This window comes from Homo sapiens, chromosome X, assembly GCF_000001405.40.
Source record: "Homo sapiens chromosome X, GRCh38.p14 Primary Assembly".
In the NCBI taxonomy this organism is placed as follows: Eukaryota; Metazoa; Chordata; class Mammalia; order Primates; family Hominidae; genus Homo; species Homo sapiens.
In genome coordinates this window covers 136,550,319-136,601,814 of record NC_000023.11, presented here as the reverse complement: position 1 = coordinate 136,601,814, position 51,496 = coordinate 136,550,319, and the positions used below count along the sequence as shown (strand labels likewise).

General features: G+C 39.7%; 1 protein-coding gene, 1 non-coding gene and 1 pseudogene across 2 annotated transcripts in view, besides 3 other annotated features; all 3 read right to left on the bottom strand.

The window, feature by feature from the left end:
• Window positions 13,621-13,680: an enhancer, noted in NCBI's record as "active region_29991". NCBI's record gives its function as "activates an Ori minimal core promoter by ATAC-STARR-seq in GM12878 lymphoblastoid cells {active_cell/tissue: GM12878}" and the evidence as "EXISTENCE:reporter gene assay evidence [ECO:0000049][PMID:35858748]".
• Window positions 15,123-15,192: an enhancer, noted in NCBI's record as "active region_29990". NCBI's record gives its function as "activates an Ori minimal core promoter by ATAC-STARR-seq in GM12878 lymphoblastoid cells {active_cell/tissue: GM12878}" and the evidence as "EXISTENCE:reporter gene assay evidence [ECO:0000049][PMID:35858748]".
• Window positions 15,283-15,412: an enhancer, noted in NCBI's record as "active region_29989". NCBI's record gives its function as "activates an Ori minimal core promoter by ATAC-STARR-seq in GM12878 lymphoblastoid cells {active_cell/tissue: GM12878}" and the evidence as "EXISTENCE:reporter gene assay evidence [ECO:0000049][PMID:35858748]".
• RNU6-320P (RNA, U6 small nuclear 320, pseudogene) lies at window positions 18,470-18,575 on the bottom strand (annotated as a pseudogene).
• VGLL1 (vestigial like family member 1) overlaps window positions 45,016-51,496 on the bottom strand; it is a 24,585-nt gene continuing 18,104 nt past the window's right edge. The window contains exons 4-5 of the mRNA NM_016267.4: window positions 50,994-51,047; window positions 45,016-45,364 (exon numbers count right to left, since the gene is read on the bottom strand). Coding sequence (NP_057351.1) covers window positions 45,276-45,364; window positions 50,994-51,047 — 143 coding nt within the window. The 3' untranslated portion in view covers window positions 45,016-45,275. The remainder of the gene's footprint in view (window positions 45,365-50,993; window positions 51,048-51,496) is intronic.
• On the bottom strand, window positions 50,855-50,937 carry MIR934 (microRNA 934). The gene has a single exon (NR_030631.1). It is a non-coding gene; the product is annotated as a microRNA 934 (primary transcript).

The following is a 51,496-nucleotide window of genomic DNA, read 5'->3' as shown; positions in this document are numbered from 1 at the left end:
TGGCTCAGTTTTTCTTACCTGTGAATACTGGAAAGCAAAAGGATGTCTCAATAACAGTAATTTATAAAGTGACCATGGCGTTTTATAGCACAGATGTTAACAGCTTCACACGTGACCAAATAGTGTTTTGTGCCAGGTGGTACACTAGTTCTTTCCAGTCATCATCTCATTAAGTTGTGCCAACAGTTCTCTGTGGTAGATTCCGTTATCCCCACTTGAGAGATGAAAAGACTGAGACTTGAGAAGTTTAGCAATCTGTCCAAGGTCACCCAACAAGTTAAAGTGGTACAGCTGGGATTCAACTCAAATTCTGTCGGATTTTGGAGCCCTTGCTCTGGATTCCTACACCATACTGCTGCCTACTAAGCTTGCTAAACCTTCCTGAGTTACCATACTCTCTTGAACAACTGGACCTAAACATATATCATATTCATTACAATACTAGTTAGCATTTATTGGGCACCTATCTATGCCAGGTAAATGATAACATTTAATTATCAGAACAACCCTGAAAGGTAGATAAAGGTAGATACTTTTGCTATTATTATTATTATTCCAACTTAACAAATGAGGAGAGTGAGGGGCAGTGGTGGGCTGTGACTTCTCCAGGTTTGCACAGTTTTAGTAATACACATTCAAACTCAGGACAGCCTGACTCCAAAGTCCATGTTCTTTCCACTCTACCATATAACTTCCTATTGTAACAAAAGTAAGCCACCATGGGGAAGCTGCTGCATGTTTAAGATGGGAAATATATCTGCATTCATATACTTTTAAATATCTCAGGGCCTTACATTTCTTTTGTTCCTGAAACAACTAGAATAGTGCTAGGCACCTACTTGGTACTCAATGATTGATTGGTTGATTAATCAATGGACTGATTGATAATAAGCAATAATATCTTACTTGCACACATTTCCTTCTGAAGAAATATTAAAGGGCCTGACAATGACATGAGTGGACATGAGTCACATTATAACTTACCATATATATATATATATATTCACAAAGATTATATATATATATATTCACTATATATATATATTCACAATGATTGCAGGATAATTTCACAGCAATGACAATTTCATCAGTTTCTGGAAGTCTTGAGGATGCAATTGTCAAAATGAAAGCTGGTCACATCATTTTTAAAAGGCCAAATGTAGCAGTAGTTCTACAAGATGAAAACAAAAAGGCCAGAGGCCTGATTTTTCATTAGACCTTCATGTCAGAGTCAAGCATTGGATATGAATCAAAATAGCTTGCAGAACTAAAATTTTAAGTGTCACAGCCACAGTAACCCTCCAGCAGATATATAACTTAAAATTCTTGACATTTTACATATTCATGAACTTGAAGAAATAGAATGAGTGGGGGTGGGGAGTGATGTGTATTCCAGGAATAAAATAAAGTTTGGTGTTTTAAAAAATTGCATTGCAATTTCATTTACAGAATTTCAGATTGGAGGCCTGTAGGAAACTAGTGAGTCAGAATAAATTGGGAGAACTAGAATTGAGTTCTGGCTCTATTACTAACTTATTAGTAATAAGTAATAATTATTAGTAATATTACTAATAATATTTGTTCTTAGTAACAAATTTTTGTATTAGTACAAACATTATTAGTACAAAGTTAGTAATAGAGCCAGAACTCGATTCTAGTTCAGGGAGGGGAAGGGATGATGTGCTCCCAAAGTTGCACATCATCCCTGGGCTCCATTCCCCATCTGTACAATGGAAGTTTGACCAGATGATCTGTAAAGCCCGTTTCATGCACAAGTACTTAGGAATGTCAACCCATTCTCTTTCCTTTTCTTCCTAGGTCATTGCCATGGGAGGAAGAGTGGACATTCTTGAGAAAAGTCATTTTGATAGAAAAACTGTCTTGAGCTGAAAATACTTGGAGACTGTAAGGCTCTTCATTTCTTTCTGGAGCTAATAGCATGTTCTGTGTGTATATTTGTCAGGATTGTTGTGGTTTCCAGTGACTGAAAGCCAGGTGGAATTTTGCTTAGGCAAAAAAAAAAAAAAAAAAAAAAAAAAAAAGAGGCTTATTGGTGATCATGTAACCGAGCCATGGGAAGGCAGGAACAACTAGAACAAAGGACTTGAGTAACTAACAGGATTTCTCTCTGTCTGTCTATTTCTCTTTCATTCTCTCTCTCCTTTCCCACCCTTCCTCCCTCTTTTTTCTGTCTCCCACCTCTGCATGAGTGTCAGTTTCATTCTCTCAGTCTTCTCCCACACCGCTGATGCATGGTAGCTGGCCAGTTCTGTACTCATACCCCCCTGCCCCAGAGTTGCTTCCAGAGAGGACTTTCTATTCACTCTTTCTATGCCCATGTATTCAAAGTCCCTGGAAGGATTTTAATTGACACAGCTTGGATCAGGTGCCCATGTCTTTACCAGTCACTGTGTGCAACAGAGTTCCAGAAGAACATAGCAGGCATCCTTCAAATGCATGGTTGGAGTGGAGAAAAAAGCATTTCCCAGAAGGGGAGTGCTGCTCTAGGTAGACAGAACACCAGGCTAGATCACCACTGCAGTGAGGTTTCATTGCAGGGCTTCATGGAAGACTGCTGAGCACAATCCACAATGACACCAAAAGACTCCTTGGCATTTTTGTAATCAGGAGGGTCCTAGAAAAGCAGATATTTAAATGTTGAATCCAAAGGATGGAGGGGTTGAATACATTTTTACCAGTTTCTTTTCTACAATGCAGCTATGCCCTGTGGTTTGGCAAAAGACATCCATTTTCTATAATGTCGTTCAAGGAGTAAGCAACAGAAACTTCATTCCTTTTTTCTTATTCATAACAATACTTGATACTTACATACTCTGGCATTTTCATCAAAGGATCTTAGAACGTACAATTAGCAAGTATTAGTCAGTTTTCAGATGGGAAGTCAGAGATGCTGAGAAGGCAAAGCCAGGCACCTTGAGTCTGCCTGGGATGGTGAACTTCTGGAAAGTACCTTTTCTAACCTTGGCCTAGTCAGCGGGAGTTCGAGGGTGACACACCCTCCAGTTCAGAAGCCAGGTTCCAGTCACAAGAAAAAAAAAAGGAAGGTCGGGCTGTCGCGGAATCAGAAATACTCAGATGTGGAAAAGGTCGTGGGGGCCAGATGCAGCTCGACCTTCCATCCAATGCATATGCTCTTTCTAGATTATCCCCATCATGAGTAGTCATGTGGTGTCCAGAACCTGCACACTATTTAGCTCACTGTGAAACAGATTTTGTTGTTGGAACTAGGCTATTCTTTAAGTTAGAATCTGTCTTCCCCAGGGCAGCCACTCTTTTTTTTTCATTCACTCTTAAAGGCTTGTTTTGTGACTGACGACACCCTTCTAGCCTAGGGATGCAGAGGTGAGTAAGAATTGGTCTCTATCTTCCAGGATCTCAGTGTCCAGTGGAAGAAACAGACCCATCTGTCTATGGCAGTTGCTTTAGTGGATGTGTGAACATTGTTCCCAGAAGTGAAAATGCTTATCACCCTCCAGAGAAGTCAGAAAAATTCTCCTTGAGGGGCAAACCCTGGAGCTTATTTTTGAAAGATGATTGAGAATCTGCCAGATGATTGAAAATGAATCCTAGACTAGGCAGAGGTGATACCAGAATATGAAAAGGCTCAGAGGTGAACAAGAGAATGGTCCATGAAGGGAACCACAGGTGATTCAGTGTGACTGGAGACAGGTGTGTGTAGTTTAAAAGGCCAGGCTGCAGAGTAAACCAGGGCTATATAATGAAGGGCCTCTATATCACAGCAAAGATGTGGTGTTTACATTATAAGCTAGTGGGTCTTGGCACTTCTAGGATCATGGATCACTGAGAATCTGATGAAAGGCTAGAGGGGCTCTCTCTCTCTCCAGAGAGATACATGCACACACATACACGCACAAACACATACACACACACATCCTTCACAACATTGCTTACCATTTCACAGAAGCTCTAAAGTCCATTCATATATTCATTCATCAAGGAGTCACTAGGGGAATTAGGGGCCCGGAGGCAGGCTCTGTGTTAGATGCTGGAGACAGAGCAGTGTTGTGTGTTGAATTGTGTCCCGCAAAAAGATATGTTGATGTCCTAGATCACAGTATTTCAGAATGTGACCTTATTTGGAAATAGGATCCTTAAAGATATAATCAAGTTAAAATTAGGTCATTAGGGTGAGCCCTCACCCAATATGACAGATGTTCTTATAAAAAGAAAAAACTTAAATGCAGAGATACATACACACAGAACACCATGTAAAGACAAAGGCAGAGATCAAGGTGATGCATATACAAGCTGAGAAATGCTGAGGATCACCAACAAACCACCAGAAGCTAGGAGAGAGGCATGGAACGGATTCTTCCTCAGAGTCTCAAGAAGGAACCAACCCTGCTGACACCTTGATCTCAGACTTCTAGACTCCAGAATAGTGAGACAATACATTTCTGTTGTTTAGGCCACCCAGGCTGTGGTATTGTGTTATGACAGCCGTAGCAAACTAATATAAGCAGTGAACAAAGAAAATCTGCATTCTGTTCTTATGAAGCTTATACTCCAGTGAGGAAGAGAGATCATGGTCGGGCGTGGTGGCTCACGCCTGTAGTCTCAGCACTTTAGGAGGCTGACTTGGGTGGATTACTTGAGCCCAGGAGTTTGAGACCAGCCTGGACAACATGGCAAAACCCTATCTAGAGTTTAACCTTGGGCCCTCTCATTTGCCTATAGTCTCTAAATTATTTCATCCAATCCTATGGCTTTATCTATTATCTATGTATGCTGATGGCTCTAAAGATTTAATCTTCAATCTAGACCCCTTATTTGAGTTCCATGTTCATATATGCAACCTCCTGCTTAATCATTTCCTTTAGACGTCTAATAGACATCTCAAATTAATATAGCCAGAGCAGAACATTTGACTCCTTACCTTCTACCATATCCCTGCAAAACTGTTCCCCCCACAGGCTTCTCCATCTCAGAAAATGGAATCACACTCCAATAGTTGCTCAAGCAAAAACCTAGGACATTCTTGATTGCTAACTTTTTCTTCATCCCTTCCATATAAACCCTGAAAAATTCCAATGGGCTATATCTAAAAAGTATATCAAAATTTAACCACCTCTCACTACCTCTACCATTCTCTTCCTAGTTTAAGCCTGGTCCAAAGAGACTAGTCATTCCTTGCTTGGACCACTGAAATAGTGTCCTCACTATTCTAATTTTTCTTTTGGCCCCATTCCAATCCATTCTCTATATCACAGCCAGAGTGATCTTTCTAAAATGTAAATCAGATCATGTCTTTCAATTTTTTTTTTCAAAATCCTCCAATGTCTTGCTGTCTATCTAAGTGGAATACCTTAGAATAAAATCTAAAATCCTGATTGTGGCCTATAAAGCCCTATAGGACTGGCTCCTGCCATTCTCTCATCTCATTTTCTACTAGTTGCTCCCTTACTCATGCTGCTACAGCCACACTGATTTCCTTGTTGTTCCTCAAGCACACCTAACATGTTCCTGCTAGAGCCTTTGCATTTCTGTTTCCTTTGCCTTTAAGGCTATTCCCCCAGATATTTATATAGCTAGATTCTTATTGTATCATCTCAGCTCAAATGCTACCTTCTTTTGAAATGGTCTTCCCTGACTATCCTATCTAAAACTGCACCCACCATTTTGTTTATGATGGAAAGCAAAGTAATTTTTAAAAAATGAGAATGGTATGGAAAAGTTATATAGTATTACTCCCTTTAGTCTATCAGAAAGACTAACCTTTAAAATTCTTAGTTTAAGTCAATCAGAAAGATTATCCTCCAAAATTCTTGGTTAGAATGAAATGTATCTGTTTAAAATAAATATTCCAGAAGAACTAGCATCATAGCATGAAGTGGATAGAGAAAACACTGCTTCAGAGCAAACTCTGTAAGAAAATGTTAGTAAAAAAAAGTTGTATGCATACTCTTTAGGAGGGTATAATTTGCAACACAGATCAATTTTAAGTAGAAGAGATAAAAACATCAGCATCAAACATTGTGAAGACATCCTCTTTAGTCAACATAATTTACCAAAATGCTGGCAGCTGTAGTAGCAGAAGAGTGGTTTTGAGCTTCGTCTCTACGGTCTTGGAAAATTCTGGTCTAATAGAAACCCTTGGGACTTCATAGCAGCAGCTTGAAACACTACAATCAGTTTTTTTTCCAGGGGTTTTTGTAATCCTGAGAGATGACCTAAACCCAGAGCAGATGCCCATAGGATGATGGCTTCCAAAGGCTCAGCAAGCTAAACTTTCATTGGAACTAAAGCCCACATATGTAGGTCAGAACTTGCATACTAAACCTAAGAAGAGAAACTAACTGCTAAAATAGAAGATTTAAATAAAATCAAGTCTTCTAACATAAAAAAGCAAAATGTACAGTGTATAATCTGACCATTACACATTGTATACATGTATTAAAATATCACTCTGTATCTCATAAATTTGTACAATTATTATATGTCAACTAAAAACAAAAGGAGATAAAAGTATTGTATAAAGTGAAACAAAACAAAGCATTACCTGTCATACCAAATACCAGAAAAAAACACAACCAAGTGACACCAATACTGAGATGAACCACGCACTGGAATTATCTGACAAGGATTTTAAAGCAGATGTCATAAAAATGCTTCAATGATCTATTACAAATTCTGTTGAATTTACAAGTTCTCTTGAAACAAATAAAAATATTAATATTATGAGAGGTGCATGAGAGACAGAGTGGGACTGAAAAAGTATTTGAAGTAATAATGGATGAAAATTCCCCAAAGTTGTCAAAAGACATAAACCTAAAGATTCAAGAAGCTGAGAAAATCTCTGTTAGGATAAACCCAAGGAAATTCACACCAATATGAATCCACACCACATAAATTTGCAAGGATGGAGTAGGAGGTAGAGAGTCAGATACAGCATAATTAAACATCTGAAAACTGAAGAAAAAAAAATCTTGAAAGCAGCCAGAGAGAACCATGCCTTACCTATAGGAGACCAGTTTGAATCACAGAGGGTTTCTCAAATGACATCATGGAGGCCAGAAGGAAATGGCACATTTTTTAAGTAATGAAAGAAAAGATATGTCAATTACAATTTCTGTATCCAGTGAAACCATTCTTTAAGAATGAAGGGGGAAATCAAGATATTTTCAAGTGAAGGAAAACTAAGAGAATTTGTCAATATCAAACCTACCCTGAAATAATGGCTAAAGGAAGTTCTCTAAAGAACAAGAAAATGTTAACAAAAGGAGATATGGACCTTCAGAAAGGAAGGAAGAATAATGGAATTGGTAAAAATAGAAGTAAGTGTAATGGACTATTCTTTACTTCATGAGTTTCTTTAATCATATTTTATAGTTGAAGGAAGTGTTGTTACACTATCTGACGTGGAGCTCAATGATTTTGGAGAAAATACCTAAGACAGTTGTATTTGAAAAGTGGGGAGATTAAAGGGACCTAAATGGAATTAATGTTTCCATACTTCTCTCAATTGGTAAAATGTCAATACCATTAGGCTGTGATAATTTATGTATGTGTATAGTAAGACTTAGAGCAGCCATTAAGAAAACTATATGAAGTAGTATAATCAAAAGCGTTATAAATAAATACAATGGAACTCTAAAAGTTGTTCAGGTAGCCTACAGGAAGGCAAGAAAAAATATCAGAGGAGCAAGAAACAGAGAATGAACATAAAATAAATATTAAAATGACAGTCTTAAGCTCTAGAAATTCCATAATTACTTTAAATGTAAATGGTCTAAATTCACAAATTAAAAGAGATTGGCAGAATAGATTTTAAATATGTGACTCAATTATATGCTGTTCATAAGCAATGCACTTCAAATATAACAGGATAGTTTGAAAGTAAAGGGATAGAAAAAGATGCTCTACAAGCATTAATCAAAAGAAAGAAGTGGCAATATTAATATCAGATAAAGTAGACTTCAGAGCAAAGAAAATTATCAGAGACAAAGAGAGATATTACATAATGATAAAGGGTCAAACCACTGAGAAGACCACCAAAGAATGGAGCTGCAAAATACATGAGCAAAACCTGTAGAGCTGAATGGCGAAATAGACAAATCTACAATAATACTCGGGGACTTCAACAATCCATTCTTAGCAATTGATAAAATTGCTAGACAAAAAATCATCAAGGATATAGCTTAACACAATTAACCAGTAGGATCTAATTGACATATATGGAACATTCCGCCCAAACACAGCAGAATACACATTTTTTTTTTCAAGTTCCTACGGAACATTCACCAAGATAACTATACCCTGGGTTACAAAAAAAATTTAACAAATTAAAATAATGGAATTATATACAATGTGTTATTTGGCCAGATGGAATCAAACTAGAAATCAATAACAGAAAAATAAAAGGGAAATATCTAAACACTTGGAAACTAAACAGCATGCCTAATAATACATGAGTCAAAAAAGCAGTCTCAAAGGAAATTTAAAAATAAATAGGACTGAATAAAATGAAAACACAACATATCAAAATATATGGAAATCAGCTAAAACAGTGCCAAGAAGGAAATTTATAACACTGAATGCTTACATTGGAAAAGGGCAAAAGTCTCAAATCAATAATTTAGGCTCACATCTTAAGAGCCTAGAAAAAGAAGAGAAAGTCAATACCATTGTTTTCAGTGGCATAGAAAACAGAGAATCATTAGAAAAACTGATGAAACAAAAAGCTGGTTCAGGTCGGGCGCAGTGGTTCATGTCTGTAATCCCAGCCCTTTGGGAGGCCGAGGGGGGCGGATCAACTGAGGTTGGGAGTTTGCGACCAGCCTGACCAACATGTAGAAACCCTGCCTCTACTAAAAATACAAAATTAGCTGGGTGTGGTGGTGCATGCCTGTAATCCCAGCTATTCGGGAGGCTGAGGCAGGAGAATCGCTTGAACCCAGGAGGTGGAGGTTGTGGTGAGCTGAGATTGTGCCACTGCACTCCAGCCTGGGCAACAGGAGCGAAACTCCGTCTCAAAAAAAAAAAAAAAAAAGCTGGTTCTTTGAAATAACTTGATAAAGTTGATAAACCTCTAGCAAATTTGACAAAGGTAAAACGAAAGAAGATAAAAATCACCAATATCAGACCAGGCACAGTGGCATACATCTGTAGTCCCAGGTACTCAGGAGGCTGAGGCAGGAGGATTGCTTCAGCCCAGGAGTATGAGGCTGTAGTACACTATGATTGTGACTGTGAATAGCCACTTGCACTCTAGCCTGGGCAACATAGTGAGATCCTGTCCCTAAAAAAATACAAAAAAAAAAAAAACCCAAAAAAACAAAAATCACCAATATGAGGAATAAAACAAAGATATCACAGCAACCTCTGCAGCCATTAAAAGGATAATAAGAAATACTACAAACAACTTTATGGTCATAAATTTGCATGCAGATACTTGTCTTTATTTGTAATAGCCAAAAACTGGAAAAATACCCAAATGTCCTTCAATAGGAATAAACTTCAATAAAGAAATTGTTCTATGTCCATACCGTGAAATGCCACTCAATAATACAAACAATACAATATGCAACAACTTGGATGAATCTCGAGGCAATTATGCTGAGGGGAAAAAAAAAGGCAATCTCAAAAGTTTATGTAGTCTATGAGTTCATTTATATAATATTCTCAGAATGGCAAAACTATTATGATAGAGAACAGATTAATGGTTACCAGGGATAAGGGAGAGGGGCCGAATGTGGCCGTAAAAGGATAATAACAGAGTTTTGTGGCAATGGTACAGTTAAGTATCTTTTATTTTATTTATTTATTTTAGTTTTTTTAGAGACAGGGTCTCGCTGTGTCTCACAGGCTGGAGTGCAATGGTGCTATCATAGCTCACTGCAGCCTCAAACTCCTGGGCTCAAGCCATCCTCCTGCCTCAGTTTTCCAAGTTTCTGTGAGTACAGGCACAAGCCACCCCGTCTGTAATTACAATCGTCCTGCTTCAGCCTTCCAAGGTGCTGGGATTACAGGTGTGAGCTTGGCTCTTTTTTTGTTTTATTTTTCTTTTTTCTTTTTTTCTTTTTGAGTTGGAGTTTTGCTCTTGTCACCCCGGCTGGAGTACAATGGTGCAATCTTGGCTCACTGCAACCTCTGCCTCCTGAGTTCAAGCAACTCTCCTGCCTCGGCCTCCCGAGTAGCTGGGACTACAGGCGTGTACCACCATGCCCGGATAATTTTTTTTTTGTATGTTTAGTAGAGACGGGGTTTCACCACGTTGGCCATGATGGTCTCAAACTCCTGACCTCAGGTGATCCGCCCGCCTCAGCCTCCCAAAATGCTGGGATTACAGGCGTGAGCCACTGCGCCCGGCCTTTTCTTTTTCCTTCTTTCTTTCTTTCTTTCTTTCTTTCTTTCTTTCTTTCTTTCTTTCTTTCTTTCTTTCTTTCTTTCTTTCTTCCTTCCTTCCTTCCTTCCTTCCTTCCTTCCTTCCTTTCTCTCTCTCTCTCTGTCTTTTTCTTTCTTTATTTTTCTTTATTTTTTTTCTTTGGAGACGGACTCTTGCTCTGTCACCCAGGCTGGAGTGCGGTGGCGCAATCTCGGCTCACTGCAAGCTCCACTTCCCAGGTGCAAGCGATTCTCCTGCCTCAGCCTCCCAAGTAGCTGGGATTACAGGCATGCACCACCACACCTGGCTAATTTTTGTATTTTTTAGTAGAGACAGGGTTTCACCATGTTGGCCAGGCTGGTCTTGAACTCCTGACCTCAGGTAATCCACCCACCTTGGCCTCCCAAAGTGCTGGGATTCCAAGCATGAGCCACTGCGCCAGGCCTCTTTTTTGTATTTTTTTTTTTTTTTTTTTTTTTTTTAGAGACGAGGTCTCACTATTTTGCCCAGGCTGCAGTTGAGTATCTTGATTGTGGTTGTGATTACACAAATCTTCACATGTGATAAAATTGCATAGAGCTACACATACATGCTTGCAAGTATAATTGGCAGAATTCGAACAAGCCTTATTTTCTCATCTGTAAAGAGATGTCATATCACACCCACCCCAGAGGGTTGCTGAGATAAGCCATTGAGATAAACAATGCTTAGCACAATATCTACTGACATATAGCAAAGGCTTAAGACAAGAGGTAGTAGTAGCAGCAGTAATTATTATTATTATTATTGCTATTTTACCACCTACCTCTAGTGGTAGCCAGTGCCTAGAACCCATGGTTTCAGATTTCACTCCTTATCATAAATCCAAGTGAGGTTGGCCTTTCTATCTGCACCTTCTCAAAAGCTTTTGAGAAAATCTTCAGGTTTCAAGTAAATCTTTACTTATTTGGGGTCTACACTGTGGTTTTGACTGAGTTTCCCTCTGATATTTTGGTTCAGCCAAGGTAGAGTTCAAAGTGAAATTTAAAGGAGAAGGGCTCTTTTATGCAATTCCAACTGGAGAAGGTTTACAAAATGGAATCTGCTGAGTTTTGCGCAACTCTTTGGTCAGTTTGCTTTCTTAGGCCAGACAAGTATGTCTACAATGGTGGAGTCATAAACCCAAAGGAGAGAAATGGGTGTGAGAAAAGAAGACGCACCTTCCTGTATCCAGTAGCTACCCTGTGTGAGAAGCAAAAGATAGTTGTAAGAAAGCTATAAATATGATTCTGTCCAGCAGTTCAGTGTCTGCTGGATGTACCAAGTCATCACCTTCAGGCAGTTTCTATTAGTCAGAGGCATGTTTGCCTGACTGTAGGTGGGTGGAGGGTCAAGGCAAATGCCTCCTCTCCAGCTTCTCAGATGGGAAGTAACTGTGGAAACACAGTAGACCTGTGAAAAGCACAGGGAATGCGATATGTAAAGACTGAAACACAAGTCAACAGTGGTATTAATTCTGCAGCAGTATAAAAATAAAGAATTGTTTACAAAGATGAATTAAAACTTAATAATGTCATGTTTAAATAATCAGCATTCCCACAACATTTTAGTCATCATAACCCTGACTAAGTTGTACATTTAATGGTGAAAATTCCTTTCTGGGGTGCATTCTGGATGTAGCGCTGTAAATGCACACATTTTAAATCTTATGCTAAACAGCAATTTTGTCAGGAATAAACAAGAAATAAACTCCTGGGTGAGTGAAAGGTCTGGGAACATCTGTTCAGGGAAAATAATTGAGCATATTGGTGGAAGGAGCCTGCGAGTATAAAATAGATCGGGAGGCTTTTTTTTCTACATTGTTTCTGAGTTTTAATTTATCAAATTTCATGCTGATTTTGTAACGTATTGCCTGATAAGGGAATTAGAAAGAAAAGCAAGGGTACCAGATAATGCTTCCTTCATCCCAGCTAAAGGTATGCTCCTGAGTTTTCTCAAATATCACTTCTCCAGTGAAGCCTCCTCTGGCCTTTCATCCAGCCCTATTAGGTTGGAGCTCCATGGGCTCTCACGACCCCTCACTCCTTTCCCTCAGAGTGCACATCGTGCTTATAATTAAATAACAAATAGGCTGGGCGTAGTGGCTCATGCCTGTAATCCCAGAACTTTGGGAGACTGAGGTGGGCGGATCATTTCAAGTCAGGAGTTTGAGACGAGCCTGGCCAACATGGTGAAACCCCATCTTTACTAAAAAACAAAACAAAACAGAAACAAAAATTAGTGTGGTGTGGTGGCACATGCCTGTAATTCCAGCTACTCAGGAGGCTGAGGCAAGAGGATTGCTTGAACCCCAGTGGCGGAGGTTGCAATGACCCAAGATTGCGCTACTGCACTTCAGACTGGGTAATAGAGCAAGACCCTGTCTCAGAAACAACAACAACAACACCCAAACTGTGTAATTGTTAGTTTAGTGCTTTTTTTCCTCCTAGATGGTACGCTCTGTGAGGACAGGGACTGTGTCCATCTTAGTCACTGCTTACCAGGGACTCCTAGCTCAGAACCCGGCACATAGTGAGTGTCAGTTAATATTTCTGAATTAATTTCATTTTCCCACCCATCCTTTATCTGAACTAGCTGAATGGGTTTCTATTTCTTGCAAACAAGAAAGTTAAGAAGAATTTGCCGGATGCAGTGGCTCATGCCTGTTATCCCAGCGCTTTGGGAGCCTGAGGTGGGAGGATTTCTTGAGCCTAGGAGTTTGAGACCAGCTTGGGCAACATGGAGAGAACTCTGTCTCTACAAAAAAATGACAAAATTAGCCAGGCATGGTGGTGTGTGTCCGTGGTCTCAGCTACTCAGGAGGCTGAGGTGGGAGGATTGCTTAAGCCCTGGAGGTCAAGGCTGCAGTGTGCTGTGATTCACCACTGCACTCCAACCTGGGCGACAGAGCAAGACCCTGTCCAAATAAATAAATAAATAAATAATAAATAAATTTATTTTTGTAACAAAAAGAAGGATGTAAAGGATTAAAGAAAACTCAGAGTCTCTGGGAAATCTTAGCACAGGTTTCTTTTCAAGAGTTTATTTGCCAAGGCATTCATCCTGTTTGTAACACTAAGGGCCTACGTTTCAGACTCTGAGTGCTTGCACAACTAGATCTGCTCCCTCTTCTCAGCCTCAGGGTAAAATGTTACACTACTTCTTTCCTCACCTCCATTCTAGTTTCATTTTTAGGTTGCTAATCTGACCTTTAGTTTTGTTTTTTTTTTTGTTTTTTTTTTTAATGAGGCACTAAATGCAAAGAGAAAGTAGGTATTTTCCCCAGATGTTATTTTACCAAAGTGAGACAACATCATTTCTTAGATTTTCTGTAGTTAGGGACTTGAGAGCAGTTCAAAGTCCCCATTCCTCATACACATACCAGAATATAATCTATCCTTATCTCACAGCCAATTTTTCTTGGAAAAGTTAATTTGTGGTGTTGAAAAGGGAATATTGTTTATGCTTTGTCCATGAAACTGAAGGGCTTAGCAAACACCAGACTTCTGAATATAGGATTTAATAATTATCTCCCCAAATGAGGTCTTTATTCCCATTTAGTTCAGAATTTAACAAATGCACTCAATTCCCTTCTCCCCCAACACCTGTAGTATTCAGGCAGAACTTCAAAGCCCTCAGCCAGGGCTATTATAAGCAAAGCCCCGTGATAGGTGGGAGGCTGCACTAGAAACTAAGATCCCCACTCACAAGGCAATATTTCAAGGATTGCACAATCTCAAGAGTGAAGCATTTCTTGAGAATACATTTTTAAAACATTGATTACTCTTCTATGCTGATTGTATTGGCAATATATTTTAATATATAAGAAGACATTACTTTTCTACCTCCATTCCAGGAACGGTGGCTACTCCTAGTTCTCTTTTGATCTCCGTGGTAAGATGCCACATCACCTCCTCCAGGAAGCCTTACTCTACCCCCACCAGCCCTGTGCCCTCCTCTGTGCCCCTACAGCAGTCCCAGTAGACCCCACAGAGCACTTGACCCTTCACTCCCTTTCTCCTGTTTCCTTTTAACTGAGAGCCCCTGAGAGCAAAACCCACATCTTTTTCATTCGATCAATTCTGCCCTATCTTGCCTCTGGGCCTTCACTCCTAATTATCTTTCAGAGCTTTGCTTCAAGCACCTGCCTCCTGTGTGAAGCCTTTCACAACACTTTCCCATGTTCTCCTACCATGGGCTATAATCCCACAGCCATGGGGCCCACTGGATTTACTGTAATCTATTTGCTAGAATGTCTCCAGGTGTGCTAATAAATGTTTAATAACTGATTTTATGAAAGGAAAAAAGAAAACATTCCAAGTTTATAGTGATTGCCAATTTCCACTGTGTAAATATTCCCACCATGACCAATTTCAAGCTACCGACGTGAGGCTACACATTGATTTGGGTAGAAATGCCCAGTAGTACAGCATTATACAGCATTTCCATCAGACTGCTACAATAGCTATAGATCACCTCAAGAGCATATATAATAAGCAATGGCAGTAAAATAATTAGGAAGTGATACATTTTGAGTGTTTCTTACCTTTGTTTGAAATGTATTTTAATTGCAGGCTTATAGAATTTTATTTTTAATAAGTTTGTGTTTAACGACTGACTGGCAAAAATTTCTAAACATCTATCAACTCTCATGAATCAGTAGCAATGGGCTCCAGTGCATCACTGTTTGTATCTCTGACTAGACTGTGAACTTGAGAACTGGGACTGGGACTGTGCTGCTCATGGCACCTCCAACACCTAACACAGAGGAGGCACTGTGTAATGTTCATTGGCGGCAGCCAGGCATATCCATCCTTTTGTCCTCACTTTAAAAGGAGTTAAGAGAAAGTTCAGTGTGCTGTTTAACCACAAAGGCCACTTGGCAAATGCTCTAGAGGAAGCCATACCAACCTCAGCTAAGAACGAGGTCAGATCTCCGTCATACATAGTACTTTATTGCCAACTTCCTACATGTTAAGCTAGTGTGCCACTCCCTACTGAGAAACAAACAAGGCTCTGCTAAGTGTTTTATCCTTTCCTTGAGGGGTTAGCACCAGCTTACTTCCTAAAGAAGCAAGCCAAGATAGCACAGGTCTGATATTAATGCCAAATTCACACAAAATCCCATGTGGCAAAAGAGAATTCTTGCCTTTCTAAGCCTCAGACACTGACCCAATTATTTTAAGATCCATTGGCATTCACTGAATTCCAGCACAACAGGAGAATTTAACATTTCTCTGCGGTTTCTTAAAATGGTTTTGACTACCCTAGAGCACCAGGCCAGCCACCAGCAGGATAGAATGACAGGAATAGTCACAGTGTGTTAGAGGTCAAATCCCTAAGCCTACCTCTTAACTACTGGTGGAACTCTCTAGAAATGAACTTTTCATAATCATAGCAATGGTTAATATGCCACGAGTGCTATCTACCTCTGTGCCAAGCACCGTGTTAGACCATCCTCATAGACTAATTAATGAGGCCTCACATAAAGTCCTCAAGCAGTGGCACCCTCATTTAAATTGTCAGTTTGCTGGGGCTGTTGCCAATCCAGTAAGGCCGGACTGTAGCTGGGATAAAAAGGTTTCACTTCATTAAGCACCAAAATAATGCCATGGCTCTCTAAGAAATCATACTTGTGGGGAAAAGTCTCCTCTCAGTGACCATTTTTCCTTTTTGCCAATATGATGCCATACAAACTGGCAGATGTGGCTTCCTCAATGGGCATGACGAAGTCACCTTGAATTGCTCCATTGAGAAGCATGGCAAAAAGTGATTCCATGGGCTCAGCTTTGCCCTTGTCTGACATCCGTTCAGAGAGTTAAAATTCGTTGGCTTTTCAGGGCAGTGGGTGACATTACCCATGGTCCTCTACAGATCTTCAATAAGTTGACATTTCAAATCATTTGAATAAATCAAAGTGACAGAGGCACCTTAAGTTGCTGAGTTGGGGAGATGATTATAGAGAGCGAAAGACACATTTTCATTTTATTGCTGATGAGCAAAATAAGTAAAATTTGAAAAGGAAGTGGGATGCCTTGTGGGAGGAACCTTCTCAGGAAGAGGACTGCAAGTGGTACCTCTGTCTTGCCAGTGATAAACTGGTGCAGAAACGTTTCCAAACTATTCATCATGTGCACCCTAAAAACCCGATATGTAGAATCTGCACTATCCCTGAAAACAAGAGAGTCCCTGATTTGGTAAATCTTAACCCTGGAATACAAGCTTTCAGTATCACTTGGAGAAGTGAATCCAGTTTCCCTTAAGTGAAACTTGAGCCTTGGTCCCTCATAGCTATTGACCCTTATCTTCTGCAAAAGACCACTGGTGAAAACACAAGCTTAGTTGCTCTTCTATTTGTGTACAGAAATAGCCTAACTCTGCTTTCAAGCTGCTTTGTTCAAAATGTGCTAAGGATTTGTTGAGTGAATAAAAAAAGCAAGCAAGCAAGCAAACAAACAAAACTTTATTTTTTTTTCTTATTTCTCTAGAAAACTGGTAAACAAACAAACAAAACTTTAAATCAGACTGCAATTTAGGTCAAAAGTTAGAAAATATATTTGCAGTGCCTAATTCAGGAAGGAAGATCTTTTTCATGCTAATCTACTGCTAATTATAAAATAGGTGATAGCAAGCATTGTGAAGAGCTAAAAAGGAGGGGGTGGGGGCAGTGCTACTTCATAATTTAGTCACCCTTGATTGGAAAGTGGGCGTTTTAAGATTTGACACCAAACCCCAGCGAGTTACTCTGTAGCATGAGTTTCTCTCACTTCGGACTTTCAGTTTGGACACAGAAAGAACAGGGCAAAAAGTAAAGCCAGAAGGGATGATTTTTAAATGGCAAACTGCAAATAAGGATAGGTTTCAGGCTCCGTTGCAAATAGAGGTGGAATAATGAGAATAAGCTCTGTAAGGCCTGAAGGGAAGGAAACACATGGAGGTGGTCAGCTCCGTGCCCAACAAAATGCCCTTGAAGAAGCCTTTATGATCCTGGGTATAAGAAGAAGGTGGGGGGGAGCACTAAACCATTCTAAGACGAAGTTGTAACATTGACAATGTTGACTCCCTAGAACCAAGTCAGGGGAAGTATGTTTGGAGTCTAAGAAGCACAGTCATGTGTTGCATAATGATGAGGGTACATTCTGAAAAATGTGTCATTAGGTGATTTTGTTGTGTGAACAGCACAGAGTGCACTTACACAAACATAGGTGGTATAGCCTACTACACACCCAGGCTATATGGTGTGGCCTATTGCTCCTAGGCTACGAACCTGAACAGCATGTTGCTATGTTGAATACTGTAGGCAATGGGAACACAATGGTAAGTATTTATGTATCGAACATATCTAAATATAGAAAAGGCACAGTAAAAATACAGTATAAAAGATTTAAAAAATTATACACCTGTATAAGGCGCTTACCACGAATGGAGCTTGCAATAGTAGAAGTTGCTCTGGTTGAGTCAGTGAGTGGGTGGTGAGTAAATGTGAAGGTCTAGGACATCACTCCATGCTACTGTAGACTTTACAAACACTGTACACTTAGGCTACACTACATTTATAAAAAATATTTTTTCTTGGCTGGACATGGTGGCTCACTCCTGTAATCCCAACACTTTGGGAGGCTGAGGTGGATGGATCGCTTAAGTTCAGGAGTTTCAGACCAGCTTGGGCAACATGGCAATACATCATCTCTACAAAAAATTTAAAAATTAGCTGTGTGTGGAGGCACACACCTGTAGTCCCAGCAACTTGAGAGGCTGAGGTGGGAGGACCACTTGAGACCAGGAGTTCAAGGCTACAATGAGCCATGATTGCATCATTGCACTCCAGTTTGGGTGACAGAGCAAGACTCCATCTCAAAAAATACATAATTTTTTTCTTTCTTCAATAACTAATTAACCTTAGCTTACTATAATTTTTTCACTTTATAAACCTTAAATTTTTTTACCTGTTTTACTGTTTTGTAATAACACTTAAACACAAATTGTACAGCTGTACAAAAATATTTTCATCATGTATATCCTTATTCTCTAAGCTTATCTACTTTAAAACTTTTACTTTTTATTATTTTTACTTATTTTTAGTTTTTTTTAATGGAACGCATCACAATTTGTGTGTCATTCTTGCACAGGAGCCATGTTACTATTCTCTGTATCACTCCAGTTTTAGTACATGGGCTGCCAAAGCAAGCGCAGTTTTGAGACTTTTTTGTTAGACTCTAAGACCAAACACACACATTAGCCTAGGCCTACACAGGGTCAGGATCATCAGTATCATGGTCTTCCATCTCCACATCTTGTTCCCCTCTGGAAGGTCTTTAGGGACAGTAACATTCACGAAGCTGTCATCTCCTACGCTAACAATTTTTTCTTCTGGAATACTTCCTGAAGGACCTGCCTGAGCTTGTTTTACACTTAACTGTTTTTTTTAATAAGTAGAAGGAGTCCGCTTGAAAATAATGATAAAAGGTATGGTATAGTAAATATCTAAACCAGTAACATAGTTGTTTATTGTCATTATCAAGTATATGTTCTATACATAGTTGTATTGCTAGTCTTTTATATGACTGGCAGAGCAATAGCTTGTTAACACTAGTGTCACAAACATGAGTAATGCATTGCATTGCATTATGGTGTTAGGGCTGCAACGTTACTATGACTACAATGCCACTAGGCAATAGGAAATTTTTAATTCCATTGTAATCTTATAGGACCACCACTGTACATGTGGTCCTGTGATTGAGCAAAACATCGTTATGGGGCACATGACTGTAGCTTTTGGGCAAGTGGGTCTCAATCCTGCCTGCATATTAGAATCACCTGGAGAGCTTATAAAACTTTTGCTGTCTGGGCTGCCGTCTGAACTAATTAAATCAGAATATTTGGGTGTGAGACCCCAAATTGGTATTTTTATTTATTTACTTTCAAAATTAGGTAATTCGATTGATTGATTTACCTACTTATAGCTGTCAGTATTTTCGAAACATTCGAAACACACAGTATTTCAATGTGCAGTCAAGGTTGAGAACCATGAATTAAACAGCAACAAAGCAGAGTTGTAAAAAGGACTCTAATGTGTGTTTAGTTTTGTGTTTCCTCAAATGGTGCTTTCTCTTACAGCTGGCATGCAATATGGGCAATTAGTGTTAGTGTTCATCTTAGTCCATTTGGACTGCTATAACAGAATTCTATAGACTGGGTGGCTTATAAACAACAGAAATTTATTTCTTCCAGTTTTGAAGCCTAGGAAGCTCAAGATCAATATGCCAACAGATTCAGTGTCTAGTGAGGGCCCACTTTCCAGTTCATACATGGTGGTGTTCTCTGTGTTCTCACATGACAGAAGAGTCAAATGAGCTCTCTGGGGCCTCTTTTATAAGAGCACTAATTCCATTTATGAGGCCTTCACCTTCATGACCTATTCACCTCCCAAATGCCCCACATCCTAAATACCATCACATTGGAGATTACGTTTTAACATGTGAATTTGGAGGGACACAAACATTTAGTCTATAGCAGTGTTGGTAAGTCATTTTAGTATTGAGATATATGTAAGGAGAATACCTCATCAAGGGGCCAAGTCTGGGGCCGGACATTGGGCAGGCAGTTGGCTGGGAAGCTGATGCCTTTCTCAGAGATGGGTTCCTGAGAGCCTGTAGGCTTGACACTTGGTGTAGTTGGACAATCCATTGCTACCAGGTGATCAAAGTGGAGCTAAGGTATGAGAGTCAGGTAGGCAGGTAGGTAGGTAGAGAGTTGTCAGAGCAGGCAGAGTGTACCTGGGATTCAAGGTTAAGATAGGGTGGAGAGGTGTACAACATGAAAGCTCCAGAGATCAGATGAGCATTGGAATGGGCTCAGGGAAGGAAGGTGCTTCGATTTGCCTATACTTGAGTCCTTTATTCAAGCGCAGGCAGTGGTCCCTCTTCTCTTGGGCAGGAGTTTTCGAATTTTACAGGAAGGGTCTGCTAAGCTATCCACTTCATGTTAGGTCCGAATTTATTTCATCTTCAGTGTTTTCTAGTCAAGAGCCAACTTCTCTGGTTGAGGTCCAATTTCTGTGGCACCTGAGATTCCCCTGGCTAGAGAAGCTGTGTGCTGGTATGGTGGGGTTGGGTACACCGGGCCATTTCTTCATGGTTGAGGTCCTTGTCTACTCTGGCCCAGATGCCTTCAGGGTCTGATTGTTAAGATGGTACACAACAAAATGCTGTGTTGCAACTCTTTCAAGGACATTAATTAATTCATTCACTTACCCAAAAGCTCTTACTTAGAGGGCATGATAAATTTCAGGTGCTAAACTGTGGGTGGGGGATGGGGTGGTTCCCAGTCTTCTGGGGAAGACAAACAATTCCAATAGCGCTGAAGGAGTACACAGGACAAAAAGGACATGATAAAGGAAGAGTTTCTAGAGATGTTGAATCCTAAGGAATGAGTAGGAGGGAGCTCCCGAGGCAAAGAGAGCTGAGAAGGACATTCCAGGCAGAGAAGACAGGGAAGAAAGATATGTTTCTGCTGGAGGCCACATGCAGATCAGTACAGCTGGGGTATTACGTGTGATGCAGGGAGGGGTACAAGATGCAGATAAATAGGTGGGCAGGAGTCAGATGATGAAGGACCCGTGGGTCACGCTAGGGAGCTTGAACTTCATCTTATGGGCAGTAGGGAGTCACTAAAGCAATGTTTCTGTTTTTGGCTACATATTGAAATCTCTTCGGGAGCTTTAGCAATACTGATGTCTGGATGCCAAACCTGGATATTCTGATTTAATCAGCTTGGGGTGCAGCCCTGGCATCAGGATATCTGAAATCTGTCCAGGTGATTCTACTGTGCAGGCAGGGTTGAGAGTCACTGCATTAAAGGGTTTCAAACAGGGAATTGACATTCTTTGGGGCTTGTTTTTAGAAAGCTCATGCTGGTACAGGTGGATGAGTAGCCAGAGGCAAGAACCAGCTTGAAGGCTATTACAATAGTCCAGGTGAAAGATGATGTAGAACTGACCAAGAGCAGCAGTTGCAGTACTGAGAGAGGTTTAGGTTGTTAAATTGGCAAGACTTGGGTGATTGACTATCTGTGTGGACTGAGAGAGAGGGAGGAATCAAGAATGACTCCTACAGAAATTTGAACCATCATACATTGCTGGTAGGGTTGTAAAATGGTGTGCTCACTTTGAAAAATAGTTTGGCAGTTCCTCAAAAGCTTAAACGTACAGTTACCAAATGACCCAGCAATTCTAATCTTGGGTATATACTCAGCAACTCTAAAACTAAGTAAAACATATGTCCACACAAAAACTTGTATGTGGATGTTCATAGCAGCATTATTCATAGTAGCCCAAAAGTGGAAACAGCTCAAATGTCAGTTGCCTGATAAATAAAGAAAATGTGATAAATCTATGCAATGGAATATTTTTCAGCCACATAAAGGAATGAAGGACTGATACATGCTACAACATAGATGAACCATGAAAACATTATGCTAAGTGAAAGAAGCCATCACAAAATACCATAAATTGTACAATTGCATTTATGTGAAATATACAGAATAGGCAAATCCAAGGAGACAGAACACAGATTCATTGTTTCCAGAGACTGGGAGAGGGGACGATGGGGAGTGACTGTTAATGGACAAGCAGAACTTTTTCGGGTGTGATGAAATGTCCTAAAACAAGATTGTGGGACTGGTTGAGAAACTTTGTAAATTTACTAAAAAGCACTGAATTGTACAGTTTAAAAAGGCAAATATTATGGTATGTGATATCTCAATAAAAAAGAATGACTTCCAAGTGCCTACGTTGACTGGCTAGGTTAATGCTGATGTCAGAAAATAATGTAGAGAACACAAGTGAAGAAACACATTTGGCAGGGACTGTTGCCTGTGGGGCCTCTAGGTGCTGATATCTAGCAGACAGGTAGATTATGAGGTTGGAGCTTGGGCAGATGTCTTGGCAGGAGACAGAGATTTTGGAGTTATCAACTTGGAAATAGATGGTCATTTATGTTGTGGGAAATGATGCAATTACATAGAAAAAGAGTGTAGTGTGTGAGGACTGGAGGCCAAGCAAAGATCCCTGGGGAACACTAGCATTTAAGGGGTGGTAGAAGAGCTCATGGAGGAGCCAAAAGAGGAGCTGTCAGAGCGAATTGAGGAAAAGCAGCCAAGTGGGAGAAGGGGATTGCCATGGCATCCCAGAGTATTGACATAGAAGGAAGATCCAATTTAAATATCACTATATAATTAAGTCTCTGCTCATATTTCTAGTACTAACCCATACTGGCCCTGTTTTAAAGATATGGATAAGATGACTCATTCAATTATAAATCCTCTACAATAGACGCTTTTACAAATCCTGGTCCTTCTGACAGTTTTATTCTGCCCCCAACCCTACAAAGGCAGAGGTCACCTATCCAGGGCAGAATTAGTTCTTCCACTTTCTGTAGCCCCATTACTTGTGCGGGTACTCTTGGAGACAAGGAGAAGAGGGGCTGTCCCTGGAGGACTGGAAAAATGAGCTATCAGAGTGGACTCTGTATAGAGAGCTGGAAGGGTTTTTCCTGTTAATCAAGCAAGAATAACTAATCAGATGTTACTTTAGCAGCACTTAGCACCTTCCTTGATCTACATCTCTTCTTCCTACTTGCCCCAAGTTGTTCTGCCTCACGTGTTGACAGTAATATTAACAGCTGACCGCTGGGTGCAGTGGCTAATGCCTGTAATCCCAGCATTTTGGGAGGCTGAGGTGGGAGGGTAGTTTGAGCCCAGTAGTTCAAGGCCAGCCTGGGCAGCATAGTGAGACCCCCATCTTTATAATAATAATAATAAAAGAGCTGACATTTATTGTTTATTATATGACTGACATAAGCATTTACTTATTTGGTCCTCAAAATAATCTCGTAAGTTAAGTACTGTTATTCTTCTCATTTAAAAGATGGAGAAAATGAGGCACAGAGAAGCTAAGTAATTTGCCTGATGCAAGAGAGTGGTACAGTCAGAGTGGACCCAGGCAGCCTGACTCTAGGAGCACTTAGTCTTAACCATTACCCTACCAACCTCTCAGTAAGCAGCACCAAGCAGTGTGGTGCAGCAGTAAAGAGAGTGAATTTGAAGTCCATCGAGTCCAAGCCTCTATAACCTAGCACCTAGCTGTGTTACATTTGGCAACTCATGCAACCTCTCTGAGTCTCAGCTTCCTAATCTATATAATAGGGCTATTACTATCTGCCCTGTAAACCTCACGGATTTGTTGTGATGATGAAATGAGATGAGACATGTACTGAGTGGACAGCTACACCTATAAAGTTCTGTGCTTATTTTCCCAGAACCTCACTAGACAGTTGACACAGAGTAGGAACTCAGTACTGCTGATTGAGGGAAAGCAAGGATTTTTCTCACACTCTCTTTCGGCATTTGCTGCACTTTATTATAATTCTCTGTTTGAGAATCTATCTTCCCCACTAGACTGAGCTTGCCAAGGATGAGGACCAAAACTTGTCATCTCTGACTCCGTGGCACCTAGCTCAGAACGTGGCACCTAGCTCAGAACCTGGCACCGAAAGGGCACTCAATAAAAGGTACTATTTAGTGGTAGTGACAATAGTAGGAGAAACCCCAGAAGCAGCACTTTGAATGAATCACTTCCTCGGCGACTACAGCAACAGCCTGTGGCCAGCAGAGAGCAGCAGAGCCCCCAAAGCATAGACCTGTGCATAGACGATGCAAGCCTCTGTGCCTGTGGCCTGTCTCCTTTCTTCTCTAACCTGGCACAGTAATTGGCTTGTCTCTAACAGGATGGAAATTGTGCTTGGTTTGACTAAAATGTGCTTCCCCTGACACCTAAGCAGTTTGCAAATTTTGTCCTGAAACTAGGGCAACAGGACCAGTTTTAGTCACCAAAGTCATTCCCAATGTTACACAGCGTCCATGAGGTCTGAAACTCTCCGGGGAAGGACAGTGTGAAGGGCGCTTAGTATTTCCTTCATTCAGAGCTAAATTCATTTGACAAAAGATCTTATAGAATTTTGAAAGAATTCCTGGCTTTAGAAGACTGATAACTGATGACTTCTGCTTTAAAAAAAAAGTTTGCAAAGTTCTTTCAGAGAGAACTTTTTAGCTACATAATATTTTGATATCTTATGGGTAAAAAGAGAGCCAAATGAAAGCTCTGAGTCAGGAGTCATTAAAGTGGTTGAGTGGATGGTAATCATTTTAGCTAGTAATGGGGAGAAAGGACCAGCATACTGGAAAAGTGGTCTGTTTGTTTCTGCTAACTGATGGACCAACCTTATTATTTTTTCCATTTGACATCAGAATGGGCCTGGAACTAATGGCCCTTCAACAGAAAGCAAAAGCTCTTCTATTTATTTACTTTGTACTTTGGCTTTTACATGTTTCCGTTTTAATATCTTTTAATTACAGCAGTTAGTGTACCAGTTAAGAGGATGAGATTTTGGAGTCAGACAAAACCAGGCTTGCATCCCTGTTCTTCAACTTACCCAGCTGCATGGGCTGGACCACTTACTAAACCACTCCAAGAATTAATTTCTTTATCTGTCAAATAGCACACTAATTCTTGCCTCCAAGGGTTATTTTGCTGATATAATGAGATGATGTATCTAAGGCACTTAGCCCAGAGCCCACCACATGTTGAGTGCTCAGTAAATGGTAGCCTTTATTGTTCAAATATTATTTTAAAATTCCAAATACGCATGCACACAAAATTATGAATTCACCTTGAGGATACACAATGGTTAGGGTAAGATGCCAAAATGAGCCGTGATAAAGAAATAAAGCTCAGAGGGATGGGGTTAATTGTCCAAAGTTAGTCATAAGTGCTGGAGATATACCTTAAGCCTTCATCTATCTGAAGCCAAAGGCTCTATACCTTATCACCAGAAAACCAAGCCTCCCCCTTTCAACTTTGTTCAGGAGGAGCAATCTACTCTTGCCTCCAGCCTTAGGTCCCTCCTCAGAGCCCTAGTATCAGGGAATGCCCTGCACCCCCTTGCAGGTCCATCCCCGAGCCCACTACTCTAACTGACACTGGCTCCCAGGAAGCTGAGCTGTTTACCCAAGGTCACACAGTTGGATGAGCAAGGGCACCTGGGGAAAGAGTGGTAAATTGATTATTCCTTAGCCTCAAACTAGTGCTTCTGGAACATAGAGTAGAATTAATATTTCATGCAACCAGTCATTCACAAACATAGCATTGGGGATGCAGTGATGATCACGGCAGACCTAGCTCATAGTCTAGTGGGGAAGACAGACAAAGAAATAGTCACCTGGGATAAACACAAAGTGACCTGTGCTGTGACTTGGTGTCAAGGAGATAGGGGAAGCCCATGGCGTCATGGGATATCAGAGGAGGTTAGCTATTCCAGTCTTGAGAAGGTCCAAAAACAATCTGTAAAGTTCATTTGTTTTATTTGTTGGCCAAGAGTAATATCAATTGGTCAGTGACACAATGCTATTTTCATTCATTTATTTTTTGGGGAAAAAATTTACTGAACTAGGTTGCTGTGCTAGGCATGATAAAATACAGAGATGGCTCAGACATGGGCATTGTCCTTCTGAAAGCTGGTACTTTCCTTTAGGAAGTGGGTGACAATGGTGCTCTTCAGTTTATTCAGAATTACCAACTCCATCAGCTTCAGGTAACAGAGAATAATAACCAAGGCTGAATAATCCATTGGATGGACTTCTGCCTGGTTAAAATATCTGTTGATTATTTGTTATTATTTGTGTCACAAAGTGTGTTGGCTTATAAGCAGGAAAGCACACCTGAATTTCTGAAACCTTCTGCATGATTATATGTTATGGGATTAGCTAACAGAATATCGAAGACTGATCGTCCTTTGGCTTTTGAGGGTGAAATGAAACTTAATGTCAGTGATATGAACACGCATGTTAATACTGAGATTTGCTCTACCTGCCAGGGGGCAGAGCACTTAGGTAGGACACGCTAAATTGCATTAATGGAGAGTTGAGATATTCCCAGCTGTGCTTCTGGGAAACTAATGAGGTTCAAATGATGTGCTTATTGCACACCTCAGAATATCCCACCAGGGCAGCTCTTGAATATAATTTTCTATGCTCTTTCGCTGGTTTGGGAAGGCATTGCTGCTTCTGTGCCCTTTGTTTACTTGTTATCATGTTCATCTTTCGCTATTTCTGTCCAGGTGCTTCCTGAAAGTTCCATCCTGGAGCTTCCAACCCTGCATTTCCTCCTGAATCTTTGGGTCTATAATAGGAACCTGGACTTAATGAACTTGAAAGATCAGAAAACAGTCTTTGTGGGTCATTTGGAAAAAACTGACATCAATTATCTCAAACCGTAACTGTGATTCTGAATTTCCACTCTGGGTGGAGTTGGCCACCCTGCTTGGTAAGTTATCTAGAAACTGTACTCAGAGGAGCTGCTCCAAGTCCTCAGGGAATTTAGCTCTTTGCTAATGAATTTAATAGGTCATTGGGATTTGCTTCTCTACCTAGGGAGAACTCTGCAACATTTGTTCATATTTGAAGGTTTTAATCAACCCCTTGTCCAGAATGACTGCACTAAACCATAGCTTTTGGCTCTGGGCCAAGGGAGCTATCCCAATTTGCACTTCTCCCAGCTGGTCTTGAATCTCTCTGTCATTCTCTGGACAAGTTGAAGAATGTCCTTTCCAATAGGATAACTTCAGTAATTCAGTCCCCACTGACTGCCGTCGTCTATCTCTTTTGGCTCTCTGCAGCTGCAGAAGAGTGGAAAGAATGTTGACTTTGGATTCAGTCCAAAGAGGGCTAAAGTCGAGACTCCACTACTTTCTAGCTGCATGACCTTACACAGGTGACTTCACCCCTCTGAGCCTCCAGTTTCTCATCAGTAAAATAAAAATAATAATAGTCCCTCCCTGATAAGGTTATTGTGAAGGCTAATGAGATCATGCACATAAAGTGATATAATGTGACCAGCTGTCCTGGTTTGCCTGGGAACGAGGAATTTCCTGGGACATGGGACTTTTAATGCTAAAAGCGGGGTAGTCCCATGCAAACCAGGATGGATGGTCAACCTAGATGAGTATAGTATGTTGTTACCCTACTTTGTCGTTATCACTGGAATAGCCACCATTTCCAGGTCAGGAGACCTCCACATGTACATCTGGTCCACATAATTAATGGATCCAGGCAACCTGTTCCACTTACATGAAAGTCAGGGATTCAGAGCTTTGAATTATAAAGTGCTGTATGTGTTTAAACCATTACTATTACTCTCATTATCTATGGCCTCACATTCCAATAATGGCAGGTTCAATGGTGAAACATATAAAGCCATTAAAGGCAATTCCACATTTATTGAGTGCCTGCTCTGTGAAAGATACTGTGCTAAGCATCAGAGGGAGAACAATGTACTGGGGGAAACAGAATAATAAAATTACAGTTTCTCTTTTTGGGGAAATTCTTCAATGAAGTTTAAAAGGTCACAGCGTATGTTCTTGGCACCTTTGTTGAAAATGAGTTCCCTGTAGGTGTGTGGATTTGTTTCTGGGTTCTCTATTCTGTTCCATTGGTCTATGTGTCTGTTTTTATGCCAGTACCATGCCATTCTCCATGATGTGCTTATTTCACATTGCATGCCTATATCAAAATATCTTATGTACCCCATCTTACATACCCCATAAATACATATGCTTACTATGTACCCATAAAAATGTAAATATCTCCCTCCCTCCCTCCCTCTCTATATATAGAGAATATATATAGAGAGAATATATATAATATATATAAAACATATAATATAATATAAATAATATATAATATATAAATATATAATATAAAATTATATAAAATATATAATGTAATATATATTTATTATATAATATATTATAATATATAATATATATTATTAATATTTATAATATATAATATATAATGTATAATTTTTTAATTTTTTTAGAAACGGTCTTCTCTGTTAAAAAAATTTTAAAAAATATATTATATATTATATATTATACATATTATATATTTATATATAATATGTATATATATACATGTATATATGTATATATTTACATGTATATATGTGTATATATATACATATAATATGTATATGTATATAATATATTATATAATATATAATATTATATACTATACACATAATATTATATATTATACATATATATATTCACTGAGATGGCCACTTAATATTTGTGCCCTTTTAAACTTTCTTTCTCTAGAGAGAGTGAATTCCAGCTCAGTGGATTGTGAGAAAGTGAAAACAATTGTGTAATCAACAGCCAGCTCAGGATATAGAGCATTACCAGCACCGCCGAGGCACTCCTCCCCAAGGCCTCCTTTCAAGCCACTGCCCACTCCCTCCAAAGGAAACCTCCACTTTTATTTTTATCTTGGTTATGTCCTTTGCTGTACTCTCTTTTGGTTTGCCTTGTTCTTTTTCCAGTTTTTTTTTTTTGAGTTGAGAATTTAATTCATTTGTTTTTATTCCTTTAATTGTTGTAGATGTCCAGGGCTATGAATTTTCCTCTGGCCACTGCTTTAAATCCCATAAATTCTGATGTGTAGTGTTTTCATTACCATTATTTTTCAGAAAATCTATAATTTCTGATTTTCCCCCCTTTCACTCAAGAGTTTTTAAAACTTCCAGATTGAAGGGTCTTTTTAGTTTTTACTTTAAAATTCTAGTTTTATTTCATTTAGAACCTTGATGTTTAACACACGGATTTGTTTAACCTGTTTTTGATCTTTATCTAAACAAAATACTGCTACATCCTCTTTTGGAACTTCAAAGCATTTCTCTTTTCAGAAAAGCCAATATATTCTCAAAGTATCAAGCACTTGTGACCTAAAATTGGAGATGTTTCTACCATAATTTTAACAATTCTAGAAGTTACTGAGATTAAGCCAGACAGAGTAGACATATCACCATCAAAACTAGATCTGAGATACAAAATCCCAGTCAAAGGGTTGGGAGATTTAAAAGACATGTATAAACTATCTTCCCAAATGTGCCTTTTCTGTCATTAGCAAGCTGGAAGCAAACTAACAGAAAATGAGAGCGTAATGCTACTTTTTCCAGGTGTTACTCCAACATGTTTTACTTTTCAACATCACAAAGAACATATTCAGAGTATTTCACATTAAATACTCTACCATTGCCTTCACAACATGAGTGAATCATTACCAGAAAACTAGGTTTTTGTACCATCTAGTGGTATGGCAAAATATAGCTGACATGTAAATATTTTTTAAGTTAATAATTCTTTAAGAGAATCCTTCAGGGCTCAGGTCATTGTGGATTGTTTCACATATAGATTATAGGTGCAAAGAAATGGTCAGCTCCCTTACTCTTCGCTATAACCATGAGCTCTGTGTCTTGATTCCTCACCTTGACATAGATTCAGGTCTGAAATTTGAAGATTCTAGATCTTCATTTATTACAAGGGTAAGGGCAAGCAATAAACTTAGACTGTTAAAATGAAGAAAATAACATGCTTATCACCCCTCTTTCTCATATTTCTCTTTCTTGGACATTGTTTAAAAGTTCCCAGAAATCTCTAATATATTTTGTTTTTAATTTTAAATTGAGGTAACAAACACATAACATAAAATTTGCCATCTTGGCTCGTCCGAAGGTAGTGGGTTATCTCAATTGATTGTTCACAATTGCAGATCGAACTCCTTGTTCTACTTCCACCCATCCCTTCTCACTACTGCACTTGACTAGTCTTTAAAAAAAAAATCATGCCTGTAATTCCATCACTATGGGAAGCCGAGGTGGAGGTTCACTTGAGTCCAGGAATTTGAGACCAGTCTGGGCAACATAGTGAGACCCCATCTCTACAGAAAACTAAAAAATTAGCCAGATGTGGTAACCCATGCCTGTAGTCTCAGCAGCTCAGGAGGCTGAGGCAGGAGGATGGCTTGAGCCCAGGGGTTCAAGGCTGTAGTAAGCCATGATCACATCACAGCACTCTAGCCTGGGTGACAGAGAAGACCCTGTTCCTAAAAAAAAAAATAAAAAAAATACATTTTACAATCTTAACTATTTTTAAGTGTCAAGTTAAGTAGTGTTAAGGATATTCACATTATTATGCAACACAGACCTCCAGAACGTTTTCATCTTGCAAAACTGAAACTCTATATTTATTAAACAGCAGCTCCTCATTTTCCTTTCCCTACTCTGATGGTTATATCAAGGGATCACTCACAGACATTCCTATACGGGTCAGTATTTTTACCCAAAGCAGTAATTACCACAAAAATAAACAGCTCTGTCTTTTTCCCTGCCCACCACCTCAGGGACAAAAAAATGATTTTGAAATAGCAATGCTTTTATCTTTTGTTAACTAAAATCTCCGAGTTGAGTTTATTTTTGTAACCATCATTGCTCACAAGGCTTAGGAGCAGAAGTTTTGAGATCCTCAAATACAGGATTCTGTAATCTGTGAAATTTAAAAATTGATTTTTTTAAGATTGCAGGATTATATCAAGGGGATTCAAGGCCCCCCAGGGGAAAATTGCAGAGATATCCCATCAAGCCAATGGGGAGAACACTTTTCTCAGAAAAGGAAGAGCTGGGCCAGGCACAGTGGCTCATGTCTGTAATCCCAACATTTTGGGAGGCAGAGGCAGGAGGATTGCTTGAGCCCAGGAGTTCTAGACGAGCCTGTGCAATATAGTGAAACCTTGTCTCTACAAAAAATTTTTTAAAAAATAGCCAAGCATGGTAGCATGCACCTGTAGTACCAGCTACTTGGGAGGCTGAGGCAGGAGGATCGCTTGAGCCCAGGAGATTGAGGCTGCAGTGAGCCATGATTGCACCACTGCACTCCAACCTGGGGTTGCAGAGCAAGAACCTGTCTAAAAAAACAAAACAAAACAAAAAATGGGGGTAGGGGGTGGAGGAAAGAGCTGGCTTGGAATTCTGGCTCTGCCAAGTTTCAAGCTGTGTGACCTTGGGGGAAGTTACTGAGCCTCTCACAGCCTCGGTTTCCTCATCAGCAAGGTGGGAACAATAACTTCTATATGCTGTTAAGAGAAAACGAAGTAAGTTTTATACTGTAACTAGTATATAGTAGGTGCTAAATAAATGTTGGTTCCATCTTCTCTCCCCAGTTTAGCAGTATATACACATCTCCTTGAGGCCTGGGCCTCAGTTTCCTCATCAGCCAATTGCACAGGGTCACTGTGAGGTTTAAATTGTGACAATGTATGTGAAAATAACTTCATAATGGACACTCAATAAATTTTTTTAATTCAAGTTTATTTCTACAAAAGTTATAACTAATCAAGAAAGAAAATAATCACTGAATACAGGTAATTAGTATTTGGTTAGTATTTTCCAAAGAAAGTTATTGACATTTTCCTGATAGGCAATGATTTTTCCTGGATCATTTAAATAATTTATCTGTACGAAGGCAGCAGCCTGGCCTAGATAATCTCTTGAGGCTGTAGCTGCCCCCAGGAGTGTATGATTCTCTTCCAGTGTTACAAAAGGAACAGGACAGGAAAAATGAAGTGGTCTGGGTTATCAGAGAAACGTGGAGAGAACGGAGCATATTTTACTGCCTCACAATTATTACAACTACTTAGAGATAGCCACTGCTCATTTTTCTAAACATTTTCTGAATAAGATACATATTTAAATGATTTTCTCGTCTGGGTGCAGTGGTTCCCACCTGTTAATCCTAACACTTTGGGTGGCTGAGGTGGGTGGATTGCCTGAGCTTAGGAGTTCGAGACCAGCCTGGGCAATATGACGAAACCCTGTCTCTACTAAAACTACACAAAATTAGCCAGGTGTGGTGGCGGGCGCCTGTAATCCCAACTACTGCAGAGGCTTAGATGAGAATCACTTGAACCCAGGAGATGGAGGTTGCAGTAAGCCGAGATCGTGCCACTTCACTCGAGCCTGGGCGACAGAGAAAGACTCTGTCACACACACACACACACACACACACACACACACACACACACACAAATATATATATATATTCTCATGAAAGTGACACAGGATTGTAAAAAATTTTAAACAGCACAGAAGGATATAATGTGAAAGTAAAATTTCCCTGACCAATACCACCACACAAACACACACATACATACACACACACAGTCTCCCCAATCACATTCCCCAAAGGAAACCACTGTGAACAGATTTTTTGGAATTAGCTATGAGTTTCCTATACACATATACTGTATACACATATGGTGTGTATGTATACACACATAAACATATGTACATGCATGCATATACATACATACACCCTGTGTTTCATAAAGTCTTTGCCACACAGACTATCATGTGATAGAATGTGAATGGTCTCCCTTGGAATTGTGCAGCATTGCACAAAACAACAACTCCACACACACACAAACACACACACATTAACATCTCCCTTTAAAAAAAAACACAAATGCAGTAATATTAAATAGACTTTCATAACTTGCTTTTCTCAATTAATGATATATCTTAGATGTTTTTCCATATCAGTGTATACAAATCTACCTGATTTTTTTTACCTGCTCCATAGTGTTCAGTTGTATAGATGTATCATAATTTATTTAGACAATTTATTTTTGATAAAAATTGGGGTCATTTACAGTGTTTTTTTGCTGCTACTAACAATGCTGTAATAAATAATTATACCTATTCAAATTATATATATATATTTTTACAATGAGCTTAAAGTGCATGTGCGTGTGCAGTATATGTGTATATAACTTTTTATACTTAATCTGCATTTTAATGAATAAATACAGATCTCTAGCATCATTTTTAATGGCTGTATATTATATCAGAGGGATGAAACATAGTTTGTTTAATGAATGCCCTGCTGTTAGACATTCACGTTGTTCTTGATTTTTCACTATTATAAACACTGCAGTGTTGAACATCTGTGTATTTAAATCTTTGTGCATTTGTCAAATTTATTTTCTTTAGATACATCTGTAGAGGTGAAGTTGTCAGCTCAAAGGGCATGTGTACTTTTAAGAGTAGTCACTTCATTTAAAGGAAAAGGTTGTCAATACATTTATGCAGATTGGCTGAGCAAATGTCTTCAGATATGATAGCCTTGGGAAGAAACATTTATACCACATAGATTGCTGGTTTCCAAACCTGATATGGTAGGCAGAATAGCCCAAATGATTTCTATATCCTAATCCCCCCAAAACCCGTGAATATGTTATGTTACATGGCAAGATGAACCAAGAGTGCAAATGGAATTAAGGTTGCTGACTTTAAAACAGAAGGATCTTCTGGGGCCCAATGTAATTACAAGGGTTTTTAAAAAATGGGTGAGGAAGGCAAAATAAGTGATTCCTAGGGAGGTGTGATTATGGAAGAATGAGATGCACGTTTCTGGCTTTGAAGATGGAGGCCGGCCATGAGACAAGGAATGTGGGCAGCCTCTAGAAGCTGGAAAAGGTAATGAAACAAATCCTCCCTAGAGGATCCAGAAGAAATGCAGCCTTGAGGTCACCTTGATTTTAGCTCAGTGAGATTCATGTAGGAGGATTTCTGATCTCCAGAATTGTAAGATAATAAATATGTGTTGCTTTAAGCCACCAAGGTTGTGGTAATTTGTTAGAGCAGGTTAGAAAACTGATACAACTGGTTGCACATGTGACTAATGGCAGGAGTAGGGGGTGGTCACAGAGATGCTGATTCAGTAGTCTAGGGAAGAGTCAGGGGGCATTTATTTTCAACAAGCTCCCCAGGTGATACTGATGTGTCTAGTGGGGATTTGGGGAACCACTGATATAGACCACATAGGTCTGCAACAGTAACCATCTCTTGATATGGAGACAGTCACTTGCTGGTCTGGAAGATGATCTTGGTAGGTGATTAAAGATGTGTCTAGGGCTGGCCAGGGCTCCAATCTGGCACCAACCTTAACTCTGCCTCCTAAGTGACACTGTCATTCAACCCATCAATTTGAGCTTAATCTATCTTGCCAGCTTAATTTTCAACTGTTCATCAACCCAAATACTCTGCTTAAGCCAGACTAGTCTAATCACCATCTATTCAATAAGTCTTGGGATTTCTCCCTTTATATTTTCTCTTAAAGTGCTGCTATATCCTTGTATCAGCAGGTCCTCCAGAAAGCAGGAGCTGAGGAGTTAAAGGTGTGAGGGGTTTATGGGGCCTGGTAAGTAACACCTGCAAAAGAAAAAAGGAAGAAGAAGAATTGAGCAGGGAGAGACTCAGACCAAGATGCAGATCTGACAAAAGTTCAGCCAAATTAGTAGGGGTTCTGGAACAAATATTGCCCCTTGGAGCAGTCCCACATTGGGGCAGAAATGGCCAGGCCCTAGTACCCATATAATGCTCAACCATTGGCTGGGAAAGCCCACAAACAGCATAGCTGAAACAGATCCTAAGGTGCTAATAGGTGGAAGTACTCAACTAACGACACTTCTTGCAACTGAATGGCGAATTCTTTCTTGAAGGGAGTTCCTGGCAGCGCCCTCAATGGCTGCCACAGTTCTCTCTTCTGCTCCTCAGTTATCCAGACCCTGTCTTCTTCTTCGAGACACAATATGGCAACTGTTGATGGGTTTTCTCATATCTACAACATTTATTTCAAAATACAGGCTCACATAGTTGAAAATGACCTTAGGAATCAACTTATTTTATACATACAGAAACTGAGACTTGGAGAAACAGGGAAGAGGGGCTGTGACTGATTCAAGATGACACAGCTAGCTAGTGGAAGAGCCAGAGCCAGAACCCAGCTGTCCTAACTCTCAGTCCAGGTTCTCAGTAGCATTAGGAAAAGGCTTCTCATCTTTAAAGATTAGTGGAAGGTCACAGCTTTCAACTAAAAGGTAAGTATAACTGCTGTAAATATAATAAATAGGCTCATTGACTTACTCCTAAGCATACAGAATCTTTAAAATGAAGAATAATATAACTAAACGTATTTGAGTAGAACTTTGAGACAATTTATAAATATATAAATACATACACTGTTTGTGTATGTCTTTACTGTTTGTGGGAATGTAAATTAGGTCAGCCACTGTGGAGAGCAGTTTGGAGATTTCTCTAAGAACTAAGGGTTGAACTACCATTCGACCCAGCAATCCCATTACTGGATATATACCCAAAGGAAAATAAATCGTTCTACCAAAAAGACACATGCACCCATATGTTCATCCAAACACTATTCACAATACCAAAGACATGAAATCAATCCAGGTACCCATCAACAGTGGATTGGATAAAGAAAATATGGTACATATAAACCATGGAATACTACACAGCCATAAAAAGTAATGAAATCATGTCCTATGCAGCAACATGAATTCAGCTGGAAACCATTATCCCATTATCAGGAACAGAAAACCAAATATGGCATGTTCTTACTTATAACTGGGAACTAAATGTTGGCTACACACAGACACAAAGGTAGGAACAATAAAAACTGAGTATTCCAAAGAAGGGAAAGGAGGGAGAGGAACAAGGGTTGAAAAACTACCTATCAGGTGCTATGTTCACTACTTGAGCAATGGAATCATTAGAGGCCCAAGCCTCAAAATCATGCAATATACCCATTTAACAAATCTGGACATGTACCCATTGAATCTAAATAAAAACAGAAAACAAATAGTGATAGAGGGTGGAGAAAGATGGCTGAATAGAAGGCTCCACCAATCATTCCCACCCCCTGCAAGGACACCAATTTAACAACTATCTATATACACACACATACAAATCTTCATAAGAACCAAAAATCAAACGAGCACTCACCGTACCTGGTTTTAACTTCATATCGCTGAAAGAGGCACTGGAAGAGGGTAGGGAAGACAGTCTTGAATCGCTGATGCTACCCCTTCCCCATCCCCATGGAGCAGCTGTGTGGGGTGGAGAGAGAATCTGTGCACTTGGGAGAGGAAGAGCACAGGGATTGTGAGATATTGGATTGAACTCTGTGCTGCCCTGTCACAGCAGAAAGCAAAACCAGACTGAAGTCAACTGACAACTGCCCATGGAGGGTATATTTAACCAGCCCTAGCTGGAGGGCAATCACCTATCCCAGCAACTGGAACTTGAGTTCTGGCAAGCCTCCCAACCATAGGCTCAAGGGCTCTGGAACCCTAAATAAACTTGAAAGGTAGCCTAGGCCAAAAGGACTGCAACTCCTAGTGCTGAACTGGGCTCAAAGCCAGTGGATGTGAAGGACACATGATCTACCGAAACACCACCTGGGGTGGCTAAGGTAGTGCTGGCATTACTCCTCTCCTAACCCCAGGCTGTATAGCCCATGGCTCCATAAGAGACACGTTCCTTCCACTTGAGAGGAGAGGGAAGAGTAAAGAGGGCTTTGTCTTGCATTTTGGATACCAACTCAGCCACAGCAGGATAGAGCACTACTCAGCATCATGAGGCCCTCTTTTCAGGCCCTAGCTCCCAGACAGCATTTCTAGACACACCCTGGGCCAGAAGAGAACCCACTGCCTTGAAGGGAAGGACCCAGTCCTGGCAGGACCAATCACCTGCTGACTAAAAAGCCCTTGGGCCCTGAAAACCAGCAGCAATACCCAGGTAGGATGCCATGGCCTTGGGTGACATTCTGAAACTAGCTGGCCTCAAGTGAGACTCAGCACATTCCAAGCTATGGTGGCTATGTGGTAAGACTCCTTCTGCTTCAGAAAAGCAGAGGGAAAAGTATAGGAGACTCTGTCCTGAACCTTAGGTAACAGCTCAGCCACAAGGGCATAGAGCACCAAGTGGGCTCTTGGGGTCCCTAATTCTATGCCTTAGCTCTTGGGTGGCATTGCTGGACCTGCCCTGGGCCAGAGGAGAGCCCGTTGTCCAGAAGAGTGAGTCCCAGGCCAGGAAGCATTTACCACAAGATGACTGAAGAGCCCTTGGGCCTTAAGAGGACATCGGTGGTAACCTGGCAGTACTCCCCATGGGCCTGTGCTGGTGGCAGCCATGGGGTGTGGCTCCTTTGCATGTAGAAAGGGGAGGGAAGAGTGGGAAGGACTACATCTCATAGTGTGAGTACCAGCTTAGCCACAGTACAATAGAACACTAGGGAGACTTTTAAGGTTTGTGATTCAAGTCCCGGGTTCCCAGATGGCACCTCTGGACCTGCCAAGGGCCTAGGGAAACTCACCACCTTGAAGGGAAGGATACAAGCCTGGCTAACTTCTCTACCTGCTGACTGTAGAGCCCCAGGGCTTTGAGTGAACATAGGCAGTAGCCAGGTAGTAGTTACAGCAGGCCTTGGGCAAGACCCAGTGCAGTACTGGCTACAGGTCTGAACCAGTGCAGTCCCAATGGTGGTGGCCACAGGGGTTCTTGTGTCATTCCACCTCCAGCCTCAGCCAGCTCAGAACCAGAGAGACTCCATTTGTTTGAGAGAAAGTAAGGAAAGAGAACAATAGTCTTTGCCTGGTAATCCAGACGATTCTTCTGGATTTTATCCAAGGTCATCAAGGTGATACCTCTATGAGTCTGCAAGAATCACAGTGTTACTGGTCTTGAGTTGCCCCTAACGCAGATATGGCCTAGATCACAACACCAAGATCACAACACAATACCAATTGTGGTATAATACCTGGGAAGCCTTCCCAAGATGGATGGATATAAACAAGTCCATACTGTGAAGACTACAATAAGTGCCTAACTCTTCAATGCCCAGACACAGGTGAATATCTACAAGTACCAGGACCATCCAGGAAAACATGACCTCACTAAATAAACTAAATAAGGTGCCACGGATCAATCCTACAGAAACAGAGAGATATGTGATCTTTCAGACAGAGAATTCAAAAATAGCTGTTTTGAGGAAGCTCAAAGAAATTCAAGATAACACAGAGAAGGAATTCAGAATTCTATCAGATAAATTAACAAAGAGACTAAAATAATGAAAAAGAATCAAGCAGAAATTCTGGAGCGGAAAACTGCAATTGGCATACTGAAGAATGCATCAGAATATTTTAATAGCAGAATTGATCAATCAGAAGAAAGAATTAATGCACTTGAAGACAGGCTTTTTGAAAATACACAATCAGAAAAGAAAAAAGAATAAAAAACAATAAAGCATACCTACAAGTTCTAGAAAATAGCCCCAAAAGGGCTAATCTAAGAGTTATTGGCCTTAAAGAGGAGGTAGAAAGGGAGATGGGGTAGAAAGCTTATTTAAAGGGATAATAACAAAGAACTTCCCAAACCTCAAGAAAGATAATGATATTCAAATACAAGAAGATTGTAGAACATCAAGCAGATTTAACACAAAGAAAACTACCTCAAGGCATTTAGTAATCAAACTCCCAAAGGTAAAGGATAAAGAGAGGATCCTAAAAGCAGCAAGAGAAAATAAGAAAATAACATGCAATGGAGCTCCAATATGTGTGGCAGCAGACTTTTCAGTGGAAACTTCACAGGCCAGGAGAGAGTAGTATGACATATTTAAAGTGCTGAAGGAAAAAACCTTTACCCTAGAATAGGATATTCAGTGAAAATATCCTTCAAACATGAAGGAGAAATAATTTCCCAGACAAACAAAAGCTGAGGAATTTCATCAACACCAGACCTGTCCTGCAAGAAATGCTAAAGGGAGTATTTCAACCAGAAAGTAAAAGACATTAATGAGCAATAAGAAGTCTGAAGGTACAAAACTCACTGGTAATAGTAAGTACACAGAAAAACACAGAATATGGTAACACTGTAATTGTGGTGTGCAAACTACTCTTAGCTTAAGTAGAAAGACTAAAAAATGAACCAAACAAAAATAATAACTAAAACAAATTTTGAAAACATAGACCATACAATAAGATATAAATAGAAACAACAAAAAGTTTAAAGGTCAGGGGGCAGAGGGGACAAAGTTAAGTTGTAGAGTTTTTATTAGTTTTCGTTTTGCTTGTGTGTTTATGCAAACGGTGTTGTTATTAGCTTAAAATAATGGGTCATAAGATACCATTTGCAAGCCTCATGGTAACCTCAAATCAAAAAACATACAATAGATACACAAAAAATCAAAGCAAGAAACTAAATCATACCACCAGAGAAAATCACCTTTCATGGAAAGGAAGACAGGAAGGAAGGAAAGAAAGGAGAGAAAGCCACAAAACAGCCAGAAAACAAATAACAAAATGGCAAATGAAGAACTTAAGAAGGAAATGTTAAAATTCTTGAAACAAATGATATGGAAACACAAAATAACAAAACCAATGAGATCCAGTAAAAGCAGTACTAAGAGGAAAGCTTATAGCTGTAAGTGCCTACGTCAAAAAAGGAAAAACTTCAAATAACCTAAAGATGCATCTTAAAGAACTAGAAAAGCAAGAGCAAACCAAACCCAAAATTAGTAGAAGAAAATAAACAATAAAGATCAGAGCAGAAATAAAGGAATTTGAAATTGAGAAAATAATACAAAAGACCAAAGAAACAAAAAGTCAACTTTTTGAAAAGGTAAACAAAATTGTTAAACCCTTAGCCAGACTAAGAAAAAAAGAAATAAGACCTAAATAAATAAAATCAGACATGAACAAGGAGACATTACAAATGATACTGCAGAAATTCAAAGGATCATTAGTGGCTACTATAAGCAACTATCTATCATTAAATAGGAAAATCTAGAAGAAATGTATAAATTCCTAGACACATACAACCTACTAAGATTGAACCAGGAAGAAATCCAAAACCTGAGCAGACCAATAGCAAGTACTGGGATTGAAGCCATAATAAAAAGTCTCCCAGCAAAGAAAAGCCTGGAACCTGATGGCTTCACTGCTAAATTTGACCAAACATTTAAAGAAGAACTAATACCAATTCTACTCAAACTATTCCAATAGAAGAGGATGGAATACTTTCAAACTTATTCTATGAGATCAGTATTAACCCTGATACCAAAACCAGACAAAGACACAACAAAAAAGAAAACTACAGGCCAATATCACTGATGAATGTTGATGCAAAAATCCTAAACAAAATACTATCAAACCAAATTCAACAACACATTAGAAAATCATTCATCATGAGCAAGTGGGATTTGTCCCAGAGATGCAAGAATGGTTCAATACATGCAAATCAATTAGTGCAATATCTCATATCAACAGAATGAAGGACAAAAACCATATAATCATTTCAAATGCTGAGAAAGCATTTGATGAAATTTAACATCTCTTCATGGTAAAACCCCTAAAAAGTTGGGTATAGAAGGAACATACCTTGACATAATAACATCATATATGACAGATCCGTAAATAGTATAATACCGAATGGGGAAAAACTGAAAGCCTTTCCTCTAAGAAGGAACATGACAAGAATGTCCATTTTCACCAGTGTTATTCAACATGGTACTGCAAGTCCTAGCTAGAGCAATCAAATAAGAGAAAGAAGTAACGAACATCCAAATTGGAAAGAAAAAAGTCAAACTATCTTTGTTTGCAGATGGTATGGTCTTGTATTTGGAAAAACCTAAAGACTCCACCAAAAAACTATTAAAACTGATAAGCAAATTTAGTAAAGTTGTAGGATATAAAATCAACATACAAAAATCAGTAGCATTTCTTTTTTTCTTTTTTTTTTTTTTTTTGAGACGGAGTCTCGCTCTGTCGCCCAGGCTGGAGTGCAGTGGCGCGATCTCCGCTCACTGCAAGCTCCGCCTCCCGGGTTCACGCCATTCTCCTGCCTCAGCCTCCGGAGTAGCTGGGACTACAGGCACCCGCCACCGCGCCCGGCTAATTTTTTTTTTGTATTCTTAGTAGAGACGGGGTTTCACCGTGGTCTCGATCTCCTGACCTCGTGATCCACCCGCCTGGGCCTCCCAAAATGCTGGGATTACAGGCGTGAGCCACCGCGCCCGGCCAGTAGCAACAGCAAACAATTTGCCAACAGCAAACAATTTGAAAAAGAAATCAAGAAAGTAATCCCATTTACAATAGGTACAAATAAAATAAAATACCTAGGAATTAACCAAAGAATTGAAAGATGTCTCCAATGAAAGCTATAAAATACTGATGCAAGAAGTTGAAGAAGACACACAAAAAAATGGAAAGATATTCCATGTTTATGGATTGGAAGAATCAATATTGTTAAAAAGTCCATATTACCCAAAGCAATCTACAGATTCAATGCAATCCCTATCAAAATACTAAGGACATTTTTCACAGAACTAGAAAAGCCAATCCTAAAATTTATATGGAACCACAAAAGATCCAGAATAGCCAAAGCTATCCTAAGCAAAAAGAACAAAACTGGAAAAATTACATTACCTGACTTTAAATTATACTACAGAGATATAGTAACAAAAAAATGGCATGATACTGAGATAAAAACAGACACATAGACCAAGGGTACAGACTAGAGAACCCAGAGATAATCCCTACATCTACAGTGAACTCATTTTTTACAAAGGTGCCAAGAACTTACACTGAGGAAAGGACAGTCTCTTCAATAAATGGTGCTGGGAAAACTGGATATCCATATGCAAAAGAATGAAACTAGACCCCGCAAAACCATATACAAAAAGCAAATCAAAATAGATTAAAGACTTAAATCTAAGACCTCAAACTATGGAACTACTAAAGAAAACATTGGGGAAACTTTTTGGGACATTGGATTGTGCAAAGATTTCTTAAGTAATACCCCATAAGCACAGTCAACCAAAGCAAAAATGGACAAATATGATCATATTAAATTAAAAAGCATCTGCACAACAAAGGAAACAATCAACAAAGTGAAGCGGCAACACACAGAATGGGAGAAAATGTTTCCAAACCACCCATCTGACAAGGGATTAATAACCAGAATATATAAGGAGTTCAAACAACTGTATAGGAAAAAATCTAATAAGCTGATTAAAAATGGGCAAAAGACCTGAATAGACATTTCTCAAAAGAAGAAATACAAATGGCAAACAGGTATATGAAAAGGTGCTCAATATTGATCATCAGAGAAATGCAAATCAAAACTACAATGAGATATCATCTCACTCCAGTTAAAATGACTTTTATCAAAAAGTCAGGTAGTAACAAATGCTGGTGAGGATGTGGAGAAAAGGGAACCTTCGTACACTGCTGGCAGGAATGTAAATTAGTACAATCGCTATGGATAACAGTTTGGTGGTTCCTCAATAAACTAAAAATGGAGCTACCATAAAATCCAGCATTCCCACTTCTGGGTATATACCCCAAAGAAAAGGAATCAGTCTATCGATGAGATATCTGCACTCCCATGTTTATTACAGCACTAGTCACAATAGTCAAGATTTGGAAGCAACCTAAGTGTCCATCAACAGATGAATGGATAAAGAAAATGTGTATATATACACAATAGAGTACTATTCGGCCATAAAAAGAGTGAGATCCTGTCATTTACAGCAATATGGGTGGAACTCGAGATTATTATGTTAAGTGAAATAAGCCAGGCACAGAAAGACATACATCTTATGTTCTCACTTATTTGTGGAATTTAAAAATCAAAACAATTGAACTCATGGAGACAGAGAATAGAAGGATGGTTACCAGAGCCTGGGAAGGATAGTGGAGAGTTGGTGGTGGGTGGGAGGGAATGGGGATGGTTAATGGATACAAACAAATAGTTAGAAAGAATGAGAAAGACCTAGTATTTGCTAGCACAACAAGGTGACTATAGTCAAAAATAATTTAAAATAACTAAAATAGTGTAAGAGGATTGTTTGTAACACAAAGGATAAATGCTTGAGGTGATGGATACCCCATTTATCCTAACGTTATTATTATACATGGCATGCCTGTATCAAAATATCTCATGCAACCCATAAATATATACATCCATTATGTAACCACAAAAAATAAAAATAAAAATAGTGATAAAACTGTAATCCTTATGAGAATGCTATAGCCTAGTTCATTTCTATAATCACTAATCTATAAAAATTCATACTAACATGCTATTTTAAAATCTTACACATTAAATTAATTGAAAGAAACCATTGTATACACAAATGGTTTACAAAATTATTTTCAATTAATTATGTTAAGCTAGGGAAATAATTAGGGAAAGGTCAGTGTTCATTGTTTACATAGAAAAAAATAACATATTCTATTTAGCATTTATTTGTGGAGGAGTGATTTTATTTTCAGTGTTGAACATGATCACTGATTTTTAGAATGGAAATGTTCTTAAACACAAGTCTCATTTGGATCTGCAAACAACAGTCTTAGCTGAGATTTTTAAAGGATAATCTTTGCTAACAGAAAAAGGGAATTGCCACCTTTTTGCTTTTTCAGAGACAGGCATCATTTGAGTATGTGAGTGTCCAGTCCATTTGAAGCAATTTCAATTTTTCCAGATTGTAAAGTCAGGAATGGGTGCGTGTTGGGGGTGTGATGGGTGGGTGATGTGGAGGGCAGAGGCAGCTGCTAAGTCAAAGCCAGTCGGGCCACTTGTAAATTTCTCAAAACTATAGAGAAAGAGGTGAATGAGGTTTACAGGCTCTAGTCCTATGGGGCCCTGACTTTCCACAGTTTCAAGACCTTGATTGACCTGGTGGAAAAAAAAATCCCACCTCCCCTACTCTCTGCCCAAGTTAGCATCTCACAAGATTATTAACTAGCATGTAGATGAAGTCACACGGACAACACGCAGAGGTCAATTACCCCACCTTTGTGTGTAAAGGGTGGTATACACCTTGTTTGCAAGGGGAGAGAGTATTTTTTTAATTGCAAGAGTAAAATGCCAAAGTGATACAAAGAAATAATTTTCCCCTTAGCTCTTTGGAAGTAAGGTGGGAAAGGAAAAACAAGATAGATATGAAAAGCCAGAAATCTGAGTCTGAGATTAGTATCAGTTGATGTGAGCAGGAATTTACCTGCTTATGTCAGAGGAGCGAGCGTTTGTCTCTTAGGAACAGGGAGTCTTTTCTTTCCTCTTTATTAAAGTAGAAAAATTATTACTGCCTTCAGTTTTATTCAAGAGAGAGCTTCCAGGGGTTTGCAGGGAAATGTTATTAGATCATCCAACCTACATAATATGCCAATTCTATTGGAATCATTTCTTCTTTTCCCTAAACTGCATGTTAAGAGTTCACTTCTAATGGTATATATTATCTTCTAACACAGATGAATCTTTCTAGAGTCAGCCAAGATAAACACACACTTCTATAATTATGTGCTACAAGTGCTCTAGAATCAGCCTCCACCCTGAATTTTTCCAACCATCACCTAAAGAAGAACATGGATTTTGAAAGTAAATAACTTTGAAAGAAAATGTACTCCTTAAGCCTTTTTTCCTCTTACTGAATCTAGGAAACATATGTAATACACTGGAAAAACTGTTCTTGAGACAGGAGAATTACTGTATTAATGCCAAGATCGCCAATCCACTCATAGAAGAGTTGTGCTCTTTATTTACATAGCAGATGGGAGGGGAAAATATCTAAGAGCCATCCTGACATTAACTTAATATCCTGATATTAAGTATTCCAGTGGTGAGAAAAGACCACTGAGTTCAGAGGCCTGGATTTCAGTGTTGGCCCTGATACTGGTCATGTGATCTTAGGCAGGTCATTTCGCTTCTCTAAGCCTCAGTGTCCACATATATTAAATGAAGATAATAATGCCAATATTAGGGTTGCTGGAAAATTTGAATGAAATGATGGATGTGAAAGAAATTAGAACCCGGCATAGCACCATCCAAAAAAGTACAGTTTTATTATTATTCATCATCTGAGCTGTTACACAGGAGCAAGCAGGGTGTGGATGGGGAACATTGACAGCGGGGGCTTCTGGGATTTTCACAGGGCAAGTACTGAGCTCATACTAGACACGAAGCTGTTTAACAGATTGGGGAGGCAAGTGGGTGTGAGCAGCTTTCATTTTTATCTGGAACAATATGCAGGGATGTCTTGCTGCCGTGTCTTAGACCAAGTGTTGTCTTTCTCCTCCAACTTGACTAAAGATGCTGCAGGTATCGATGTGGGTGGCCCCAGTGGTTTGGTGGTGTAAGTGAGTATTTCCCAGGTGTCTCTAACTCTGAAAGAGCTAAAGGAGAAGTTACATGGTTAATGAAAGCCAGTTAGGCCCCTATGGAAGGCTGTAAGTCTCCTCCAGGGTCCAGATGAACACCTGTGGGATGTCAGATACCAGAGTCCTCAACCTCAGAGGAAGGGAAGACAGAAACTCATGAAACTGCATCCAAGAAATGCTCTGGATACAGAGTAAATTCTATTGCAGCCACAACAGAATTTATTCAACTTGTGACGGGCAGTTTACTCAATTTCTAATGAGTAAGTTATCAGATTTCTCAACAATTGCATTTGGGGGTCACTTTGTTAGGATTGAGAAACCAAAGTTTTCAAGTGAAAGTATGTCATTCATCAGGACCAGACTGAGACTTTTCAGCTTCTTTTCAAACTTTGAAAATGTAGGAAACCCACAGCCTCAACCTATTCTCAATGGGTCTTGCCCACCCTTGACTCCTTTTCCTTATTCTCTATCCTTCATACTCACTTGCCACAACCTCACCCCTAGATAAGCGTCCCCATTTGCCTTCTCTGCACATTACACTAAGCTAACATCACTGATGAAAATTGCACAACCCAACTGAGAGTTCGCACTTGAAATTCATGAGCTCAGACTTCAGATCACCACCCAGAAATCCTACTTATGTTTGTCTACTATCAGGCTTTGCTTTCCCAATGCCCAAGAAGACTTCTTCATACTTTCTCACTCTCTTTAAATATCCCACACTCTTGCTGTCTTGCTCCACAGTTGATTGAGAAAATAGAAATCATTAGATTAGTACTTTTTAGTCTCCTCACAAGCAAGCCTGAAAATCAATTTGCATCTGTGTCCTTATTAGCTTTCTTTTCTATACTTTCAATGGCAGAACAGCCCCTGTTCTTATGAAAGCTCAATGCTTCTACATGTCCCTTCTGTCTTCTCAATGACTTCACCCCTCAAGTTACCTTCATCCTCCTATATTGGATCATTCCCATTATCATGCAAAGAGGCTCTAATATTTGCCTCTTAAAAAAAGACCTTCTCAAACCCCATTAATCTCTTTAGCTAACATCTTTTTTCTCTTTATCATTTCAATGTTAAATTTCTCTAAGAAGCTCCTCGAATTTACTATCTCCACTTTCTCATCTCTGGTTCACTCTTCAGCCCACTTCAATCTGGCTCCTGTCCACATCACATAATGAAAACTGCTCTTAACACGTCTACAAAAATCTCTGATGCCACATCCAATAGGAATTTCTTCTTATTTGACCTTCTCTTATTTGATCTCTCCACAGCCTTTAACACAGTTGATCACTCCTTCTGTTTTGAAACATTCACCTCTTTTAGCTTCTGTTATGTACCACACTGCCCTGGTTCTTCTCTTATCACACTGGCTACACCTTTTCAGTCTCCTCCGTTTGTTCCTCATGTCCCCAGTCTCTAAATATTGACACCCTCCAGGCCTCTTTCTGCAGCTCTCCTCTCTTCTATGTCTACGTCCTCTGACTAGGTGATCACATCCAATGGCCTTAAATACCACTTATGTACAGGACTAATATACATCCCAAATGTTTACCCAGACTTTCTTCACTTACATATACAACTGTTTAAAAGGTATATCCACTTGGATGTCTTATAGGCACCTCAGAATTGACATGGCCAAAACAGTTATATTCTCCTATCCATTTGTTGAAACATGAAACCTAGGAGATAACCTGGATTCTTCCCATTTCTTTGCCATTCCTATTTAATCCATTACCAAGTCCTAAGAGCTAACCCTCCTACATAGATCTCAAATACCCCTGTCTCTGCTGTTGCCACCTAATCCAGGCTATCATCCTCTCATGCTTCTTGCCTCTTTGTTTTCATTCTTCCCTTTCTCCAATGTGTCCTCTACAGAACAGCTTTTGTGATCTTATCAGATGCAAGTTGGATCACACGTAAAATCCTTCCATGGCTCACAATGTCGCTTAGAATATGAAATCTCAACTCCCAATGTGACCCATAAGGCCCCTGCACCACCTGGCCCCTGCCTACCTCTCCAGACTTCTCTTGTACCACACTCTCTCCTTTCTTACTCCACTCCTGTCACCCTGGTCTTTTTTTTTTTTCCATTCTTCACACACATCTCGGGCTTTTGCAGGGACAATTTCCTCCACCTCCCTCCATCTCTGCCCTAATTCTTCCCAGAGCTGGCTCTCTCACTTCATTCAGGTCCCTGATCACATGTCACTTCCTCAGAAAGGCCTCCTTTGAACACTTTATCTAAAGTTGGCCCCCATTTTTCCCTATTTCAACACCTCATGTGTTTTCCTCACTCCACTTATCATAACTTGCAAATATTTTGTATTTTCCCTTTGGGGGTGGGCATGTCTTCCCCACGAAACTATTAACTCTGTGAGGGCAGGGACCAAGACAATTTTATTCACTGTTATATCTCCAATGTATATTATAGTCCTGTATCTGGCAATTAGCAATATCAACTGTTATTATTATTTGTAGCCATTGAAGCAATATATAACCAGTATGTCTATTTCTACCGACCAAAAGATAAAATCAAATTCACTAAAACTTTTGAACAACATTTGTGAGACTAACCTCCAGAATGTCTTTCTCCAAGGTCTCTCTGACTACCCTTTTGGCTCTGATGACTCTTCTGCTCCACATGCCCCTGCTTCATAGATGCATGACAGCCCACATGAGGGGACTAGGGCCATATCGGAGGGGCAGGAGGAGACTCTGCCTCCCTTCCTTGACAAATATTTTTCTGGAGCCTCACATAGGAAATCTTTCAGAACAACCTAAATTTCCACTGAAAGGTTCATGTAGTTCACTTTTAAATGAGGTTAATATAAATTATATAAAGAATAAAACATGAGGCCAGGAGCAGTGGCTCACGCCTGTAATCCCAGCACTTTGGGAGGCCAAGGCGGGCTGATCACCTGAGGTCAGGAGTTCAAGACCAGCCTGATCAACATGGGGAAACCCCATCTCTACTAAAAATACAAAAAATTAGCCAGGCATTGTGGCGGGTGCCTGTAATCCCAGCTACTTGGGAGGCTGAGGCAGGAGAATCACTTGAACCCAGGAGGCGGAGGTTGCAGTGAGCCGAGATTGCGCCATTGCACTCCAGCCTGGGCAACAAGAGCAAAACTTCATCTCAAAAAAAAAAAAAAAAAAAAAGAATAAAACATGAAGAGGCAACTGAGTCTCATGCCAAATCTACTCCCCCAGGAAGTGGGGGAGCAGGATCTGGGCAGTGAACAAGCTCCCCAGGTGGTTCGTACCATCAGGCAAGATTGGGAGACTGGTGTCATGCTTAAGAGCATGGGCTTTGCTGGGTTCCATTGTCCTTTTACTTGGAGCCCTAGGAAGTCCCTTCTCTTCCTCTCAGCTCCATGTTACCTCCCTCTGCCCAGGGCCACAGTGTTAGAAAGGCAGACTTGGGCCTGTTGGCATAGCCACCTTTCCTCAACTACTCTCTGCAAGGAAAGAACATCCCCCACCTTCTTTCCCAAAGGTATATTTTTCTTTGCTCTTTTGCTTGCTTTCTGAGCCTTCTGCATCCCCCTTCCTTTATTTTAGGATAGTGCCCTGGTCCCAGATAGACAGTGAACTCATGTGTGGTAAAATAATCTCACCAGTGACTAATTTTCACTGTTGTATACTTGATTTAACTTGGAATTGTTTCTGATAATTTTATGACACTGTGAGAGCAAGGAGATAATACTGCATCTGCCACTTGCTGCTGTGTGATTTAAGGCAAGTCCTTTCACCTTTTTGAGATCCAGTTTCTTCATCTATAAAATGGGGATATTCATTCATTCAATCACTATTTACTGAATATCGGTTGAGTAAAGCACCTAGGACATATTCACATACACCTCACAAGGTCATGGTGGGGACTAAGCAAGATGGAGTATGTGGTATGTGGCTCATAGTCAACACCCAATACATGTTGTTGTTGCTGTTAGTTTTAGTCTATGAACAATTTTAAGCATCAAGTTATCAGTAATTCTGAGACTCACAATAAACAAATGTAGAAACTATTAACAAGTACTCAGGAAACACCACAATCCTTGCCTTTCATAAGTTAGAAGGCCAGCAGAACTCATTTCCTTGGGCAGGGACTTATGTGATGCCTGCCTTGGCTATGCTAAGGCTTTTGAACCAGCTCTAAATGAATCTCCTCATGGAGGCATGGCCAATTAATCACCAGGGTTGGTTTTTGTTTTGTTTGTCTCTCACACGAAGGCATCAAACAGAATAATTTTTACTACATTGGAATAATTTTTACTACATTACTACATTTTCTTACTGTTTCCTTGTTAAATGCTCTTTTATTGTTTCCAGCATTCACTCATTCATTTATTCAACAAATTTGTATACCACTGTGCAAGGTGCTAGGGATACAGTGGTATACCTCTCAAAGTCTCAGTCCTCATGGGGTTGACATTCTAGTGGGGTCTATAGATTGCCCTCACCCCTACTTCACACCAGACTGTCAAATGCCTGAGATCAGGGGCTGTGGTAGTGGCTCTTCCTTTGGATCCTCTCTATTTTTATTTTTTATGGAGATGAGGGTCTTGCTATGTTGCCCAGGCTAGTCTCTAACTCCTGGGCTCAAGTGTTCCTCCCGCCTTGGCCTCACAAAGTGCTGGGATTACATGTGTGAGGCACCACACCCAGCTTGAGTCCTCTCTTAAACACAGCACACAGAGCACAGCTTGGGGAACACAGGATGCCCTCCAAAAAGAATTCTTGATGGTTTAATGTATGCCAACGCTTAGAGTAATGTGCCAGCCATTATTCTAAGCATTGGTATACATTATTTCATTTACTCCTCACACCTCACCCAATGAGGTGGGCACTATTTTATGCTTATTTGACAAAAATGAAGCAACTGGGGCATGAAGTGGTTAAGAAATGTGACCAGGTTCCTGAAGCAAGTAAATAATAAAGCTGGCAATTGACCCTGAACCCAGGTCATGAAGATCCTCCTGTCATTCCACCCAGATTGTCCTCTTTTGTAAGTTCCCACTGACACCACTTTCAAATTGAGTGTGGAGCTCAGAGTCCTGGCCTCATGCCTCAGTTGACATTTTCACTGACTGCAGAGTCCTGGGGTGGCCCTATGTACTAGGCTGAAAACTGAACATCTGGGACACAGCAAGCTAATCCTCATCCTCATGAATTTCTTAATTTTTCTGGGTCACCTTGGCTATTTCAGTTAAGTCCAGCTCAGGTTAAAAAAAAAGAAATAAATAAAAGAATACTAGGCTGAAAACTGAACATCTGGGACATAGCAAGCTAATCCTCATCCTCATGAATTTCTTAATTTTTCTGAGTCACCTTGGCTACTTCAGTTAAGTCAAACTCAGGTTAAAAAAAAAAGAAAGAAAGAAAAGAAAAAAGAAACTAAGGAGAGTTTCTTCTATAGCAAAATAAAATTTTACAAGATAGGAAGTGCATATACTCTTTTTTGAGGCTAAAATGAAACAAATTCTATCTATGAAAACACTGAGTGATAGAAATAAGGCTCCCGTCCATTACTGGAGACTCTGGGTTTTATACTACCAGTGTCTCCAGTAGTAGACAGAAGCCTTATTTCTCAAGTTCGTTCTCAGGATACAGACACACACCATCAAAGGCTGGCCCAGATACCTACTTTCATTTGGAAGGCTGGTACTGGCAGATCCACGAGATACATATAGTTTCTTATCTAGAAAAGAAGAAGAAAACATTATTGGAACTGAAATTTCTAGGACTAGGTTAGAGAGTGCCCAGTAGCATTCCAGGGGCCCCACATTGCCTGGCCCTAAGTTTATGAATATCTAGCATATTCTCTCATATCAGATGCTACAAAAACTGAGAAGCTTCTGTTTTAAAGGTCCACCACCTTCCAAGGCAGTGTTCCTGATTAAGGGTCACTGACTTCCTCAACAGATCCTGGACTTCCAGTCACCAATTAATACAACTCATGTCAACATGAGTAGAGCATGAAGACCTTGGTGATAACCATTTGTTTGTGAATGTGTCTTGAGATTTCAGGAATAGGACAATGCCTGCATTAGTTTCACCATGATGTGCCTTGCTTACAGTAGATGCTCACTAAATATTTGCTGAATTGGACTTGAACTGTAAAGAGTTGCTAAGTTTGGAAGGTGATGA